The sequence below is a fragment of the Cryptomeria japonica genome, chromosome 1 (genome assembly GCF_030272615.1).
Source record: "Cryptomeria japonica chromosome 1, Sugi_1.0, whole genome shotgun sequence".
In the NCBI taxonomy this organism is placed as follows: Eukaryota; Viridiplantae; Streptophyta; class Pinopsida; order Cupressales; family Cupressaceae; genus Cryptomeria; species Cryptomeria japonica.
In genome coordinates this window covers 659,875,667-659,947,755 of record NC_081405.1, presented here as the reverse complement: position 1 = coordinate 659,947,755, position 72,089 = coordinate 659,875,667, and the positions used below count along the sequence as shown (strand labels likewise).

General features: G+C 36.0%; 2 protein-coding genes across 3 annotated transcripts in view; one reads left to right on the top strand and one right to left on the bottom strand.

The window, feature by feature from the left end:
• Nucleotides 1-7,661, top strand: part of LOC131050420 (probable WRKY transcription factor 4) — a 14,197-nt gene extending 6,536 nt beyond the window's left edge. Inside the window, exons 2-5 of the mRNA XM_057984592.2 lie at nucleotides 1-114; nucleotides 928-2,069; nucleotides 2,153-2,311; nucleotides 6,706-7,661. The exon at nucleotides 1-114 is cut by the window's left edge and continues 78 nt beyond it. Of these exons, the coding sequence (XP_057840575.2) occupies nucleotides 1-114; nucleotides 928-2,069; nucleotides 2,153-2,311; nucleotides 6,706-7,405 (2,115 nt within the window). The 3' untranslated portion in view covers nucleotides 7,406-7,661. The remainder of the gene's footprint in view (nucleotides 115-927; nucleotides 2,070-2,152; nucleotides 2,312-6,705) is intronic.
• Nucleotides 7,662-31,520: 23,859 nt separating this feature from the next.
• On the bottom strand, nucleotides 31,521-62,277 carry LOC131050419 (uncharacterized). Of its 2 annotated transcripts, none has more exons than XM_057984590.2 (5): nucleotides 60,586-62,277; nucleotides 33,916-34,066; nucleotides 33,589-33,754; nucleotides 33,187-33,432; nucleotides 31,521-32,959 (listed from the first exon to the last, which is right to left on the bottom strand). In XM_057984590.2, the coding sequence occupies exons 1-5, from the start codon at nucleotides 62,255-62,257 to the stop codon at nucleotides 32,633-32,635; spliced, it is 2,562 nt and encodes an 853-aa protein (XP_057840573.2). In that variant the 5' UTR covers nucleotides 62,258-62,277; the 3' UTR covers nucleotides 31,521-32,632. The 2 variants fall into 2 exon arrangements, with proteins under 2 accessions (XP_057840573.2, XP_057840574.2); XM_057984591.2 differs by having other exon boundaries at nucleotides 60,895-62,277.
• Between the last annotated feature and the right edge of the window lie 9,812 nt (nucleotides 62,278-72,089).

Below are 72,089 nucleotides of genomic sequence, written 5' to 3'. Positions count from 1 at the left end.
GGTTTGGATGGTTTAAAGGACAAGGGTAATGAGAATGGTGATTCAGGCTCGTTTGCTTTCAAACCCTATGTGAAATCTGGTTCTTCTCCGTGCCTCTCCCCTTTAGGAGGCTTGGTAATTATCTTCTTCCCGCTCCATCTCAGTTTTATCTTCTTAATTAACTCATGTAAAAGAAGGATTGCATTTCTTTCCATTCTCTGGTCTAGTTGGAAATCATCAGATGGATTTCCAAATTTGTTTTCATTTTGACATAGAAGTTATTTATCCTATGCAGTTTGTAATGTCCCAGGAAAGAAATTGAATACTTACCTTATTTGTATGTAACTCGGCTGGGTAGATGTATTGGATGCATGGCACTTTTCTACAGGAATAATATAGGCAGTTGTCATGATAATGTTTAGTGGGCGATAGATGAACATATTTTCATTTTCATGGCACTTTTCTACAGGAATAATATAGGCAGTTGTCATGATAATGTTTAGTGGGCGATAGATGAACATATTTTCATTTTCATTTTGGTAATGAAGCATTTGCATGCTCCTCTTTATTTGTACATGTCTTTAGTAAGTATTAGGCGCCAGCCAAATATAATACAAGCCAAAAGAGCACATGAAAAACCTGGCACTTTTGGGCTTATCTAAGATAATGAGATAGTGGTGTGATTGTAAGCTAGAATAAGCAGGAAAGGAGCGGATTAGATTACTAACATTGTCAATATCTCTCTGTGTGACAGTGCAAATGACACATGGGAGTAGAATTTAAGTATTTTAATTGTGTGACTATAATTTTATTCCTTTAATTTTTATCCCAATTGCCCAAGAGTTGGCATCAGTTTGAAGCATTACAATTTAATTATTGATCTGGCTTTTAAGATGAAGCATTTTTTAATAGTATTACAATGTTAACTATGTTTTTTATTCTGTAAAGGCTGCTTTTTGCCCTGGTCAACAACAAGCTTTAGCTGGATTTCAAGTTCAGGCAGAGTCCCAATCCCGTTTTGATAACTCTCAGTGTCAGGCTCAGTGTCTGGCTCAGTCGCAGTCTCTCTCCCATGCTCAGGGTCAGGTTCAACCTTATGCAAAAGCTCAAAATGAGACTTACATTCATGCTGGTGCTCCAACTCAAACCCAGGTTCAAGCTCAAAGTGATGTTTCTGCTGAAAACAAGGCCCATGCTCAAGCTTATGGTCAACCTGAAAATCAACAGCAGGTGCAGGCTCAAGGTCATTTTCAAGCTCAGGCCCTGGCCCAGCTTTGGGCACAGGCTGTACCAATGTCTACTAGGACAAGAGAGCTTGTGCAACTTTCTCTACCCGAGTCAGCAGCATCTAATAATGTTCTAGATGATGTAAAATATGTTGAGCCCTTACGAGTTGTTCAAAATGGTTTTACATCTGAAGGGATTATATCTGCAGATGATGCAGAGCAGAAGCAAGATGCTGATACTGAGATGCAGCTCGAGGAAAGGGAACAAAAAGGCCCAGTTCCCCAGACCATAATTGGTAGACCTTCGGAAGATGGTTACAATTGGCGGAAGTATGGGCAAAAGCTTGTGAAAGGTAGTGAGTATCCCCGGAGTTACTATAAGTGCACACACCCAAGTTGTCAAATGAAGAAGAAGGTGGAACGCTCTCATGATGGACAAATTGCAGAGATTATCTACAAGGGTACACATAATCACTCTAAACCTCTGCCTAGCCGTCGATCAGCGGTTGGTGCTGCTCATATGATTCATGAAGGTGTAGAAAGTACAGATGGATTGAATTCTACTGTCAAATTTGAAGGTGGAAGCATGTGGAGAAACACAGAATTGGGACCCAAAGATGGTACAGATTGCTCCAAGCCATGGAAAAATGAGCATCTGGAGAGGTCCTCATCGACTTCTGTTGTAACCGACCTCTCAGATCCATCCTCAGCTCAAGTACAAAGTTCCAGTCAGCTAGAGTCACTAGGTACTCCAGAGCCTTCCTCAACTCTAGCAAGTGATGATGAAGGAGAAGATGAAGGTACAAATGGTAGTAAATCACTTGGAGACAATGCCGATGAAGATGAATCTGATTCAAAGCGCAGGTAATTTCCTTATTGGTTAAACCTTTATGAATATTTTAGGATATTATCATTTCAGTCAGTGATGAGATTGTTTAAGATGGCAGGAAGAAAGAGAACAATGCAGCGGACATCATTGCAGCATCAAGAGCTATTCGTGAACCACGTGTAGTGGTACAAACAACCAGTGAGATTGATATCCTTGATGATGGATATCGATGGCGCAAGTATGGCCAAAAAGTGGTTAAAGGAAATCCAAACCCAAGGTATGATTTTGTTTAATTTTGGTGACACACCTAATTCTTTTCCTTCCAAGAAGCATTTCTGTATGTTGTGCCTCAACTTTTGGATTCCATATCATTTTTTGAGGAGCACAGTTTGCAGGAAACTGTCTTTGCAGATGAGAAACTTGTAGCCAAGCATACTTACTCTATTATTTAGGTAAAATGTTGTCTGAACATTTATTTAGTTAGCAGTCTCTAACATTACACTATTTAAGTTGGTAAAGGTCTGTATTATTGTTACTTAATCATTAAACAATTTGTCCTTTCTCTAAATGTGCATATTTGTTTTCCCTTTGTGAAATTTCACTTTGAAAATATTTCTTTAATAATATTGAAGGGAAATTTGCTGGATCAAAATATAGTGGAACTAAAATTAGCAGCTTTTAAATTTTTAATTAAGGAGAATAATTTAAAAGAAAGCTGTAAATCACATAAACATATAATTTATTTATCATGTGCATGGATACCATTACCAACAACCTATTAATTAATAGAGTTTCTTTAGATTCTTTGTGCTTTTGTGTGATGATTTTCATGTATAGATTTAATCTAAAAGGATTAATATTTATGAGATGATCAAAACAAATCTACTTCAACCTATTTCAGCATTGAGAGAGAACATGCATGCAAACACCATGACCTATCTCTTTCTGTGTATAGAATGAATGCATGAATGATGCCTCTAAAATTCTTTGCTGTTGAAATCATTGTCGTCAGGTTGACTTATTTTCACTGCTATGTGAAATAGTTAATAATGCTAGATTGAGGTGCTTGTTATTTACTTATGATATACATTTTAAATATCGCTTAGGGCTGAAGAATATTTTTCTTAGTCTTGCTTTGTTTTACTTTAGTTTAGCACTTTGTTAACATTATTCCTTCAAGGTTCTGGTTGGTCTTGTATATTCCTTGACAAAGCTGACTGTTTTCATCATCTCTTTTTTGTTTCTGTATTTTAAGAAATGCATCTTATTTTAATTACATGAAAAGGACAAGAAGGTTACATCATCTTAGCACTCAGCTTACAAGGAATATCTCTTCTTAGGCAAGGAAGGAGATTAATTATCTGAACCTGAGCACCAGTTAACAATCAATCAATATCCAGTGTTACCCGGGGACGCGTTTCCGGCATAATTTGACCTGTCCTGGAAAGGGGGACATCCCGGAAACTCGGAAACTTTCGGAAACCTGTACTCCGGCTGTCCCATAAAATTAATTATTGAATTTTGATTATTTGTTTGACTTTCACTCTCATGCAAACTCTCAATTTAAATTATTTAACACAAACATCATATGTTTTTGGTTTTATAGTGTCTATAAGCATGCTTTATCCATTTTTTGGTTTTATAGTGTCTATAAGCATGCTTTATCCATGTTTTTATACGAATATTTCAAATTTCCCTATATATTTTTTAAATTTTCCCTATTTTTTATATAGCTGTCCTCACTGCCGTCCCCTGCCATCCCCTACTCTAGGAAAAAAAAATCCGTCCCAGAAACCCGTTTCTGCGTTCCCTGTCCCGGAAACTCGGGGTAACATAGTCAATATCGCATCTGTCCTGTACTTGATCTTTTTCTTTAGTTGCTTAACAACAGAACCATAGATCCTTTTCAGATTGCTTTTGTTCTGAGATGTTTCGATATTTTAAAAAAGAAGGTTTTTGATTTTTGAGATGAACTTTGCAGTCTTTTATTATATTTATAGTTACACGGAGACTCATAGTTTGACTATGGTACTCGTTTCACTGAATTGGAACCATGTCTGTCTTGTAGAACTATTTGGGGACATCTCCAGACATTGTGTGTCTTCAGATGAAAAATGGGAAACTTCCTAGAGGTTTCTTGGATATATCCAATTTTCCATGGGGAATAGTGTAGTCTTTCTTAAGGTCTGCGCACTGATCCTATTTTTCACTTGGTTTATCAATGTCATGAATTGGCCCTGCCCATGGGCATATCACTGTTTGCAGACATCTTTTTGTTGAATGAATGCAAAGGAAGAGGATCCTTATCTCTCACCCGATTGATCAAACATATGTTAAAATGGTTATTTAGGTGTCAGGAATAGTTTAGTCTTTCTTAAGGATGCCAATCTTATTTTTCACTTGCTGTATCAAGGTCATGAATTGGTCCAGCCTATGGGCATATCACTGTATGCAAACATCTTTTTATTGAATGAATACAAGGGGACAGGGCCCTTATCTCTCACTTTTGAGAGAGAGAGAGAGAGAGAGAGAGAGAGGTTTCCAGGGATGGCAATTTTTTTAACTAAGTTTCTTTTGTTTAAAAAGGGCTAGGAGGTAATGTATTCCTGTTTGAAATGATCAGTATTGTAAAATTATCATTTTGAAAAGGAGTAGGTGGTAAATTAGTTACTGAACAAGCTTTGACTTCCCAGTTTTCTGGCAGTTAAAGTAAGCACTTTCTACCAAATTTCAATCTTGATCTCAACTCAGAGGAAATTAAAAAGAACAGTGTGACAGCTTAAAATAAAGATCCAACTGTACCCCAATGTAGCTGTTGTTACTATTTCATTCTCTTGCAGTGGTCCTTTTTTTGGTTGATTCTCTTCATTGTCCATACCTGGGGATATCAGAGGTGATCACAGAGGAATGGAACTGCTCCTACTAAACAAATCTGCAGTTGGAGATTGCACTTTGTTGTAACCAATTTCTTTGGTGCATAGATTCCATGATGCAAAATGAACTGGATTCTATCCAAAGTCGCTCCCTCTGATTAGTGTCTAAGGTGGTAATAAAACAATGGCAAAGGTACACAGAGGATGTCACAGGAATGTCGGGAATGCCCTGATGTACATCTGGGGTCCCCTTTGTGGAGATTGTCCCAGCGAGCATCCTCCATGTTCAAGGGGTGTTCCCAATTTCTGACAGAAAAGGGGAATTGAGTGGGGAAGTTTTGTCCCATCCCCAAAACCCCATAAAAGATATATATCATATTTGCACTGCCAGCCACCATCCTCCTGTCATCCCCAAATTCTGGCCCAGTCACCCCAAACTCTGCAACCCATCCCTGCATTCCTCCATTCTAAAGCTCCGTGGAACATGGGATATATTGCATAAAATACACTACATGGGATATATCACATAAAATACACTAAGTTTTCTTGAAGTGCTGATATATGGTTGGGAAAAGCCAAAAGAACTAAAGAAGTGCGCACTATTAGACTTGTAATTTTGTACTTTTTGCATAAAAAATTACATCTTTTTTTGTCACATGAAAAATTCATAGTAAATCTCAAGGAGGTAATAGCATGTCTAGAGAGAAAAAATATTAAGGCTAAAAATGTGTACATACATTGAAGTTTCATCAAATGATTGAAAATAAAGTTGCACATCTATCGTATATTTTAAAATTTAAACTATATGTAAATCTGTTTTTTCGTGTCTAAGTACCCATCTATCTTTTTTTTTTGAAAATGGTGTACTGGTGTCAGTCCGTCTCCTGTACCAGTAATTGTCTCCTGGTAACTACGGTTATTTTTCATACGAATTTCAGTCTTCTGTATAAAAGTTCTGTGAGATGCTCATTTCTTTTCAATATACAGAACTAGATACCTAAAATCTTTAAAATAGAATATTAATATACAGATAAACACCAACGCACAGAAATGGCCAAATCCTGAGTTTTAACATACAGATAAACTTCAAGAATAGGTCCTAGACGTGTACTGTATTCAATGAACTTGCTTTTTCATAACCATAGTGCTTCCACTCAGATTTTATGTAGTTTCTATAAATTGTTTATATATGATTAAGCCTAGCCTTATGAAAGATTTCTTTACCACTTCGAGCATTTTTGCTACACTAACGCACAATTGATATTGACCGTAAATCTCAAAAATTCTTGCCAGTTTGAGTAGCTTGTGGGTAAGAAAGTCAACTTGCTATAAATTTGGATTTTTTCAAGCAGTTGAGCTATTGCATATTATATTTGCTGATTTACTATCTGCATATTCTTGGGCACTGGTTCTGGCTGGTTAGTGCAATAACTGCATCTGAGGCTGTAGTGAGGGAATATTGCCCTCATGTTTCTGTGTGGCAGGGTGGTTTCATTCTCAAAGTGCCAAGTGTCTGGTAGTCTTACCATGTCTTGTATCTGCCTATACATTCTGCCATAGTAGATATCAATAACTGTATTTATCTTTAATTTTGTCCGGTAAGATTTTATTAAGAGGATTTTGTCATTATCATAGATTTTTTGCTCTAAACTAGTTCTTTCTAACTTTTCTGTGTAATCAGGGATCATAGATTTCTATTGTACGCATACTACTAGTTTTTGGAACATCCAAAATATTTTTGTTTTTGGTGAGAGTGCCAATAAATGATTTGTGCTGTGGAAACTGTCTTGGTCTACAGGAGTTACTATAAATGTACCAATGCAGGATGTCCAGTGAGAAAGCACGTGGAAAGAGCTTCACATGATTTGAAGGCAGTAATCACAACATATGAAGGAAAGCATAATCATGATGTACCTGCTGCCCGAAACAGCAATCATGACAATGTTACAAAAGGCAATTCAAATGGTGCGTCTGCTTCTGCCATGCAGGCTAATGTCCCATCATCTATGGCTACTATGCAGCGGTCTATTCCTCAAGTACAAAATATTGTTGCCCAGTTTGATGGGAATTTGGATTCAAGGAGTGAATTTGGTAAACACACATTTTATGGGAAAGTCACAGATGAGAGTCTGCGTCTGCAAGAAAAGAATGCAGCAACTCTTGACTTGAGAATGGGAGCAGGGATGAATTTTCGGATGTTTGGCCTAGACAGTAATCTTTGTGATAAACAACAAATAGCTGGTGGGCGACACACACTACCAATGCAGATGCATGTTCCTTCGAACCATGGATTACCTGGCTTTGAACGACATACTGGAAAACAAATGATGCCCATTCAATCATATTTTGGGCAAGCTACAGAGAGTGATATGAGACTTCTAAGGCCAAAAGAAGAAGCAATAGATGATTCTAGCTTCAGAAATCCATTATCCATTCATCATACACCGAACTCATCCCTGTACCAGCAAATTATGGGGAGGTTACAAATGGGACCTTGATTGCTAATTCTTCTTTTGTGAGGTAAAATTGATATAGGCTATGTTAAATTTTTTGAAAACACAAAGATGCGTTTTGTGCAGAGTACCACAAAGTTGCAAACTATTTGTGGTCACTCTACATATTTGAAAATAAAGCAGTATATATCTTTGCAGGCCTGTAAACATATTGTGGCCCTGAACCGATCTTAATTCTTGTCCATGTATAACTTTCTTAATTTCAACATTCAGAAGCAAGTGCTGCTTTTGTTGTAGCTTGTCATGCTGTGCAATGTTTTGTTGGTACTTTATTCAGAGTCCATTTATATTTAAATTATACTTAAAAGTGGTGGCATGTTGTGTTTTAAGTTCAATGTGTTTGAGTTTACAGTCGTTGGTTTATGTTTCCTTCTGTGTATTAATGTCGTTTCACGTTAAAAGCCTTTGTTCCTTTACCTTATGCTTAGCTGACTCCATGCTATACTTCTAAAGCTATGACGTTTGCAAGAACTGTGTATTTTTTTTTCTCTGGGTCTAATCAAGTACTGATCTATAGATGGCATTGCAGATGTCATTTGTCCTCAATTGGTTCATGCTCCAATTTCATTCTCAATTGGTTCATGCTCCAATTTCATGCTCAATTGGTTCATGCTCCAATTTCATGCATTTGGCATGTATTTGAGGATGATAAATATCTTAGCGGATAAAACTGAGAATATGATAAGCAGAATTGGTGCAAACTAAGATAAAATATAATTTTTAACGTAATTTTATAAATTTATACTGAATAAACTATAAACTGCATTGGAATTTTTCAGTGTTCTTCGAAGTTGATTTCTTCATCCTTGCACATCATTCTTCGTTCTGCAATTCATCTTATAACTACAATGCTAAACACACCTGCAAAGCTCTCATTTTCTTTGAGATTTTATGGCACTTCCTGAGCATGTAGTTCTAAAAAGATCATCTGGTTTTTCAAATATTATGTTCTAATAATATGATGGATAGTTCTATGGGAGCAAAGAAATGAATTGGTTTTACTTTGAATCATTTTTTAATAAATAAAAAAGATTTGCTAGTTTTCAATTTTCCCGAGTTAAAAAAATGATTTTGCTGAACAATGTGAACATTGGATACGATTACGCTCCTGGGGAGAACTTTTACAACTCACTTATCATTGGATTCCTAACCTAGCAATTACAAGTCATTCCAGGCAGTAATTATAAATCGTTCTGCATATCAATTGCAATCATGAGCATTTTGCATTATAATTCTTGTAAGGGTTTGCTGGGGGTTTTTAAAGTGGATAACCATGATTTATAAGATCACTCATTTATAAGATCATTCATTTTTTCATTGGAAAAAGTACTTGCCAAGTACCGGTTTGATTGATCTAGGATGCAAACCATTTAGTGCCTAGGATCATTAGCATTGGCAACTACATTCAAGGCTCTGAAACATCTGTAACTTGTACGATACTCAGATACTGGATGATCAATTACAAGTTAAAGTAGAATTGCATCCTTAGTATTATAATCCAGAAGTGGCAATGTCTTGAAAGTGAAGATACTCGCACAAAGCTTTCCATTCATCATGTATTAAGAAAAAAGACATTGTCTTCTGATTTTGGGTGATCCAACTTTGAATTCATTGTTTATCGAATCGTAAAAATACTGTATGTCGAATCACTTTTGCTCGAGCCATTATAATGTGCGGTGCAAAAGATTTAATTGTGCAAATTGGTCAGATAATTATTATTTTTTTCTTTTCTTTTATGAAAAAATTGAATATACGGTCAAATCCAGAAGCCATTATGTTAATTTATCATGGACTGTAAAAAAAATTTGTATTTAAAAATCTACTTTTCAAATCTAATTATATAATCAAATTAAGAACTCGAGGTTTCTAGCAACTATTTGATCACGTGGCAATGATACCTCTGCTTGTGTGGCAGTGTGCCTTAATGATCAGCCTTTGTTCTTCAGCTTGGGTTTTCCCAGAGTTTACGAGCTACAACTAAGTTCTTTTTAGTGTCAAAAATCTGTACACAGTTAACATCAGAGAGGGAGAGCGCTAACTAATATCTAAGGAGAGTGCAATGTAAGAGCAATACACTCGAATGCACAAAATAGAACGTTCTCCATGCCACATGGTCTATCAGAATTTTTTCGAAAACCTCTATTGTTAGAGACAATTAATCTGAGAACTCTAGCATAAAGTCTAAAAAATCTGGGTCACAAATAGGGGTTATTTCTGATTCACTTGAAACAACATTTATTACATTTGAAAACGCCTAAGAAGATTTAAGCACGCACAAGTTATCTTTGATTTATAGTAGGGCTGCAGATTCTCAAATAAATCCCAACAGCAGCAAGAAAGAGATTTTCGAAATATAAGCAATCAACAGGCAAACAGTAATTTATACAATATTCTCTTCAATATTGATATCATCCAGAAGTTGTAAAACCCTTTGACAGGAAGGTGCTGCAGGTGGTGTTTCACAGTTACATCCAGAAGCAATTTCACACTATTATGTCAATTAGTATTTTTATTTTTTCATGGAAATCATAATACGTAAACATATTCTTAACCAGTCAGAGGGAGACCGAGACCATTGTTGAGGGTACATCTCATGTTCCTTTGCCAAAATTAATGGGGCTTAAAAGTAATCATTTTTTGTGTAATTAAAAGAAAAATAATTATAGGCACATGTGAGGTAAATGTCACTTTCAAAATAGACCAAAATAGACTACGGAGTGACATTCTGATGATGGATTACATAGTATTCGAAATGTTGATATTAAAAATAAACATACAATCAAATCTAAATGATTCGAAATATTGATGCTAAAAATAAACATACAATCAAATCTAGAAAATTATTATGAGAACTTTAAAATAGTTAATTGAGATGTAACACTTAATCGAAAGTATATAAGGGTACATATTCATGAAAGGCATATGAGATTTTGGACCCTTCAAAAAACACTAAAACTTAGGAACATGTGCTGGAATAGATGTCAGACGTAAAAATAAAATACAAGGGTCTCAAAACTTTATTGGAATGTGTAACTTTTTTAAGGAGATGGGAAGAAAATCCACTGATGAGGGCTTGAAGTATTACATGTTTAGGGAAAGGTCCAAGGACAATGTTGAGTTTAAAAGAGAAAAAAACATTGAAAGATAGGTCCAAATTTGAAGGAAATATTGGGAACATGAAGAAAGAATGCAAAAATAGGAAGCAAACTTAATGATGATTTCTTCACTTTCAATAATAATGATAATGAAGATTTATTCATTTTCACTAGCATTGTCAGTGATGAGTGTTGGCTCATTCATTCAAGTTGCTTTTAGCATGACTCCCCGCAAGTAGTGGTTCTCACCTTACCATGCTTATGATGGAAGGGATTTTCTTCTCAGTGACAATAATCACATAAAATTGTTGGTAAGGAAAAGGTAAAATAATGTTTTAATGAGAGGAGAGTGAGAAATCTCAATGTTGTTTTGAATATTCACTTGTGATAAATCTTTGTTTTGTATTCGAGTTGAATGATTTTAGAGTGCATGTGAGATTCAACAAGATTGCTTGGTGGTTGGTAAGAGAAAATTTGGTAATAGTGAGAGAATCCTAGTGGTGGGACTCTGTTTAGGATTGATGCCTTCACATTTTGTAATTCTTTCGATATAATTGACACTTCTAAAAATGCATGTTGCCATACCAACTTTTGGGTCATATTGGTGAAAAGATTCTTAGACATTATTATCTAATAATATTTGATGACTTTTTTGTAATTCTAATAAATCTGATAACTATGAGCATATTATATTTGAAAAAAATAGAGTAAAATTTATTTTTTTGTTAAAAATACTAAAGAGAAATACGTTTTAGAAGTCATTCATTCAAATATGTTTGGTCTAGCAATTGTGGTTCTATCGGTAAATCACATTATTAAATTTCATTTATTGAGGATTACTAAAGATAAAATACACCTAAGTTTATATTTTTAGATCTAAATTTAAAATTTTCTCCAAGATGAAGGACTTTAAGGCTTTAATTGAGAATAATTGGATAGAAAGATAAAGGTGTTGAGATTTGTTGATGGAGGTGAATATTTCTATAAGGAATTTGATGATTTATATAGACATGCATGTGTTGTGATGCATACTCTACAATAGAATGTAACTATAGAAATGATGAATTGAACCTTGATAAAAGGAGACAAAAATATTATGAGTGATGCACAATTGGATACCACATACAAATCTCTTTGTTTGAACCCCTTATGAGATGTGGATGGGTAAGAAACTCTCTATTTCACATTAATACATCTTCGTTGGATAATGTTATGGGTTATATGCTTTGGAATCCTCTAGCCTTGAAAATAATATATTTTGAGGACACAATTTTCAATTATTTTTGAGCATATTCTAATCCAACACAACCAAAGGAAAAAGAAGGAAAATAATACATTTTGAGACTAAGATCGACAAATAGTTAATATGTACATGTTGAAGAATAAAATAGTCGATGTTAGGAAGGAAAGGAAGAGGATTTAGGTGGGAGTTCTAAGTAGGTTGAGCAAGTAGTATAATAGGTAGTGTTATTTATTCTACCATTGAGATGATAATGAGGCGATAAAACCTAGTTGATACATATAACATACTATATTTCTATTGTATATTGACTTTGTCATTATTGATGATAAACCTAGATTTTTTATAAAATCTTTCTCTTCAAATGAGTGTCATTCTTAGATGGAGTTCATGTAGGGGGAGATGATGAATTTGAAAAAATGTCACAGTTATGATATTTTGAGTTTGCCTAAGGGAAATAAGCTTTATTAGTTACAAGTAGGTATTCAAGAAGCTTAGAGAAAATGGTAAGTTGGAAAAGTACAAAACCAAACTAGTGGCCAAGTGATATTCCTATTCCTAAAGAGAGGGAGTTGATTTTGGTAAAATAATTCTTCCATTGCTAAATTGTCTTCCATTATATTCCTACTTTCTTTTGCAATTTCTTGTGATTTTAAAGTAGATCAAATCAATGTTAAAACTAATTTATTGCATGAGGATATTGAAGAGGAAATTTTATTGCTACAAATAAATGGGTTTGAGGTAAAAGAGAAAGAAAACTTGGGTTGCAAGTTAAAAAAAATCATTGTCTAGTTTGAAACAATTGTCTGAGATGTGCTATTAGAAGTTCGATGCTTTTGCATTAAAGTTGGTTTATTTAGAAGTGAGGAGGAATACTATGTTTATATTAAAGTTACCAATGATTAGATTCTAATTATTATCTTGTATGTTGATATATTATTTACTAGTAATAATAGGATGATGATTAGAGAGGCTAAAACTTAGTTTCTTAGAGCATTTGAATACTAGCAACAAATTAAAGAAAATTATTTTTTAGATGCAATGATAAAGAAAAACAAAATAAATATGCTTGGAGGATAATATGCGACACTGTAGTAAAAAAATTTGATCCAAAGATAACATCCAAAACCAATGATTCCTCTTTCTTTGTCATCCTTTCTTAATAAAAAATACTAACTAAAGAATTAATGTGGGCGTGCTAATCTATTTCCACATGTCAAGCAAAAATAAAAGAGTGCTCAAACAAGTGTCAAGGTAAATCCAATTTCTCATGAGAACAAAAATATAGCACAGTCCCTAATTTCATTGATCCAAGATCCTTCTCCATCCTATGCAACATGTGTGCGCAATGCACCATATAACTTTTATTATTTTCTTTATGATGCCAATTCATAGTAATGAATTTATGACCATAAAAAACATGGACAACAAGGTGAATGATGCTTGTGAATGCCACGGTGATTGAAAGTGGATTGGGGTCATTTGAAGCATATGTTGCAAGGTTATTTATATATGCAACATGGTTAAAATAATCATATAAAAATATAGTTTCACATTGTTATCAATATGAGTGCTTTCCCAAATGCAATGTGGTTTTAAAGTCCAATTTAGATATTCACATGTTTGACATGAAGGAGCTTGGTAGAAAATATTCAATATTTTAATGAAGTTTTAAAAGAGGGCTAATAGAACTGATATATAAGGTTTTTGTGAGTCCATAAGTAGTAACAATGATTTTAGCTAGTTTGCATTTTCCTTTTATCCTACTCAACAATAGGAGCTAGGAATTATGAAAGTTTTATCCATTAATTTCCCGCACAATCAATTTTTACGGGCTTGTGTAATTTGCAAGCTTTTCCTCAAATCACACTTAGGAGGAAACTAACAGGAATTAAACATTATTCGAATTATTTTTTTCAAATGCAACAAGAAAATATTACTATATATATGATTATTTCAAATAAGTAAAACTTATAAATCCCAATCTTATTCACACACATATGTAACCTAAAGTAGATGACTCTAAATGAGTGTGTGTTGATTCCATTATGATAGGTTTCTTTCAATAACTAAAACCTTCTTCTCAACAATACTGTATCTCCAACCAAAGAAAGTGTTAATAGTTCCTTCACACTTATAGAAAAATTACATGATTAGTCATCATCATAATTATTCTTTGATTTATCAAAACTTGATATTTAAATATTATTAAATATCCAATCGAAGTTTGATATTTTTGTTAGATTTAAAAGCATTCCTATTTACATTTCAAAAGATATTTAATTTAATCTAAATATCTTTGAAAATTGTTTGCTATTAAATAATTAATAGAATAATTAAATATTTGAACTAAGCAAATTAAATAGAATCTAACTTTTCTCACCTGACTATCTATGCTTCTAACTTTGTTGATTCCTCTTAGGAGGATGTGTCCTTCCCTAGGGATGAAATACCTCTTGCTGCCGATGATGCTAATGTCGATCCTGCCACTGCTATCCCTAAGGATTCAACTCCTATTACTCTTGATTTACAACTCTGCTCCACTCTTACTGAATCTGCTCCTAATGTTGTTCCTTTGCAACAACCTGTTGTGGTTTTGCAGCACCACTCTGCTAGCGCCTCTGATTATGTTTTGATAGGGTCCTCCCCGCTAGATCTCTCATTTGATGGTCCTAATGACAGTATAGCCTGTATTGTGGTTTTTCGCAGGCGGAAGGGGAAATCTTCTCCCCTTCCCAGAACCCCTCCTTGTAAGGGCTCAAGTGTCTATCCCCTTCCTTGATTGAGGTTTTGGGTATTTATTGGTTTGAAAGGGTTTTCTGGTGGCCTGTCTGATTGTGTTTTTTCAGGGTTTGCATCCCTGTTTTGTAGTCTCTTTTACTGCCTTTGGGCTATTGTAATAAGGGTCAACACCCTATTTCTTGTTGCTTTCTTAATTAAAAAACATATTCTTTAGTATTGAGCTCTACGCTTGTGCTAAAGGTTTTTTTTATTGCTTCTTTTGCTTCTTCTTAAGATCATGATTCAGTGCTGGGTAAGTTGTGGGATTGGGAAGTTAACTCTCTCTCTCTCTCTCTCTCTCTCTCTCTCTCTCTCTCTCTCTCTCAGTCAAACCATGGACAACCTCTTTTAACCCTCTTACCGAACCACTCAATGTGTGTTTGATATGGGTTCGCCTTCCCAATCCCCCCCTTCATTTTTGGGAGCACTCTTTTTACAAGGTCATCTCTCTCTCTCTCTCTCTCTCTCTCTCTCTCTCTCTCTCTCTCTCTCTCTCTCTCTCTCTCTCTCTCTCTCTCTCAGTCAAATTGTGGACAACCTCTTTTAACCCTCTTACCGAACCACTCAATGTGTGTTTGGTATGGATTCACCTTCCCAATCCCCCCTTTCATTTTTGGGAGCACTCTTTTTACAAGGTCATTGGTAACTCTATTGGCCGATTCTTGAAGGTTGACGATGTCATGTCCTCCATGGGTCATTCCATCTTTGCTCGCATTTTAGTCAAAATTGACATCTCTATGCCTCTTCCTGGAGATGTGGTGCTTATGGTTGAGGATAGGCCAGGGACTCAAATCGTTGGATTATGAGGGCATCCCCTTTCGTTGTTAGAGATGCTTCTCAATGGGACATTTAGCTTCAAATGTTCTCTGTCTTGCCATAAAGGTTTAGCTACTTGGTGGAAAGATGCTATTGCTGATCATTTGACGGTCAACGCTTCTAATTCGGTTTGTGCCTCTTACTGCTAAGGCCCATGTTGACCCTCTGGCTATTACTAGAGTGGTCGCTTCTGGCCTTGTGGATTCTACCCCTGTTGCTCCTATTCTGCAACAACGTTATGCTCCTGGTGAGTCTGCTCTTGATGCTATTTTGCAACAACAATTTGCTCCAGTTGTGGATAGAAACCCTATGGGAAACTCCTCGCTTGATCCCTCCTATGATGTTCCTAATAATAGTATTGTCTTGATTGTTGTTTGTTGCAGGCGGAAAGGTAGGTCTTCCCCCTGAAACTCCTCTATGTAAAGTTTTGGGTGTTTCTCCCCACTCTTGAGTTGGGTTGTTGTTGGTTTGGTGGGCCTTTAGCAGTGGTTTTTTTACTCATGTTGTTAAAAGCATGTCCGACCTGGGCTTATTTTGGGTCACCACCCTTGTTTCACTATCTTTCTTTTTGCCTCCTACGGGCTATTGTATAAAGAACAACACCCTTGTTTTTCTGCTTATTATAATAAAAAAATATTCTTTACTAGGCCTTGTTCAAACCTAATAATGGTGTTATTGAAACCCAAAATCCTTTGTATAATCTAATATGTTTTTGTTGCTTTTATAATCATAGACATATTAGAATATAGAAAGGTTTTTGGGTGTCAATAACACCATTAGTAGTTTGGAACAGGCCTAGTCAAAAGATACCTAATGAGGTCACTCTCAATAAGCGTAATAGGGATAGACATTTATCATGAAAGAGGACTTTGTCTTACCAAGAAACTTCGACATGGACTTCAAGGAGGCATAATTGCTATCTAATATCCATACTAAGGGTGAAAATGTTATGGAAAGTATACTAAGTGCATGAGTTGAGTCTAGCTTTCTTCAATATTGTCTACACACTTTCCATGGTTGGGAGAGGCATTGATGGTTTTGCTCCTACAATCAAGTCTTAAGTGATCATTGTGGTAGTATAGTATTGCAATTAATTGTTGATCATCAATGTAGGTTTTGTGCTCTAGTACTAAAGATAAAATACACCTATTTATATTTTTAGATCTAAATTTAAAGTCTTTTCCAAGATGAAGGACTTTAAAGCTTTAATTGAGAATAATTGGATAGAAAGATAAAGGTCTTGAGATTTGTTGATGGAGGTGAATATTTCTATAAGGAATTTGATGATTTATATAGACATGCATGTGTTGTGATGCATACTCTACAATAGAATGTAACTATAGAAATGATGAACTGAACCTTGATAAAAGGAGCCAAAAATATTATGAGTGATGCACAATTGGATACCACATACAAATCTCTTTGTTTGTACCCCTTATGAGATGTGGATGGATAAGAAACTCTCTATTTCACATTAATATATCTTCATTGGATAATGTTATAGGTTATATGCCTCCCTGTTTTGTGGTCTCTTTTACTGCCTTTGGGCTATTGTAATAAGGGTCAACACCCCATTTCTTGTTGCTTTCTTAATTAAAAAATATATTCTTTAGTATTAAGCTCTACCTTTGTGCTAAAGGTTTTTTCATTGCTTCTTTTGCTTCTTCTGAAGATCATGATTCAGTGATGGGTAAGTTGTGGGAGTGGGGAGTTAACTAACTCTCTCTCTCTCTCAATCAAACCGTGGACAACCTCTTTTAACCCTCTTACGGAACCACTCAATGTGTGTTTGGTATGGGTTCGCCTTCCCAATCCCCCCCTTCATTTTTGGGAGCACTCTTTTTACAAGGTCATTGGTAACTCTATTGGCCGATTCTTGAAGGTTGATGATGCCATGTCCTCCATGGGTCATTCCATCTTTGCTCACATTTTAGTCAAAATTGACATCTCTATGCCTCTTCCTGGAGATGTGGTGCTTATGGTTGGGGATAGGCCATGGACTCAAATCGTTGGATTATGAGGGCCTCCCCTTTCGTTGTTAGAGATGCATCTCAATGGGACTTAGCTTCAAATGTTCTCTATCTTGCCATAAAGGTTTAGCTACTTGGTGGAAAGACGCTGCTGCTGATCATTTGACGGTCAAGGCTTCTAATTCTACTGATCCTAATGACTCTTCTCTAGTGGATGATGACTCCTCCAAGGATTAGTTTGTGCCTCTTACTGCTAAGGCCCATGTTGACCTTCTGGTCATTACTAGAGTGGCCGCTTTTGGCCTTGTGGATTCTACCCCTGTTGCTCCTGTTTTGCAACAACGTTATGTTCCTGGTGAGTCTGCTCCTGATGCTATTTTGCAACAACAATCTGCTCCAATTGTGGATAAAAACCCTATGGGAAACTCCTCGCTTGATCCCTCCTATGATGTTCCTAATAATAGTATTGTCTGGACTGTTGTTTGTTGCAGGCGGAAAGGTAGGTCTCGCCCCCCTGACACTCCTCTATGTAAAGTTTTGGGTGTTTCTCCCCACTCTTGAGTTGGGTTGTTGTTGGTTTGGTGGGCCTTTAACAATGGTTTTTTTACTCATGTTGTTAAAAGCATGTCCGACCTGGGCTTATTTTGGGTCACCACCCTTGTTTCACTATCTTTCTTTTTGCGTCCTACGGTCTATTGTATAAAGAACAACACCCTTGTTTTTCTGCTTATTATAATAAAAAAAATATTCTTTACTAGGCCTTGTTTAAACCTAATAATGGTGTTATTAAAACCCAAAAGCCTTTGTATAATCTAATATGTTTTTGTTGCTTTTATAATCATAGACATATTAGAGTATAGAAAGGTTTTTGGGTGTCAATAACACCATCAGTAGGTTGGAACAAGGCCTAGTCAAAAGATACCTAATGAGGTCACTCTCAATAGGCGTAATAGGGATAGAAATTAATCATGAAAGAGGACTTTGTCTTACCAAGAAACTTTGACTTGGACTTCAAGGAGGCATAATTGCTATCTAATATCCATACGTAGGGTGAAAATGTTATGGAAAGTATACTAATTAGTGCATGAGTTGAGTCTAGCTTTCTTCAATATTGTCTACACACTTTCCATGGTTGGGAGAGGCATTGATGGTTTTGCTTCTACAATCAATTAAGTGATCATTGTGGTAGTATAGTATTGCAATTCATTGTTGGTAATTAATGTAGGTGTTGTGTTCTAGTACTATGAATAACCCAACAAATTTAAATTGGGTTACCAATAATTAGCTCAATGTTAGTGTTGGCAAATGCCTCAAGGACTTGCACATATGAAAAGAAAGATTCTTAACACCACCTTTCCAATAAACAATGTATTGATCTACATTAAACTAATACAACAAGTTCTTAGTATGTTTCAAGCAATAACCTACACGTTGGAGTTAATTCCTTATCTTCTTGATAGAACCTGACTTCACTGGCTAGGCTACTTTGTTAGGGATTGGAAGGTCATGCCTTTCTCAAGCATAGGAAAGTCCCTTGAAACTTACAAAAGAAGAAATAATCCCCTTGATAATGTCAAAAGTCCAAACCCCAATTGAGTTCCCTAGCAAATATCCAATTGTAAGTCCCAATTCTAATTGTATTGATATAAATATTAGTATCAGTTGGTGCCCAATAACACCAAATGGGAGAAAATAGTCCAAAAAAATATGTTATACTGGGAGATTGCCATCTCTAATGCACTAAAACAAAATAAAAGAAAAGAGCAATAATTTTTTATAGAAAAATATATATAGTTCACAAGGAAAAACAAAGATTACAAATAGTATATATACCATATTTAGACACCTAGATAATTATATCTCATATTTGAAGAATATTTTTAAATTTTATAACAAAGTCGAGCTTTAAAAAATATTAAAGAATGCTAACAAAATATTTTCACTATGTTCCAAAGTGTCTAAGGGACAAGGATAGGGGGATGATAGGGGATGCATTTCATGCTGAAATAATTAAGATATCACATTAGTAATTAATTAATCAATCATTAATTACTTGGGTCCCTTATTATTTTATTACACTTGAGCTTATGAGTTATTTTCTATTATTAGATTGAGCTAATTATAAGTATTGTTATCTCATTAGATAAGATGAGGATATGTGTCATGGTCTAATTTAATCCCCATCTAAGTTTAGATCTAGGATTTTATCTTTATGGTTTTATAAGAATTCATTGTAAGCAATCCAATTCGTTTACAAGTTAATCTCAATATCAAACTCCACTTTAGATCAATCTCTCTCAAGTTTGCATAGCATCAATCATGACTTCTTCTCTTTAGATTTGGTAGGTATTTTGGTTGCAACTGATTTCTAGGAGTTTTGGGGTTAGCTATCAACTTCAATATGGTATCAGAGCACCAATTTGTGACTTCATGTCCAATTTCTAAGAGATTTGGTCTTGAGAGAAAAATCTACTCGTCCTAGAGCAAAATGGGCATCATTGTTGGAATTAGAGTGGCCAAAAACCTAAGGATCGACCATTGTTTCGTCAAACTTTAAGCAATTTGTTTTTTGGGGTTATTTTTCAAAGATCACAATATTTGAGGTGACATCTAGCAATCAACAAAAAAGTAGTGCACATTTAATAAAAATTGACCTCGACATTAGATTTGGGAGGCCCAAAAATCCTAGAATTGGCTATCCAAATATAAAAATAGATCAAAAAATCATGATGAATTTGTGAGGGTTTGATGTTTTGTGCAATAAATTTTGTACTATCATATAGACCCGTACAACAATACTCACTATATCACGTCGTACCAAGTTTGTCACTGTTGTACAAGCTACAAATTGTTTTTGCAAAAAAAAGGGTCAAAAGAAAAAAAAAAATTGCAAAATGAGTTCGAAAATTTCAATGGAGGTGACTATTTTTCTTGGAGGTCCATACATGTACACATACAAGTCGTATGCTTCCACAAGCTCCAAAGTGGTGGCATTTTTACCACATCCACAAAATATTCCTTGAGAGCATAAGAATATTCTAGCTAGTCAACCGAGAATTCCGATGATTTGAATCTTGCAAAATATTCTAAAGAATTCTCTCTTTTAAAGAAGCCAATATTTTTTAACAACCCATGCAATATTCTTTGACATATTCATTGACATTAGTATGATGTCAACACTTCTTTGTCCCCTCCCAGACTTAACTTGGCATAAGAGAGTTTTTTTTTTTTTCTTCTTTTGGCCATAACTTAGGCATACAAAGTCAAAATTGGGCAAATGAGATATCATTGGAAATCTAGTTCTAAGCACCTTCCAAATGTGTAGGTCTCATTGTCAAATGTTGTTGGTTCTTGTTATTCTAAATCAAAGTGAGATCTTCATTTTCTATTTTCAAGCTCACAACTTTTTGTCCGTATCTCTAATTTTCACAATTATTGCATCGTTCAAAAGGTGATTCAAAGCTCTTTAAATCGATTCATGCACATTTTCCAAAATTTGCACCAGGTACATTTTATTCAAATTTTTATATTTTCATATTCTGGTCAATTACTTGGATATTTTGGCACCTAGAAAGGATTTGTTTGCATGAGATGATTTCATTCAATCTTCTTTACATGCATTGAGGTTATTGATGATTGTTTATTTTTATGTATCATGGGGTTTTCTATTCATCCTAATATTGTCATCCTTGATGAGGATAGTTATGAATCTTGGCAAAGTGGCATCTTTTACACATCTCAAATGGCTGGATCTTTTACTATATTTGAATGAACTCATACTTGATCTAGCCACACTAGGGGGTACATAATCTTGGGGTATTATTATTGACCATGATGTAGTATTGATTTCTTCCATTTTCGATCGTGACACTATATGTGTTATATTAGACATTAATTATCCCCACACTCTTTAGACTAGACTTTGGAAGATGCATGAAAACCCTCATATCTCTCCATTCGTAGAGGATCTTGTACAATATTGTCTCATTCCCCTTGCACATGCATATTGCATACTCTATGATGATGATGATACTTTAGAGGAGCTTGAGTATACCAGAAATCTTGCATATTTTAATGGATTAGAGGTTTGTTTCCTAACTTCTAATCACATTAAGACCCAATATTTATTAGTTTCTATTCATGATTAGCTTGGTCATAATAGCCATGACCCATATTGATTCAGTCTAGTAGTACATCCATCATCTTCGAGACATAGCTACTTGAGATTTATATCTTCGAAACACATCATCCTTGTCTATGGAGTCTTAGATTGAAGGATTATCTTGAGCCCATTCATCTCCTCTTTGTTGACAACCACATCATCACTATTAGCCCACCATCTTCATCACTTCTAGACATAGCTACTTGGGACGTATCTTGCAAACATATTATCTTTGTTTGTAGAGTCTTAGATTAGAGATTTGAAGGATTATCTTGAGACATTCATCTCCTCTTTCATGATAGCCACTCAGTGTTGTCAATCCATCTTCATCACCCATGAAACTAATTCTACATCAATCTTCATAAGTTTCTGGATTGGCATTTATCGCTTTTTGACATGAATACATTTGATTAGTTTCTAGGGGAACATATCAATTGGATTTGGATTTTTTATTCTTCCATTTTATAAGAATGGCTTCTCATATCACCAGTGAATCTATTTCTTCCTAAGGAGAGAAATGTTGTTTGCAGGTAGTGGATCGTGTTCTATCTTCAAATTTTCATCATTGACACGAGCTACTTCTTTATGGGGATTCACACTCTCATTTTTTCTCTCCTGTGAGGGGGACATCTATTGTACCTGTGTGATAGAAGCGGTCCTTGGGGGGTCACATTGAGTCCTCTTATCCTCCTCCCTAGAAAAATTGTTTCATTTTCTCTCTTTTGGAGAGGAGTTTTTTTTTTCATGTGGTTTTTTCCCTTTTTCTGGTCACGAGAGATTGCTTTTGTTTGTATATAGGTACCTCATTAAGACTTTTAGCCGAAACTCATCCATGCATCCATTCATGTATGGATCCATTCATCATTACGGTTTTTGCTTCTCTCTAGGTCAATCTTAAGAGGGGATGTTGGAGTAATTAGAATATCACCTTAGTAATTAACTAAGCAATGATTAATTACTTGTCCCTTATTATTTAATTACACTTAAGCTAAACTTAGGAGTGTTTTTCTATTATTAGATTGGGATAATTATAGGTCATGTTGTCTCATTACATAGGAGAGTACACTTGTCATGCCCTAATTTAATTCTTGCCTAGGTTTAGATCTAGGGTTTATCTTTATGCTTTTACAAGTATTCATTATAATCAATCCAATTCATTAACAGGTCAATTTTAGATTCCTATTTGGATCAATCTCTCTCAAGGTTGCATAACATCAATCATGACTTCTTTTCTTCAGTTGTGATAGGCATTTTAGTTGTGAGCAATTTTTGGGAGTTGTAAGTTAGCCATCAACTCCAACATTTTTTCAAGATGACAGTTTGAATGTGATTTTTGGGATGACAAAGAGAATGATATATGAAAATTTCAAAATATTTAATATATATAGAAAGAAAGATGTCAATAAAACAACAACAGTACCAACAATAGTTCTTCCAAGCAGGGACCTTACCGCTTGATCACTCTCTTGATGGTCCCAATGATAGTATTGCCTGGACTGTTGTTTGTCGCATGCGAAGGGGGAAATTTTCCCTGCTCCCCCAAACCCCTCCTGGCTTGGGTGTCCCTACCCCTCCTTGAGTTGGGTCTAGGTTGTTGTTGAATTGTAAGGTATTTGTTGTTGTAAAAATGTTATTGATAGTCTCTAACTATGTAAAGGGTCGGCACCCTAGTTATCACCGCTTTATTAATCAAAAACAATATAAACTTAAAAGAGAGTCATCAAATCACTCAAAATCAACAAGAAAATTGTAGCCTTTCCTTAACATGCAATTTTAAAGTATTATATAAAAAATGTTTGAAATGAGTTTCCTGCTCACTATGCTTGTGATTGCGTGTCCTTTTCCTTTTTTTGCGTCATCTACTATCGTTTCTTCTGCTAGTGCGAGGGGACTGGGGGTATCCGTCATGCCCTTGGGTTTTGCTTGTGTCGGTCCACTTGTTGGGATCTCGTTGGTTTTTGATGATGGGGTTGCACTTAGGTTTGGTCCTCTCCCTTCTATTGCTATTGGTTTTGTTCCAGTTGTCCTTCCTCTAGTTGCGGTCTCTGGTGGTGCTCCTCGTGTTGGGGTTGGAGGAGATGTTCCTTTGACTCCTATCCCTATCCATTGAAGTTTTGCCTAGTTTGTTGGGTCCGTTGCTCGTCCTCCTCCCCAAAGGCATTCTTGTCCTCTGTCTTGTGCCCAATCCCCCTCTAGTGGTTTGTGGTCAAGAGGTGGTGGAGAATGAGGTGGTGGAGAATTAAATAATGTAATATAATAATATTATAACTATATAAATGAATAAAATTAATCATGAGATTCATGGTAACAATATTAAAGTATTTTGTTTTTTATTAAAATAAGTAGCAAAACAAGGGCATTGGTCCTGTATACAACAACCCATAGGCGGTATAAAAGAAAGGTAGCAAAACAAGGGTGTTGGTCCTATAAAAGGTCAGGTCGAACAAGCCATTAACAACAAGTTAGAAGACCACTGTTAAAAGGCCTGCCAAACCAACAACACAATAGTAAAAAACTATAAACCTAACTTAGGAGTTGGGAGAATCACTCAAAACTCGACACAAAAGAGTTTGGGAGCAGACTGTTGCTGTTGAACAACACCGAGAGCAAACTCAGATTGTTGTTGCAAAACAACAGAAGGAGCAGACTGTTGCTGCAAAACAAGAGCAATAGAAGTAAAAGCCTCAAGGCCGAAAGAGGCCACACCAGTAGTATCTAGGGGGCCAGCAGAAGCCTTAAAGCATTTTGTTGTCCAAATTTTAGTATTAAGGTTAAAGTAACTCTAAGTCTCAAACTTCAAATTACAACAAACTATGAAACTATGCCTCATTTGAGCTATCAATATCAAAAGAACTATTTGTGCCATTGTCACTCTCTACCTGAAGTGGATCATCCAATGGAATTTTGTTGCACCTCCTAGTCAATCTACCTAACATCTTTTGCATCAACATCCCAACATGTTACTAGAGTTTACCACCACTTAGTAGTCTATCAATCTTGAAGTCTCAAGGCACTATGAACTATAATTAGTTTTTCTATTCGTTTGGAGGTAAGTATTTCCTCTTAATTGAGTGGATGAAGCCATAGATGGGCCAATTGATCTTTGTAGCAGAGGAACTAACAATCTATGCAAGTAAACAATTATTAAGTTTTTTCATCTTTTGTGTGTCCTTCCCATGAAATTTCCAACATCCAATGGGGTTTGTTTGTCAAAAAGTGTCCCTATCCATCCAAGCATATGACTTATGGAATGTAGGACTTTGAAGATAAAAAATTAAAGCCATTGCTTTCAAAGTATAGTTGCCTCCTCAGCGTTATACATTTTTGGAAGGGCTACCATAAGCCCCTTTGTTACTTTGTCATCCTCAAAAGGAAGGACTCAGCCAAGTCTAGGTGCATACCACTTCAAATTAAACACATAAGCAACCATATGAAGAGGGATGTTCATTGTGTTCCACCTCTTTGTAATAATAGGCCTAATATGCTCCTCATAGAATTGCAATTCAAGATCCTTGTCATGATTTGTTTATTTCATTAGATAAAGCATGTTATCAAAAGTCTCATAAATCTCTCCAAGGCTAGGAGACTTTGTATCCACATCCTTGTTTACCCCCACAACAAATGAAATGATAGAGAAAACATATCTACAACCAACATTTAAACTTTAAAAAATAAAATATTATAACATTTAACACAATTATTAATGAAAACAAAAATTTTAAAATAAAAAGTAAAACAAAATACAAACTCAAACTATTTTTTCTTACCTGATATTAGACCACCAAGTGTTATTAAGTACCCTTTCTCTCACCAACTTCCCTTCTATCTTTTATTGAAACCACCTTTTCCACTCTCCACAAACTAGCATGGATTATAGAGCATTCTACACCTCAAAATCCTCTCCAAAAAATAAAATAACTAACATACCTAATCTCAATTGGTTTGAGGAATTCTTTCTTTGAATAAGACTGCAATATTGACTGGTTATAATCTATTTTGCTAGTGTCTTTCAAAGCATTATTCAAAACATGTACACAAAATGGAATCCAAAAATATGTGAGTCTCTCAACTATCAAACTAGCTAACTTTAAAACACGAGTTGAATTTATTTCAAATTGCACAACATTAGAAGAGCCAACCTCCTCTACGACCTCCTTTAAAATGGCAAACTCGTAATTAGTATCCTCACATTTCTCAAAATAATCGATAGCTCTAAGAAAGTATGAACCAATAATGCATGTCACAATAGTATTAATAAGGGGCCAATACCAAATATCAGTTCACCTTTCCATAACAATGGAATAGCGAGTTCTAATCCATATTTGTCTTATCTCCTTCATTAGCATGTTCACCTTTGAATATCGTTTGTCAAGGTGGAGATACACAACCTATCTTCTCCATGGGAAGCATAAGAGGGTCCAACTACCAATCAATCTCTCAAAATAGCTTTGAAATAAGACCTTGCCAAATGAAATAGAATAGCATTGGCATAAAAAAATTAACCACCGAATCAGTAACTTGTGCATGATTTTTGTATATTCATGAATCTAAATCATTAACTTGCACATGATTTTTGTATATTCACAAATCCTACCACAATATCATTTTCACCTGCAATAAAAGTGTTCCTCTTCCCTCTATCACAACTCTCTCCAACTAATATATTGGAATAATCATGTTGATCAGTACATGACTATTTCTTAGTGTGAGTGGTACTATGCCATTTCAAATTCGTATTCCAATGTTATATTTACTCTTACCCAATAGATGATTTCCAACCCTAATATAGCTCCCATGGTAATCAATATTGTAAATATGACATAGCCAATGTCTGTTGCCCCCTATATTTTTACCCTTAATTGACAGTCAAATTGATGACAAATTGAAACGGTGGTCTTTTAAGGTTAAAAGGCCCTTTTGCAATTTTTTGAAGAGAGGGTGAAAGGCATGCAAAATGGTCTTGTGGAGTTTAAGAGAACCTATATTTGGATTTTCAGAATGAGAAGGGTCTATTGATATTTAGTTTTCTTCATTTGCTTCATTGCCCTCATTCATATTGTCATCACTAGCACTATTGTTGGTGCTCAATTTTTAGTGTTTCTTTGTGATAACAAGTTGAAACGAAGACATTTTTTAAAAGTTTGAAATAAAAACTAGTTACAACTTACAAACCCTTTCCAACAAGCTAAAAAAGCTATAAAAAAATGGAATACATTGACACTAATGTATATTCACATTATCAATCTTGAACTCAAACTTCAAACTTGCAATTGTTATTCAAGCTTAATGCTTTGCAAAATGTAATGGAGATGCATCCTAAGTCTCATCCCTCAAGCCCCCTTTTGTAGACCTTGCAACATCGAGTTTGAACCAACAAAACAATGGCACTAAAGACCAATCATAGCAAACATAACAATAAAATGCAAATGAAATATGTTATTTTTGCAAGTTTATGGTGTATAAGGGGTGTGGAAGGCTTTGTTTGACCCCCACGCCCCTTTACAACCCAATAAAATGTTCAAAAGCTCAATGATTTTTTTATTAAAATGAGTCAATTTTCTTTGGATGTTGTGAGGGACACCTGGTTGTCCCCAAACCAATTAGGGAATGTTTAAGATGTCCCCAACCATCTCAAGGATGGCCAAGCATCCTCTTCCCTTTTTTTGTCATATACAAAAACCAAGACACATTTTTGGCCATTTCAAAAAAATTCCAAATAGGGTAGACGACAAGTGGATGTCCCCTAAAATCTTGCCATCATTGAAACACCTTGAGGTACATGGACGAGGGTTCAAGGGTGGGGACATGTCTCTATGTACAGCCTGAGTTGCCTGGTGGTGGAGAGAACTTGTGCTCTTTAAGGCGAGGTCACAAGTTCAAATCTCACAAGGGGGCAAGGTATGTATGCCTCGTTTGTAGTGCAGTTAGGTACCTCCCGCAAGGAGTATGAGGTATGCTCGTAATGCTCTAGCCCATTTGTAGACCCATATACAAATTGCTGGCATCGTGGACTATAAAAGATCCTTTCCTTTCCTTCCCTTTAGTCACTCCATGACATGACAAGATGGCTATTGCATAAGAATTGTTTTTCACCATAAAACAAAAAAATTAATGCTACACATTAGATCTGAACAAGCTGTGTGGTCTAGGTTAAGGATTTCATATTTGTTTTCTCTTTCCATGTTTAGATATGAGTTTAATTGCAAAACAAAATAGATTAAGTGGTTATCTGGGAATTGGACCTTTACCTGGAATCAACTCAACAATAAGGCCCCTTGACCATTCATGACTCTTGAGAATTCCATTTCAAATTCCATCCAACCAAGGCATGGAGACAAGTATGACATAAAAAAAATGGAATTGGCAATATGCTCAAGACAATCATACCGATAAGCATTAAGAAACAAACATAACCAGATATTGAGAAATGAATGAACCAAAAGAAATATATACAATAAATGAGGTGCATTACTTCTATAGTTGTCTTTTCTAATTTCCAAACAGATTGCAGCGACAAACAATTAGTCTGAATGAATATATTACATAGTCAATTTCCAGAAAATGGCAACATGAAGGAACCGTTAATCAGCTTTCAAGACTAAGTAAATGTCTAAACAATTGATTCCATCTCTAATACAAAAACAACGAGTTATGCGACTTCAGAAGTAGCCAACCAATACCAGCAAAACTAAACACCAAAGTCTTCAACAAGCATATCAATCTATAATAGTGCATTTGCGTTGAAACCCAGTTCAAAAACAACTAGAACCTAACAGTCCAAACCTGTAGAATTCAGAATTGTTACTATACTGGTGAAATATATGGAATTGGATACAACAAACAGATATAAGGTATTTATTAATTAGTTGCATGGTTCTCTGCCTTATGTGTCAAAGATATAAATAACTGCTAGCAAATTTTTCCATGCAACAAATCAAAACCCTAACTACCTCATTTGCAAGATCAACTACAGTCAACATTTAACAGAAAAAACTGACAGACATAAGTAGCACCTCCAAAATTTTAACCTATTGATTCCTCTTCTCATAGTACACCCACAAAAATTGGTCTTGGTGCCCTTGGCCTCACACGTCATGCTTCCATGCAAGATCTTTCCCACCATTGCCTTCCAATGCCATTGCCAATGAATAAAAAAGTAGGGTTTGAGTCTTGACAATAATTTTTTTTTTAAATAAAAGAAAAATTCTGTACTAGCTTGAACGGTTGGGAAATTGGGGGGAGGGGAAATGGGCAACACAACATGAACGTTTTCTGCATTTACTTTTAAAATTTCAAAACAAAACTATGTTACCCCGAGTTTCCAGGACAGGGACAGAAAGGGATGGGGGTATGCGTTTCCGGGACGGTGATTTTTTTGTCAATTTTGGGGACGGCTAGGGGACGGCAAAGGGGACGCCTATATAAAAATAGGGAAAATTAAAATATATAGGGAAACTTAAAATATTCATACTAAAACATGGATAAAATATACATGTATACATTATAGACCCTTAACATATAAGAACCAGCAGAGTTCTTATGGCAAATTTGTGTTAAATTGAGAGTCAAAGTCAAATTGCTTATAGAATTCATTGTCAAAATTCACTGTCTATATGCAGAATTTATGGGGACGTCACCTAGGAGTCCCATGTCCCCGGGACGTTCCCGGGGCAGGGATGCCTGAAAAAAATACTGGGGATGCATCCCCGGGTAACATAGAAAATAAATGAAGAGGAAAAAATAGAGTAGAACAAAAGACACGTAGTTTTGTCAAATGCACTCCAATTTGACCTTCAAACCCAACCTTCAAACACTTTCCAATCCATCTACTCAATTTGCACCTGTTGCAGACAAAATGAGCAAAAAACTGAAACAAAATATTTTTTTGAAACCCAGAATTTTTGTTTTTTTGTGCAGGCAAGTCATGGCACAGAACTTGCAACCCCAATTGGAAAACTCATTAGATTTGAACCGTGAAACTAATGCATAGCTTGCAAGTTCTTGGCCTTGACTCAGTGCACAAGTTGTGCAGTTCAGTCTGACTTATGAGCCCACATTCAGCTTCTGTTTCAGACTCATGAGTCTGTGCGAGTTTTCCATCACTGCCAAGAACCTTCAAACACTCTCCGTTCATACCTGTCTACTCTCCGTTCATCTCTGTCTACTCGATTTGCACTTGTTGACCAAATGAACATAAGTATGAAATGAATTTTTTTTTAAAACCCAGTTTTATCATTTTTTGGCACCAGCAAGTCATGGCACAGGACTCATAAGCCCAATCAGAAAACTTGCTAGTTTTGAGCAGTGAAACTCATGGAGAACTCACAAGTACTTGGACTTGAGTTCAGCTTCCGACTCATGAGCCCACATTCAGCTTCCAACTCATGAGCCTGCACAAATTTTCCATATCTTTCAAGAACAACATATATTTTTGGCTGATAATGGGAATAGGGGGCACAAAATTGTGTTCATTATACGCCGTCAAGTTTACACAAACTTTTCAAGCTTTGCTTAACAATTGCCATAATTTGGAATTTTCTTTTACTCTGTAGCAGTTTCCAGTTGTTCTATCATGTTCGCCTAGCACATGAATTAATAGAGCCAAAATCTGTACCTGTATTTATGTCCATCACCAAACAGTATTCAATTACCACTGCTAGTTTGAATACACAAGAAGATGCAGTTGGATAAAAACATCATTTCCATTAGCGTTTATTCACTGGAGACAAATGTAAATTTCTATATTAAGAATTCCCTCATCTCATTTGTGAACAGAGATGACTTTTTCTCTTTTGCTTTCCTTTCCTTGCCTACCTTTCTCCATTTATTAGCAGAAAAGCTGGAATAAGAATGTTATTATTTATGATATTGCTATCAGGATTCAACTGTGTGGTTTTCGAGTCAAACTCATTGACTCATGTTTCACGAGTAGTGGTTCACAAGAACCCATCTCTCATGAGAATGAATGGTCCACTTAGCACTCATTGCATCTAGGTGATTATTTTACGTGCATTTAGCTAGCATCGTCTGTCCATTTAAATATGATCCCTTGCTTGAGTCAACGATGAATCAACCACTTTTCATCATCTGCTAGTTGTTTTTCTGAGGCAAATTACTCCCAAGAAGTAGCCACAACTCAACATCATTTTGGTGATGATTCTCTGTTTAAAGGAATAAAAAGTGCTTGACAAAGATTGGATAGGAAAAACATTTCACCGCATGATACACTCATGATGAATAAACAAATTATCCTGCTTAGAGGATCCTCAACTAAGCATCTTTAGTTGTAGATCAAATCTAACAAGCTCTCCACATATTTCTCTGTTACATACAAGTAGAATGCGTAAGGTAAGATGCCAACAACGTTTTCTCATGAACCAACGAAAATATTGAATATTGGATCTTTTCTCAAAATAAAAAATAGCCTTACATCAGGAACTTCCCAAATAACAGATGAAACACAAAACATGATAAAAAGGGAAGATGCATTAATTTTTTTTATTATTAATTGTTATTACGTATAATTAAATCAAGTCTCCGAGGATCTAGATATTCAACAAGTAGTTCTCGATCCTTGTCCTATCAAAATTGTTTAGAGAAACTGCTCTGTGATGTATCTGAATTCTTGATTAAGTTATCTGTTTAAAGATGTACAAAAATGTGATCGTACACAAAGACCTGGCATGTCATTTTTCCATGCAAGTTGCTCTATAAATGCAGAAGGTGAAAAAACGAAGATCTTATAGTGTACTAATATAAACTGAAAATCAGTTTCATCTAAAATGCTCCACAGCCCTGGAACAAATCAACATGGTCTTTATCAGACATGTCATATTAATTCTAAAACGTTAGACTCTGAAATTTGTATCTAGTATAGGACAAGACTTTATGTTTTCAATTTTATCTACAAAATATGTCCCCCAAAAAAAAAGACATCTTCCTTCAGAAGTCTCTGCTAATACATGCATACAAGGATTGTTAGTATATTGAATGTTAGATAGGTGTTAGAAGATACAAGGACAATACATTTTTCAAATTAAAAAACAAAGAAAATGCTATATCATGATGATATTCACATTTGAAATTTCCAAAATTGCACAGTTTCTTTACTCACCATCAGCCACTGTCAAATTTGGGCATCCAGTAACTCCCCGAAAAAATAGTAACAGCCCTCTCATTCAAGATCTGCAAGGCTTTGCCAATTTCTCCATAAAAGAACAGTTAAATTATTTCTGTTCAAACTCAAGTTACAAGCATTAGTCTTCCACCATGAACCTTCAACCATTTAAACTAATTAAGTTAATAGGTACATTTCAACAGCAAGGTGACTATTTCATTCCAATAAGCTTCACTCCACTTTTCAATAAATCCCAGGAAAAGCATTTAATGGCTCATTCCAATAGCACACTCTTGGCAAAAAGTATTTTGCATATTACCATAAATCAAGTCCATGGATTTGGATTTTACAACCATTCATATTGAAGAAGTATAAAGTCATCAAGCCATTAATGGGCCCTTGGTCTACTGGTGAAGCTGAATGATTCGGAATGAGACCACCAAGGATCAAAGTCTCGGTGAGTGCAAGGCCCTAACATCATAAGGAATGAGGCTGGAATTGTGTCCCGGGCAACTTTGGCAAAACGGATACCCTTCAGTCCTTGTCTCTCAGCCAAAGAGATTTCAGCCTATTTGGGTTGATATAAAAAACCTCCAACAACAACAACCAAAAAATTGTATGCATTTGGAGTCAAACTAAGGACCTGTCAATTTAATCTGATCTCAAAGCAGCCTAAAACAAAGTTAGTGTTTTGATCTCTAGACATTACCTTCAGGAATCCTAACGAAATTGGCTTATGCACATTTGAATTGAGTATTGCCCACCCTTAAACAATTACTAGAAGGAAATTACAAATTTTATTGCCAGCACTCTGGCATTAAAACAAGAACAGGTTTTTACAAATCAATGAGGTAGGTTGCAAGTTGCAACGAAAGAATGGATACATGTCACTATTGACCTTGACTTCAAGATTAAATTCCTCAGAAATGAATGACACATAAATATCACATCCAAGTTGGAAAATCACAGGCAAGGGGGCATAGATGACTCGTTCTTAGATGACAAACCTTGCACACGTCAAGGTTTGAATACTATAGTCTTGAAAGATGCTCTAAATGATTCTGACATGTCGGGTTGAAACTCAAACTACCAGATTTATCAGTATCAGGTTTTAACTGCAGATTGTTCCCATCAATATAACTTGATTCATCTGACATCTTTTTAGTCTTGCCACCCACAAAATTGAGTCCAGAACATATAAAAGCTAGAGACTGCAACCATGGAACCAGAATTGGCTTCCTTGTAACATCATCAGAACATGCAACAAGATCATGGGCATCCCCAAGTGCTACGTTTTGAGCATTTTTTGGCAACCCACCAATCAGCTGGGCCAGAAGTTTCAATAAATCAGGAAGCACCTGTCATAACATATTCAGTCAGCAAGTACATAAGTAGTATAATGCACACATTAAGTATACAAGAAAAAGCCTATAACAAACTATACTGCCATACATTTATTATGACACAGAATAAAAGTTACATCTCAAAGGACAATCATTTCTCCATTAAATAAACATATCACAGGGCTAGGTACAGCAAACATGGTCAGGGTATCAAATTCACAAGTTAAGGTAATTCCATGTACCTGTATATCAACCAAAAGGATGAGATTCAGCAGAAGTGCTTGCAAATTTTTGAGAGCCTCTGTCTCTCCCTCAACTTCAGCTCCTTGGTTCATGCTAGACACAAAATGGGAATTATATAGACTGTTCAACTTCTCCACTAGGCCATTTATACAATATAATACTGCTGGACTTCCAGCAGGGAGATGTCGCACCAAAGCTCCCACTGCTGAACTTAAAGCTTTAAATGGAGTCAGACATGGGTATGCCTGCACAATAGTAATGGACCTCTTACAAACCGAGATTTGAAAGAACAAACATATGTCGCACTATTTATTAAACAATATCCCCCAATAATTATTCTGCCCTTTCCACAAAAGATTCAATTGAGCTAAGAAATAAGTTGCACTTCTCAAGTGGAGTACCTCCAAAGCTGTTTGTACATAATACACTACAAGTTGCTCCTTTAATGATATTGCATCATCTTTGTCAACATTAGATGAATCCAATCCCAGATTGCTAGCTTGAATAAATGCAACAAAGACTGAATGGGATCCCTGTACGACATTTTTGTCTGGATGTTGCATGTATCTAAAATCTTGTAGCTAAGGAAAAATACAAATGTAAAATGACTCTCCTTTTAAAACTTAAAAAGTAAAATAATATTAAGAATGTCCACATCCCTAAAACAAAAGCCACACTACAATCCAACAAAGTTTAGAAAAGTAACTTATGGAATTATAAAAGGATACAAAAACATTAATGGAGCTACTTCCAATTGGAATAGCGCACCAGAAATCTTCTCCATACAAGCTGGTAAGATACGGAGGTAAAAGAATATACGTGCAGTCTGTAACTCATCCTTATACCAATGGAACTCAGAAGAGAGCAAGTTTGAGGCACCTTTAACAAAGAAAAATTAACAGCAGTGAGGCAGAAACATGGCAAAAATAATAACTTCTGACAATACTATTCCTGAACTGTCATTATTAAATAAGAACCAGAATAGTATGGATACACAGTACATGTACTTGGGTATCTGTGGATAGGAATATGCCTGTGTATTGGGTATATGAGTCTAAATATACCTTTTGTATATTGGCATACCTCTATATGTTTGAAGCACAACCCTTTAGTTGAGAAATGTCCCCATGCTGGAGGAGCAGCCATACAGCGGCCCCCAGCCTTCCAAGAATAGCACCAAGACTGAAGTACAGGAATACTTTGTTTCTATGATTATGAGTAGATTAGCTTGATGCCTTGATGATGATATGATGTGGAGTGTGTTGTGTTGTGTGGTGAACTTCAGTATGATTCTCAGAAACGCATGGAATGAGAAACTTAAGAAAACCCAAACTTCTGCCTAATGAAGTTTAATATGCAAAGTTAAGAAAAATATTACAGAAGTTGGAAGTACTCTAACAAAACTTTAACAATGCTAAGCCATGAAACTATGGAAATGGAGACGGTCTACACAAACAAAAAAACAGAGGCTCATAAACAAAAATATCTGAACTGATAAACCTATGAAACTATGCTAATGAGTTTAAGAAATGAAACTTTAAATGGTTTAAAAAGGAATAAAAGAAAAGACTGCAATCAAAAGCCCGACAAAAAGATTGCTGAACTTTAAATGTACGATACACCTTGATTTCTAGATTATTCTTGTTTGTTTGTGGAATTGCCATGTTTAACAAGAGCCTTTCAAAGTAAGCTTTTTGCAAACTTGTAACCTCCCAGTCTGACAGAGCAAGATCTGGTTACAGCCTCTAGTCCTATTAGGATTGGCCTTTGCTGTTTCCTTTTAATAAAGTACCGATTTTATTATATTATCACAGAAAAAAATCTGAACTAGCAAACCTATGCAGCAATACTAATAAGTTTGAGAAATTTAACATAGAATGATAAGAAAAGAAAGTAAAAAGAGAGACGGCAATCAAGCCCAACCAAACAATACACTAAACCTTCAATGTATGAGACCTCTAACCTTGATTCGTCGATTCCTCTTGCTTGTTTGTGGAAATACCATGTTGAACAAGAGCCTTTCAAAGTAAGCTTTTTGCAAACTTTCAGCTTCCCTCTGTATGTCTAACCAAGCAAGGTCTGATTGCTGCCTCTAGTCCTATTAGTTAGGATTGGCCTTTGCTATTTCCTTTCATAAACTGGTATAAAATATTAGTTTTAATACTTACTCACGGAAAACTATACAACTAGTTCATGACAACCTGAGATGCATCTCTAAATAAAAACCTATCAGTCTACCAGATTATAACAGAACTTTCAAGTTTCAAAAACTTAAAGATCTGAATAGATCAATACAAGAATTTACCTGGGTCTCAAAAACCACCGAGCATTAACCAACTAGCTTCTACTAATTTTAAATATTTCTATCAAATTACTTACCAGTTTCTAAGGAGCCAATCTACGGACATGCTAAAAATAAATTTTTTGACTTCAAAAGTTTATCATCAAAAGCATAAAACAGCGTCAGGGAACACACGACCATCAACTATATCTCCCCAAAACAAGACAGGAGATAGCTACATCTTGGGAAGCTGATGCATCATTAACTCGGGTCTGAACTTGTGATCCAGTTCCTGGAATTGTAAACCAGTGGCTGTCCACATCTCCCACATTTTTTATCCTCAGGTCACACCCTTAAATAAATCTCTGCATAATTATAATGTCCCCTTTGTGAAATAGAATTTAATAATAAATTATAATAAAAAATAAAAAATATTAAAAAATAAAAAATAAGTATTAATATAACTACTATTTAAATAAGTTTAATGAATGCTTAATTAATGTCTTTCCGATGTCATTTATGGTGAACACCAGGCTTATCGTATGTTATTCAATTTGTACCTTCATAGGGTTGTCATTGCATTTCGATACTATCCATGATTCCTTGCTATGTATGGGGTCTGTGAGGTGTATTCATATCTCATATTTTCATGGTTGTTCATAAGAGAACACATCTTATACTTCTCTGCATACCTGCTGCTACTGTCCTAACAGGCTTGTGAACAACATTTTATACTCTTCATTACTTCTTGGCCTTTTCCTAGCTTTCAGATTCTGGTGCACCAGGACTAGGAGCATTTGGAAATCAGGAGCCCTACTCATTCTTCTTGAAGGTTGACATGTTCTTATTAGTGATGGAGATTTTAATCCTAAAAAATTTTGATGAAAAATTTCTTACATCTAGGCAGCATTATAGTAAAGAATGGAACATATTCATCTTCAGATGTATTTCAGTTGCATCTCTACAATGAACAGAAGAGTTCAAAGATTCATAAACAGAGAAATGTATTTTAGAGATTGCCTTTATGATCTTTATCTACTATGGTGGGAATTTGCAAGTCCTTTTTTTAAACCTTTATGCTGACTACTGGCGTGTTCTAATAATTGTAATTGTTTTTAAAGGGTTTTGTCACATCAGAGAACTTGCCTAAAAACATACTGTTGAATGGGTACCGATATAGTATATGTTGAAGGCTTGTAGTTTCTCAAGTTGTAACAACTGTAAGTGTAACATATTGTCATATACAAGTCCTAGACTTTCAGTGATATTGTGTTTGGACAAAGTTACAAGGGTCACACATTAGATGTATCACTTGCCTTGGCTTGGAAATATCATCTCTTTTGTCAAAAGACTGGGCAGTGTGGCTGTTTAATCTGTGTGCAGTTTCAGATAAGCTACAGATGCAGATATATGTGTCTCAGTAAGAATTTTGCTATGAAAATGTGCAAGTTTGAGGGTTGATAAGACCAAGATGATGGAGGACTTCCTATGCTGAATATCCTTATAACTATAAAGGAAAATATTTTGGTTCTCTTGGTTTTCATTTTAACATAACACTACTATTTATGAACTGAGTTTATTTATTTATTTTCCCTGCAGGCTGGCAGGATCCTTGCTCTGATACCAATTGTAATGTTCCTTATTCGGATAGTAATTGAAGGGCTCTCACTATCCATCAATTACTTGCTTTTCTGAGCTATTCATGTGCTCCTTTTTGGGGTGCCATCTGTCAGTTTGGACAGTTGCTAATTTTGGTTTTCTTTCTCCTTTTTGAGGGTGGTTTTTGGTCTTTTTGGTTTAGCAGATACAGAGGGTGTGAGGACTACTTTTTTTTTCTGGGAATGTGTTTAAGCTGCAGACTTTGGAAGTTACAGAATTTTTGGATTTTAAATTATAAAAGATTTCTCAAGCTTTGTTATCTATGTGTTCTTCATGGTTTCTTCTTATGTGATTAGATAATAATGATTATGGAATCTATTTTATATTTAATTGTTTGATTAGGCGGTATAGTTATTTGTTCTCACTTTAGCACTAGGTGTGCGATGGGGATTTTATTCAGGAGCTAAACAGTGTTACTTTTGGAGAGTTGCATGCAAAGGACAGAGGTCTAATCTGCATCAGCTTTTTGTATCAAAGCAATCCATGATGGCCCAAAGGGGCATCCATGTCAATTGGGGGAGAAGGGGTAGGAGGAATGCAGGCCCTCAAAGGAATATTGGTGAATTGCTTCGAAGAGTAAAGAGACCCTTCAGGCAAGATTAAAATTGGATGAGTCTGTAATGTCCCCTTCCTAATTTGCCCTAAAATCACAATTGCAACAAATTAGGGTTAGGGTTACATCTTATCAAATAGTTATTTCTTTGATAATGCGATCCTGAATTTGAATCCAGCAATCACAACATGATATATATATATATATACTTAATCGTTAGGGTTGGGCAAGTCGATCATAATCATATATTACTAAGCACATTAGAGCTTGAGGAAGAGACATGATGGGTCCGCCCAAAGCCATTTCTACACCAAGCCCAAGGGGATGTCAGCCATAGCCCTCTTGCTTGCTAGGCGGATTGTACCTTCTTTCCCCATCAGGTTTCATCTCCCTACAAACAGTTGCCATCTTGTGGAGTCGGGGGGAGGTTGTGAGGGGGTCACTTGACACTGTAAATGCCCTCTTTGTCCTAGGCCGCAATGGTCCTTCTAGGATGGCCTACTTACAAGCCCACTCCACACACACACACACATTTAATGAAATAATTAATAAGAATAAAAATATAATATATTCACCGCAAAATGTTAGCCTTGGTAACAGTAAGCTGAGATACTTAGAAATCTACTACAGTTTGAGTGATTGACTGGTTTTGCCTCTTCCTTGATTGCTGAGCAATTCTGATAGAACTAATTCCTTTGATGTTCGATTTGATATTTTATCTGCTGGTGTCTTGTGTCTTCTGATTTACTGAAGAGGGTTCTATAATTGTGATAACTGTTGATGCTCCAGTCTGATTATCATTTGAAGATCCGATCTGTTTGATGATTCCCTAAGGATTCTATTATTGGAGATGATTGAATGATTTCTGATCCGTGATTTTCTGCCTTTGTTCCTTGGGGTCGTCTTCCCTAATACCTTTAGTAGTTTTCTAATCGCTTGGGCTTTTAAGACAATTTCCAGATAGGATCATGACATGTTGATTTTAATTAGGGAATGGCAGATTCCAATTGCCTTGGGCAACATTGGAATCTGCCCAAAGGGCTGGCCCCTTTCCTAAAACGTGTAGGGCAGGGCCCTATACCTCACGACAACTTAAACCTCACACCACACACTCAAGGTGTCGATAAATAGGGCCAACCCTATTCACAAGGCAATTTGCTAAAAGGGAAAATAATAATTAAAGATAATTATAAGGAAAAGCCGACCTATCTAAAGGCTTCGCTCCACATATAAATAAATGTCAAACCTCACATTGTTATTCACTCATCATCTCTCCATGCGAAATATACCTCTATTAACTGCGAAGGTTAAAGAAGCTAATACATCCATACTTCGGCACACTACAGCAGAGCATCTCTATGTTTGGCGAAGCATATTCAGAAATCAGTGAATCATCATTAGGAGTCAGCGAACTTTAGTGGATGCACAGCGAATTCCTTGAAAGCACAGCAAACCCTCTTAAAGGTCTGCGATTTAGGTTAAAGGGGCAGCAAACATCAACCAAGTGGCAGCAACCATCATCCACGTGACAACAAGCTAATCTTGAAGGCAACTACCTCAATTTGCCATCCTTCTTGTGACAGCAACATCTGCATCTTCAAGTACTTGAGATAAATGTTGTAATGATTAGATGACTATAATCCATAATCAGATCTGAGGATCTTTTCTGGCTAGGTTTTTCCTCCTAGGAGGTTTTCCCAGGGTAACCGTGTCTTGTTCTCATTTTGTTCATTTCTATGTTGTCACTAATCTCTAATTCTTTCAGCTAATCAAACTAATTAGAAACTAAATATAAATTTTGAGTTTATATCAATCTGAAAGTGTTAAAGTTAACACGGTATCAAAGCTATAGGCTGGATCAACTTTCAAATTTCAGAATTTAGTACTCCTTTATTTCCAGATTGTTGTATCATTCACAGGTTAGGTCAATGGGGCTAAAAGTTGAAGATAAGCTTGATGGGAATCTCAATTTTACTGCATGGAAGGTTCGAATCAAGTTGGCCCTAGAGGAAAAAGATCTTCTTCAATTCATAGAAGCGAAAGAGCTAACTGAACCTACGGATGCAGCTGAGCCAAAACAATTCAAAAGGGATGCTGTCAAGGCCAGAAAGATTCTCATTGATTCAGTTAAAGACCACCTAATCACCTCTATTGCCTCATTCACTACTGCAAGGGAAATGTTCAGCCATCTACAAGGTACATATGAAATTAACAATCTCAGTAGGGCAATTACTTTAAGACAGCAACTACTTAATATCAAAATGGCAAAAGAAGATTCTGTTATTTCCTACTTTATGAGAATTTCAGAACTAAAGAATCAGCTAGGTTTAATTGGACATAACATGGAAGACAAAGACCTTGTCATGATTGCTCTAAATGGTTTACCCCACTCATGGGAGTCCTTTATTCAAACCATAAGTGGTAGAACTGAGCTACCTACCCTTGATCGCCTTAAGAATGATTGCATTCAAGAAGAGTCTCACCTGATCACAAGAGGGCAAACCAAAAGTCCTCATGTAGATGACCAACACATGCTTGCTGCCCAATGCAAGAAAGGAGGAAATTGGAAGAAGCATTATCCAAAGAGAAATAGGGAATTCAGACCATCTAGCTCTCAGCACCCTTGGAAGAAACCAAGAGATATATCTCGTGTTCGATGTTTCAGATGTGACAAATTTGGTCACTATGCTAAAGAATGTCAGAATGATACTACTCAAAGAGAAGCCACCCTAAATGAAGTCTCAGAACAAAATGATAACTTCTTATTCATCTCTCCCCTGTCAAGCAGCATACCTACAGACTGTAATACGTGGCCGATTGGCAGTGGTGCTTCCAGACACATCACAGGCTACCGTGATTAGCTTTCAGACTTAGAAGAAAAGGATTTCAGCCTCCACGTGGTAATTGGTGATGATACTCAACATTCGGTAAGAGGTTCTGGCACAACTTTAAATTTAGACTCTGGTATTTCACTTCACCTTAGTGACATCTTGTCCTTGTCAAGCAGCATACCTACAGACTGTAATACGTGGCTGATTGGCAGTGGTGCTTCCAGACACATCACAGGCTACCGTGATCAGCTTTTAGACTTGGAAGAAAAGGATTTCAGCCTCCACGTGGTAATTGGTGATGATGCTCAATATTCGGTAAGAGGTTCTGGCACAACTTCTTTAAATTTAGACTCTGGTATTTCACTTCACCTTAGTGACATCTTGTTTGTTCCTGGAATTAAAAGAAACTTAATTTCCATTTCTGCTCTAGAAAATAAAGGTTATCAAATTGCATTTTCTGAGGGAAAAGTACTTGCTTGGCCTAAGAAATCTTGTTTTAAATCTCCTCGTGTAATCGGTAATAGATATGATAGTCTTTAGAAGCTCTCTACTAACCCTGTTCAAGCCCTCATTAATGAAGCCACTGAATCCTGTGAGCTATGGCATAGAAGACTTGGACACTTACACTATCAAGCTCTTCCCTCTCTTGAAAAGTTAGTCAAAGGTATGCCTAAACTCAGTCAAATTCATGATAATACTTGCAAAGGTTGTGCTATAGGTAAAAATGTTAAAAGTCATTTTCATAAAAGTGAAAATAGAGCTAAAGATAAACTAGAACTTGTTCACTCTGATTTATGTGGTCCTATGTCTATAGCATCTCCTAGTGGATTTCTTTATTACGTAATCTTCATAGATGATTTCTCTAGGAAAACTTGGATCTACTTCTTGAAATCTAAAGAATCTGATGAAGTATTAAGTAAATTTAAAGAGTTTAAGGCATTAACTGAAAACTCCTTTGGTAAAAGAATTAAATGTTTAAGATCTGACAATGGAGGCGAATACACCTCCGGTAGCCTTTATGATTTTTGTGTTGAGTCAGGAATTAAGAGGGAGTTTTGTGTTCCATACAATCCTCAGCAAAATGGAATTGCTAAAAGAAAGAATAGGACTATTGTTGAGGCTGCAAAGGCTATGATTCATGATCAAGATTTGCAAACCTTTCTATGGGCTGAGGCTTCTAGAACAGCCGTATATATCCAGAATAGATGTCCTCACCGTGTTCTAAAGAACATGACCCCTGAAGAAGCATTCACAAGATCCAAACCAGACAACAGTCACCTCAGAATTTTTGGAAGTCCTGTTTATGTTCATGTGCCCAAAGAAAAGCGAACCAAGTTGGAGCCCTCCGGGAAGAAAGGCATGCTAGTCGGATACAGTGAATCCTCCAAGGCCTTCAAGATCTATATCCCTGGTCAAAGGTATGTCGAGGTAAGTAGGGATGTTACGTTTGAAGAAGATATTGCTTTTAAGAAATCAAAAGGTTCTTCTGTTATTGATGAAGCTAATGACAATCAAGATATGAATGTTGATACTAATCCTGAGATTCAAAGCGAGCCTGTTGAACCTCCACCTCAAGCAGAACATAATGATCCACCAAAGCCCATGAATCCCATGGATATTCCTAGTGACATTGTTGTTACCAAAAAGAGGCCTTTTTGGGTAAGAAACACCATTCAAGAAGCCGAAAGATTTGCTGCTCCCAGTGGCACCTTCCGTGAAACCAAAAGACCTCAAGTATTCTCCAACTACATTGCATTGATGTGCAATCTCATTGAAACTAAACCTTGCAATGTTGAAGAAGCCTTGAACCATCATTCCTGGAAGCTTGCTATGGATGAAGAGTATCAGTCAATCATCAAGAATGATGTTTGGGATATTGTGCCCAAACCCAAAAGTAAATCTGTTGTTTCCTCTAAATGGTTATTTAAAATTAAACATAATGTTGATGGTAGTATTGAAAAATATAAAGCTAGATTTGTAGCTCCTGGTTTTTCTCAAAAGGAAGGCATAGACTATGAAGAAACATTTGCTCCTGTTGCTAGATATACTTCTATTAGAACTATAATAGCTATTGTTGCTGCTAGAGGTTGGAAGCTACATCAGATGGATGTTAAGACTGCCTTCCTTAATGGTGTCATTGAGGAAGAGGTCTATATTGAACAACCTGAGGGTTATGAGATTCAGGATAGAATAACTCATGTGTGCAGGTTGAAGAAAGCTTTGTATGGCCTTAAACAGGCACCTCATGCTTGGTATGAAATAATTGATAAATATTTGTTAAGTCTAGGTTTTTGTAAAAATGATGTTGACTCTAACATCTACTTTAAGTTATCCAATGATGAAATGCTAATTCTAGTTCTGTATGTGGATGATTTATTTCTTACTGGTAAAGATGAACTTATCATTAGATGCAAGAAAGAACTAGCTTTAGAATTTGAAATGAAAGACTTAGGTCTAATGCATTATTTTCTAGGTCTACAAGTATGGCAAAGATCTAACGAAATTTTTCGAAGTCAAGGAAAGTATACTATTGATATTTTGAAAAGATTTAGAATGATGGATTGTAAACCAATGTCTACTCCTATGGAATCTAACTTAAAGAAGTTAAGTGTTTCTGCAGCTAACTCTGATTTTGCAGATCCATCAGAGTACAGGCAGTTGATTGGATCACTGATGTATCTTGTTAACACTAGACCAGACAAATGCTTTGCAGTGAATGCTCTCAGCCAGTTCATGAGCATGCCCAAGCATGTTCATCTTGTTGCAGCCAAGCACATCCTAAGATACTTGCGAGGCACAGTTGCTTCTGGGCTGAAGTATCCACTTAACACCTCAATAACCTTGGAAGGTTATTCAGATGCAGATTGGGTTGGAAGCGTCAAAGACAAAAAAAACACTTATGGCATTTGTTTCAGCTTAGGATCCGCAATGATCTCTTGGGTTTGCTGAAAACAATCCTCAGTGGCACTAAGTACTGCTGAAGCTAAGTATATTGCAGCAAGCGTAGCTTCTAGAGAAGCAGTATGGCTTCGTAAGCTTCTTGCTGCGCTGTTTGGTCAGCCTTGGGATCCCACAGTTATTCATTGTGATAATCAGAGTTGTATCAAAATGTCTATCAATCCAGTGTTTCATGACAGGTCGAAACATGTGGAAACTCATTATCATTTCATTCGAGATATGGTGCAAAGAGGCGCCATTCAGCTGAAGTATGTCAGCACTGATGAGAAGGTTGCAGATATTCTTACCAAGCCTCTGTCCAAAGTGAAGTTTGTGTACTTCAGGGACAGACTCGGTGTCTTGGAAAATGAAACCCTGATTGAGAGGGAGTCTCAACCTTAGTAATACATTGTGTTGTATCAAACCACCCTCTGCGGGCAATGTAAGGTGGTATTGTAATCTTCTTAGGGAGAAGAGTAATTGTTAACCATCCTCTGCAGGCAATGCAAGATGGTAGAAAAGATCCTCTCCACCCTTTGCGGGCAATGTAAGGTGGATCCAGTCTATGCTTGTGTGCGAGCTGGAAGATTATATTATGTAGTTCCATTGTATGCATGTGTGCAAGATGGAAGACTACAATATTCTGATTATGTAATCCATTCTTTGCTTGTGTGCAAGATGGAAGATTATAGTTATGTTTCTCCTCCCTAATTAAGAGGGATTGTTGATTTTAATTAGGGAATGGCAAATTCTAATTGCCTTGGGCAACATTGGAATCTGCCCAAAGGGCTGGCCCCTTTCCTAAAAGGTGTAGGGCAGGGCCCTATACCTCACGGCAACTTAAACCTCATGCCACACACTCAACGTGTTGATAAATAGGGCCAACCCTATTCACAAGGCAATTTGCTAAAAGGGAAAATAATAATTAAAGATAATTATAAGGAAAAGCCGACCTATCTAAAGGCTTCACTCCGCATATAAATAAATGTCAAACCTCACATTGTTATTCACTCGGTCATCTCTCCATGTGAAATATACATCTATTAACTGCGAAGGTTAAAGAAGCTAATACATCCACACTTCGGCATACTACAGCAGAGCATCTCTATGTTTGGCGAAGCATATTCAAAAATCAGTGAATCATCATTAGGAGTCAGCGAACTTTAGTGGATGCACAGCGAATTCCTTGAAAGCACAGCAAACCCTCTTGAAGGTCTGTGATCTAGGTTAAAGGGGCAGCAAACATCAACCAAGTGGCAGCAACCATCATCCATGTGACAGCAAGCTAATCTTGAAGGCAGCTCCCTCAATCTGCCATCCTTCTTGTGACAGCAACATCTGCATCTTCAAGTACTTGAGATAAGTGTTGTAATGATTAGATGACTATAATCCATAATCAGATCTGAGGATCTTTTCTGGCTGGGTTTTTCCTCCTAGGAGGTTTTCCCAGGGTAACTGTGTCTTGTTCTCATTTTGTTCATTTCCATGTTGTCACTAATCTCTAATTCTTTCAGCTAATCAAACTAATTAGAAACTAAATATAAATTCTGAGTTTATATCAATCTGAAAGTGTTAAAATTAACAACAATTGGGCAGACGACTTCCTTGGACTTAACCGTTGCCTTTCCTCTTAACTAATCATTGTCTTAATGGACCTCTTTGTAAATATTATTCTCACTTGATCAATTACACATAATATTCTTGTATTCACGATTTGTGAGGTCTTACTTTGTAAGGTGATTTTGGATTGGAGATGTCAGATTGGGGGCATGACAGAGTCTGAAAAGGAACCAAGGAACTTGGTGAATGCTACTAGGATATCAGATCCTATGGAGAGGCTTATTGAGGCATTAACAAAACAGAGTTCTAAGATAAAGGTGAGCTCAACCCAGATGCGTTTCTGGATTGGGTCCAAGAATTGGAGGAGTACTTTGAGATAGAAGACAAGAACAAACGCGATCCAAAAAGAGTAAAAATTGCTGCTTCCAAGTTGAAATTGCATGCAGCCCTATGGTGGGAAAATGTGCATAGTTCAAGAAGAAGACAAGGAAAACATAAAATTCAGCTTTGGCCTAAAATGCAGAAACATCTAAAAGTCCTATTTTTGCCCTCAAATCACCAACAAAAAATGTTTAAAGAATTTAAGAATTTAATAAAAAAGCATCAGAAGTGTAGACTTATGCTAAAAAAATTTTGAGGCTTCAAATTCGAAAGGATATCCAAGAGAGTAAAGGGCAAGCAGTAGCCCGGTATGTGAATGGGGTCAAATTTTAACTTTGAGATGCAATTGCATTGGGAATGTTCCTACTGTAGATGAGGCATATGAATATGCCTTGAAGGCTAAGGAGAAACTAAATGGAAAAAACAAAATAATGAGTAAAAGAATTGAAAGCTATCAAAGGAAAGGGAAAGAGGTTTCCTTAGAAACCACCATGAGTGAAGAGCTAGAAGAAGGTAAGAATGTGAAGGTTGACTTTAGAGGAAGGGGAAACTTTAGAGGTTGAGGACGTGGGCAACCGCCGTCTGGAGAGAAAAAGCCCTTGAAGTGTTTTATTGGTGATGAAGCCAACAAGGCTATAGATTGCCCTCAAAACCCAGAAAGGGTGTTGGTAGCCCAAGAAGAAGAAAAACCTTGATTAGAAGAAGCTAAAGCTGAATTAGGAGAGACCCTAATGCTAAGAAGAACCTTAATATCTGGGGACAAGGAAACTCCTAAAATTGATTGGAAAAGGAAAAGTGTCTTCTGAATGAAATGCAAATATAAGAACAATGTAATGTCCTTTCTTGGGATCTTCCTGATTGTTGCCCTAGAATAACAATTTCCATTTAAGTCTAAAAAGACAATTCATTTATAAGCATAACTTTAATAAAATATTGTCAAATGTAATACATCATTTATGATAATCTTGGTTTAGGTCCTACAACAATATTAATAAGCATTAAGAAATAAGAACATATGATAACATCTAAAGCATTAACATAAATATCAAAATTTCATGATAACATGTGCATCCATATAAACTAGGATGTATGGTTCACCAGTCTGGCACCCTCGTTCTGGTTCGGTTCGACCTGGATCCTGGACTGGGGCTGGTCCGCCTGTGGGTACGGACAGGGTCTGTAATAACCCCAGTGGAGACTCCCTTTCTTGACTGATTAATGATAGATAAATAGAAGGAAAAGGTTCCACAAATGAGCTAGTTATGGATTCTGGTATAAATTATTTATGTAAAGTCTAAGAATGAATATATCTCTGATATACAAAATAAGTATACAAATGAATAAGATAATTCTCTGATATATTACTGTTCTGAAACTGATCTTTGATTAAGGGTAATTAGCCCAGATGGGACTGGCCTTTTTATGTGAGTGCTGGTCCTGAGTGTATCCTTATGTTTTGCCCCCTTGGATATGGACTGGACTTAAACTTCCTCCTTTGACAGCATATTTGATTCTCTCCAACCTTTCAGCCATTACGTAATCTTCTATCCCGCCCTCATGGATGATTGTTGGCTTTCTTATATCCTAGTTTTTGGACGGGTGGGGTGCTTGGATAAGTCACGCCTCTTCCTTTCTAGCAACCGCAACCTCTCTTAACTATTCTAATCGCTGTTTACAGTAATTAAACCTTTAAACATAATTGCACCCTTCCATAGTGGTGCTTATTTAATCGTATTTTCTTGGTATGCTTTACAGTTTATTAATTGGGGATTATTATTAACAATTTCTTTTGGTAAGTCTTATGTTTTCCATACAATTAACTAGGCTCCTCCTTACTCAGCAATGAGGGGACTGATTAAATCATGTTTGCTGTTGATCAATCATAGGGGTAACTACCCAAATGGAATGGTTAGTTTTCTTAATCGTATCTTGTATGTATAGATTTGATAAGCCATTAAATAAACAATTGATCATCCTTTTAGTGGTCACCCCAATCGATCATAATGATTTAATAAACAATTAATGATCTCTGTTCTCCATGGTTCTAGTTTGGTTGGGGACATCACAGGGTCCATGACCACGGCGGTTGGTTCAAATTGGTTGAACCAGGTTTGAACCTGAGCCGGACCCGGGCGAATTCTATCGAACCACAGGTGAACCCGATGGAAAAGTGATGCCAAACAGTGTTCTTTTTGCAAATTTAATAATATTTTGACATCCACAACCCTAAAAAGTGAATTTTAAATGACTTATGTTGGGTTTTATGTCTCATTTGGTGTGAAAATAGATTGTTTTTTCTTGAGCTGGAGCAAATAGGTGGTTGAGCAAGAGGAAGTTGGAAGATTGATTTGTGAAGCTTGATCAGATGTTTGTGCTTCATTCCTACTCCTTTGCAAGCTTCTATTGGGTGAATGAGGTAACTTTTTTTTCATTTTATTTTGTTTTTGTTTAATTTTTTGAAAAAACTTCATTTCTTTTTGATTCATTATTGTCCAAAAGATCTACCTATTTTTTTTTCCATTCTCTTGTTTTTATTTTGAATGTGTATAAATTTTTTTGTCAGAGGAACTACAATGGCATCTACCTCTTCCTCCATAGGCAATAATGAACAACCACCAAGATTTGATTCTCCTTTGTGGAAGTATGTTGATATTATAAAACCCCTTCCAAGAAGTGGGGGATTCCGTTGGAAATGTCGAGGTTGTGATAAAGAAAGGAATAGTTCATATTTTAGGGTGGTGGGCCATTTGTGTGGAATACTTGGAAGAGGAGTCAAAAAATGCCCTGGAAAAAAAATGCTCTAAAAACAAATTAGACAATATTAAAATATATCACGGAGCATAAAGAGGCAAAAGAGAGAGAAGCACGTAGACCAAATATGCCCATTAAAAAAAAATCAAAGGGAGTTCAAATATTGTGATAGAAGACCAACCCTTTTATACTACCACAGTTGAGCCTGACACTGAAACTCAAGCACCCATTTCCACGCAAAAGAAAGGGACCTTTGGAAACTTCATTTCAAAATGAGAGTGGGGACATTGCCGACCAAGATATAGCAAGATGTATATATGCAAACGGGTTGCCTTTCAGTGTTGTTTGCTCCCCATACTGGAAGAAGATGTTGAAAAGTGTCAATGAAGCTCCAAAAGGGTATAAGGGCGCCGATTATGAGAAGATACGCAAAACCTTGTTGGAAAGATAGGTCAAGGGGGTTGAGGATGCATTGAAGCCCTTAAGGGATTCATGGATTGAGACACGGGTATCCAATGTTTCAGATGGGTGAAAAGATTCAAGAAATCATTCCTTGATCAATGTCATAGCGGTGTCCCCTAAAGAGGGAATGTTTTTGAAATTCGTGGATATTCTCATCTCTATCATTGAGATAGTGGGACCTAGAAACGTTGTTCAAGTCATAATTGACAACACAAAGAATTGTAGAGCTGTTGGTTTGTTGGTTGAAGAGCGATATCAGCATATCTTTTGGACACCTTGTGCGGTGCACTCACTCAATCTTATTCTACAAAAGATTGGAAATAAAATTGGGTGGATCAAAGATGTGTATGCAGAGGCTGAGGACATCCAGATGTTCATCACAAACCACCACATGTCTCAAGGAATTTTCAGATTATTCTCAAATTTGGAGCTATTCAAGGTAAATGAACTTGAAGTAGTAATTTAATTAAAAAAATAGAATTCATATTTTACATTTTCTGATTTTCATAGTTTGGTTGTGTAATGTGTATTTTGTTTACATGTTTGTCTCTATTTAATTGTATTTTTTTGCCTTAATGTCTATTGCAGGTTGTTGAGACCTGTTTTGCATCTACCTTAATCGTCTTGAAACGACTTGTGAAAGTGAAAGCGACACTTTGCAATATGGTGATCAACACTAATTGGTCCATATGGAAGCAAGGTAGCACTGAGAGGGCAACAAAAATTAGGCTACGGATATTGGATGACTCATGTTACAGAAATGTGGAGTATCTCCTTCGCTTGACCGAGCCCATTATGGGCTTGCTTAACTACATTGACATGGATAGGCCTTGAATTGGAGGTGTATGATGGCATCGACTCAATGCTTTTCAAAGATGAAAAAAATCATAAATGACAAAGAACAAGACCCTGAGGAGACCTTCTTCAAACAACGATGGAACAAGATGACCACTCCTCTACATCTTCTTGCCTATGCATTGACACCAAAATATTATAGCTACCAATTTCTTGATATGTCGGGAAGGCTTCCACCATATAGAGATTTAGAAGTGTCTGATGGGTACAAAATAGCATTCCTTGGACTCTTTCCTGATGATAATATGCAAGATTTGATTTCAGATGAATTCATGGAGTTTGTGAATGCAAGAGGTATAAGTATTGACGCTCTTTGTCATCGATTTAAGAAGGATGCTCATAGTTGGTAGTACCTCCATGGCCAACAATTCCAATTGCCGCAGCCCTCACAATCAAAATTATATCACAAGTCATTTTAATTTTAATTTACTTTGTCTTCATAGGTTGCTAGTAATTTTATAACTTTAATAATTTAGTTTTAATTGTTTACTTTGTCTTTTCTTCATAGGTTGCTAGTTCATCTGCAACAGAAAGAAATTGGAGCACATATTCCACTTCTCAGCTTGCAGTTGCTGCATTGGAGGACTTGGACAGCCAGAATGTTATTGGTGCAGCTGATCCCATTGGCCTTGGCAGTATTTGTGAATCAACTAATGCCATTGAAGAAGAAGAAGAATCCATTAGATGATTTAAACTTAGTATAAAGTTCCAATTGTTGCAAGTTAAATTTTGAAACAATGATACTTGAACTTGATATTATCATTTTAATATTTTGATGTTGAACTTGAAGTATATGATGCTATGATGGTATGATCATGATGTTTTGTTGTTTATATGATATTATGTGACATTCTAATCTTAATTCATGCTTATATATACATATGTGTGTGTGTGTGTGTGTGTTTGTACTAACGAACCCAAACCCCATTTCAAACTTTTGCCGTACCAACGAACTGGTTCTTCAAACCCAAAATTGAACCCAAATCCGAACTGGCAACCTAGCAATAAATTAACATTTCAGACTTAAACTTAACTTCAATGTAAATGCCTTTTTTAGAAGAAATTGCAAGTTTATTTGAATACTGTAGATGAAGAACTTTCGTGAACCACTTCTGATTTTTCAACTGGTAAACTGCACTTGTCATCTTGTGGAGGACTTCATTCACCTTTGAATAATTTTTATCTTTTTGAATTAGATATTCTATTCGTATTCTTACACCTTTTATTTCATTTCTTCACTAACTTGCCAAGATCTAATCACTGGAGTTGACCCTTGGAGAATTATTATTATGATTTTCTATAGTAGGAGCAGAATTATTTATTGAGTGTCATTTATCCAGTAGGTGAGAGATTACTAATTAGTAAGGAAGAAATTTAGTAAAAGCCTCTTGGATCATTCTAATCTAGAACTACATATATGTAAACAGTGTTACAAATGGAGATTACCTGTTGTTTCATGTATTTTAGAATTTTAATTGAAGGGTTCGTTTTGTTATTTTTTGCAAATTATTAATAATCTCGAGTGCTTTTTTCTCCTCACTTCTATGGATTTTTTACTTGTCATGGAAAATGCAATTGCTTACATTTGGTAGTTAGATATAATTGATGGATATTTTACCGGAATATCTTTCTGGTCATGTCAATTGTTTGAAATATTTATTATGATAGCTATTTTTGGCAATGCATTTATCCCAGATATTGTTGATAATTGATAGTTTTTTATGCCAGATCTAATCATCATATAGTCCAAATGCCAATTATATTTGAGGATATAAAACTCAAAATGATTTTATTGCTAAATTTTGATGCTTTTAATAATGACAAAAGCAAAGAATGAATGAATAATTTTTTTAATAGTTATAATTATTTATGATTTAGTTGTTGCATTGAGTGCTGGTGCTGTGTATGTAACAATTTCTATACATTCTATTATCCACTTTATTTGATTGGTTTAAATTTTTAATATCATAAGTCATTTCTACAAGTATGTGAATGACCCTACAATTGTAGATTTGACCCCTTACATTTTAAAATTCAAATTCAAAAATTTGCATTGTTGTCTAGTGGTTTCCTACTTAAGCCAACTAACCACACATTTTGGTAATTTATTGCTATGTACTTGTATTTAATGACAATCATATGCACTTGCTTTCATCATTAGATACCACTGAATATCATCCATATGCACAGAAAAAGGGATGTAACTGTTGCAACACTTCATATCTATCAATAAATAAAATTGTAGAAATAATTTTTTTTTCTAGGATCCTCCCTCCTTCACTTCTATTTACTATCGGCATAACTCCTGCACCTCTTTTCAGTGCAAGTGCTAGTCACTAATGCTGGGAGGCAATTCCTTGGATAATAGAGGCAGCAACAGCATTAATAATCTTAACCAAGTTATGGGTGGTGACCCTTGGAATGACACAATTAGTAAGGGTAGCCATAACAACATAATTAATAAACATTACCTTTAGTAATAAACAGTATTAAGCAGCGCTTGAAGTTTGATAGAAAGCCATGTCTCTTAGACAAGAGATCTCCGTTCAAAGGGGTGCATCTCTTCACTTGGATATAGAGGTATAAAAGGAAAGACATTTTATGGGAAGGGGGCATGAAGGGAGAACTGGAAAAAAACAGAAAATAGAAAAGGAATTGAGGATTCAGAAACGAATTAAGAGCAGAAATAATTATTTATCACAGCAGCAACTAGATTAAAAGATAAATCTATGAATAAAGTGAATTTTAGGCATATATATAGGTGTTCATACCATAGTGATACTTGCAGAAATGATTGAACTTTGTGAGTAATCTAAATGCTTATGTTTGTTATAAAAATGTAATAGTAGCTTCAAAATAATCCATTTTGAATTTAGAGAAACGGATTGCAAATAGGAAAAACGGTCAGTCTTCCAAGTTCTCGAGAGGTGAAGGAAGACTGGCCTTCATCGTCTTATCAAGTACGCCACCAAGAGATGGAATGGATGACCAGCCTTCCATGCTCGTGGTCCAAGAGGTGGAACAGAAGACCGGCCTTCCATGCTCTTGGGCTTGATCAAGGAGGATGTCCAGCCTCCAAGGTGAACTGAGGGATGGAAAGGCAGCCCATCATCTATGCTCTTACAATACAAGGGCGATCAAGCTTGAGATTGTGGTTTGCAAACGTTTCAACGAATTCCTAATGAGATTATTATAGGAATCCACATTGGAATGGCTATTGCCTTAATTAGACTTTACTATGAATAATGATTATAATAATCATTATTCATAGTAATGCTTAGTCAAAATAGATGTTTTCTTGGCTTATGATTTATGTCAATTTCCAGTGACTAATATTGTGTGCCGGACCCAGACCAGGAATTCTCTTATGAAGGTCATTTCAATTGGTAAATTTATACTCTTAAATGTATTACATTTCTTATTTTAATTGGAATTGTGGTTTTAGGGCAAAATTTAGGAATATCTCAAAAAGGGGACATTAACATTACAATATACAAATTGTTGACAAATTACAACTTGTTTGTGTTCCAAAAGCTAACCCCTACAAGATTTCTTGGTTTAAAAAGAATTCTAATGTGCTTGTGGGTAAGTCTTGTCTTGTTGCTTTCAAAATTGGTCCATATGAGGATGAAGTACCCTGTGATGTAAGTTGGTTATTTGAAGAGTGAAGTTCAACCAAAATTTGAGGTAGAGCTGCAACAAAATTCAAGCACCACATTAATTGGCAAACCTCATAAGGTAGTGTTGTGACGTATTGACACATTGCCCCATTGCAAATGGTGACCCTTGCTTTTTTGCTTTCTGGGGTTTGCTTTCTAGGTGTTTAGGGTTTGTCTGTTAGCCTTTGCATTTTGAGTGTCACCAGGGGATCAATAGGATGGTAGGCTTTGCTTGAGCCAGGGGAGTCAGCAGGTGCTCCAGGTTAGGGTTTCTTTGAGAGTCTTCCTTAGGGCCTGGTTTTGCTCTTGTTGCTAATTGTGTCTTGCTTTGTCAGTGGGTATCATTCTTGAAGGTCCGAGCTAGGTCAAGTTGGTGAGTGATGAAGTCTAGAATGTCATCCTGATCTTCAAATGCCCTAAAATTTGGCTAAGTCTGGAATGTCCTGATCCTGAAATTTGACTAAGTCTGGAAAACTAAAGAATCCTCCAAAAACTAGATTTTGCAATATAACTCCTGGAGGTCCGAAACCACTCTCAAACATCCTGGAAGTATATATGGAATATATCACTTATACTTAAATGTTATATTCCATAAAATGATCCTGACGAAGAGTCCAAAATGTCAAATTTCGCTCCTGACCCTTCCAAAGGGTCCAGAGCGAAATTCTCCATAAGACATTCTACTTTGACCAAAACCTAGAACTAACGCATTCCCAAGCTTGAATGAAGGTAAAAACACTTGTTTGAATGAAGAAATGTGAAAATGAAGTCAGGATCTTGGCCAAGATTAGGAATTTCGCTCCTGACCCTTCCAAAGGGTCTAGAGCGAAAATCCTTGTACACCTCAATTCATCACTTGTCAAGACCAATTTCATAGTTCCTTAGGCATGTTTGGGGGTGTCTTGACATGTTCTAACCTTAGGAGGTGAGTAAAGGTGGATGAGGTGAAGATTTTAGCCAAGAACATGAATTTCGCTCCTGACCCTTCCAAAGGGTCCAAAGCGAAATCCTTGAAAGCACTCATTTCTCCCTTAGCCAAAGTCAGGATCTTGGTGGAGATGCATGAGGAAAGATCTATGTTTGCCTCCCAAGGAAGATTAGAGTTTGAAAAATCAAGAATCAAGGTCAAAACATGATTTTCGCTCTTGACCCTTCCAAAGGGTCCAGAGCGAAAATCCTTATAACTCTTGTTTTCTTCCTTATTTTGGCTAGGCGTTGGCTTGATGGAGGATGAATGGGTATGTTTTTGCCTTGAGAGGAAGTTAGAAGCTTTGAAGAATCAAGATTTTAGCTCAAAAGGAGAATCTCACTCCTGACCCTTCCAAAGGGTCCAGAGCGAAATTCCCTATAAACTTCATTTGCTCCCTTGTTTTAGCTTGAAACCTTGCTCCTTAGAAGGAAAATGATCTATATTTACCTCCAGGAGAAAATTGAAGTTTGAAAAATGAACAATCAAGCCCAAATGGTGATTTTCGCTCCTAACCCTTCCAAAGGGTCCAGAGTGAAAATCAACCTAAGACTCATTTCTTGCCTTATTTGACCAAACTTTGATTTGTAAGGCATCTTGAAGGGAAGAGTGGACATGTTTGGACGTTGGAAATGTTTGAAAGCTTTAAAAAAATGAAGGATTCTAGCCAAGAAGGTGAATTTCGCTCCTGACCCTTCCAAAGGGTCCAGAGCGAAATTCCTTGCAAGCCTATTTTTTGACCTTGCTTAGACCACAAACCTTGTTTCTTGGGTGAAGAATGATGTTTTGTTACCTTCCAAAGAAGATTGGAGAATGAGATTTTCGCTCCTGACCCTTCCAAAGGGTCCAGAGTGAAAATCCTCTTAAAGCTCATTTCCTCCCTAGTTTGACTAAGTTTTGATTTGCAGGGTATCTTGAAAGGAAGGATGGACATCTTGTAGCCTTTGGAAATGTTTGGAAGATTGAAATGTGAAGGATTTTGGACCAAAAGATGAATTTCACTCCTGACCCTACCAAAGGGTCCGGAGCGAAATTCCTAAAAACACTTATTTTTCATTGGAGGAGGTCAAATCCTTGGTTTCTTATGGTGTGGATGGAAGCGAGATAGCATGCCTTTGCCTCTTGAGGTTGTTTTGAATTGGAGAAATGAAGAATTTAGCCCAAATCTTGATTTTCGCTCCTGACCCTTCCAAAGGGTCCAGAGCGAAAATCTCCCTAGGATGCATTTCCTCCTTTATTTGGCGAAAATTTGATGTCCAAGGCATGATGAGAAGGAGAATGAACATGACCTTGCCTTTGAGAGTGTTTGGTAGCTATGAAAATGAAGGATTTTAGCCAAGAAAGGAAATTTCACTCCTGACCCTTCCAAAGGGTCTAGAGCGAAATTCCTTACAAGCCTACTTTTTGACCTTTCTTAGGCTTAAAACCTTGTTCCTAGTGCGAAGAAAGATGAGATTCTACCTTGCAATGAAGTTTCAAGTTGAGAGAATGATGATTTTTGGTCAAAGATGAGATTTTTGCTCCTGACCCTTCCAAAGGGTCCAGAGCGAATTTTCTCAAAACCTATCTTTTCCCTCAAATTTATGCCAAGTCTAGTGTGGGTCAAGATTATAGGTAACTTTAGGCATGTCCTTGAATGGTCAATAATCATCAAGTTTGAAGAAATTGAGCCAAATGATGAAAATCGCTCTCGACCCTTCCAAAGGGTCCAGGGCGAAAATTCTTCAAACACCTATTTTCCCTTGCAAAATCAAGTCAAACTTGAGTTGGACGTGAGAGAAGTGTTTTCTAGCCTTTTGAGGTGAATGCAACTTGAAATGATGGAGGAATAAGCCTAAATTAAGAAATTCGCTCCTGACCCTTCCAAAGGGTCCAGAGCGAATTTTCTCTAAATCACCTTTTTTCCCAATTTTGTGCCAAGCCAAGTGCTGACTAGGGCGAGTTTTGATGGGAGAGGTCCTCAGGAATGACTTTGACTTAGCAATGATTATCAAACTTGAAGGAATTGAGCCAAAAAGTGATTTTCGCTCCTGACCCTTCTAAAGGGTCCAAAGCAAAAAACCCTAAAACCACCTTTTTCCTCAAAGATTTGAGTGAAGTCAAGCCTAAACAAGGGTGAGAGATACCATTTGGATTGCCTTGGATAGACTCTTGACCATCAAAGATGCATATTTTGAGCTAAAATTGGAATTTCGCTCCTGACCCTTCCAAAGGGTCCAGAGCGAAATTCTGGATGGGTCCTGTCCCTGGCTAGGTTTTGAGCAAATTTGACCTTTTGGCCTTGTGAAGATCAAACCAATGTTGCCAAGTTGGGAAGTGGATTCAATGTGGGGGAGTCCAGATGAATTGAAGTGAAGGAAGTGTAAAATGAAGCCTAAAGAAGGAATTTTGCTCCTAACCCTTCCAGAGGGTCCAGAGCGAAATTCCCAAAATCACTTAGTTTGCCCATGAGGAAGGTCAAGTTGTAGATTCCTAGCCTTTGGTGAGGAGAAGGATAGCGTATGCTTGCCTTGGAAGGCATTTTGGAGTAGAGACATGGTGGAATTTGTCCAAAAATGCAAAATTCGCTCCTGACCCTGCCAGAGGGTCCAGGGCGAAATCCTTTGAAACTGCTATTTTTCACCTTGTTGGGGCCGGGAGAGGAGCTAATTGTGAGGTAATGTTGAAAGGTGGTCTAAATGAGCCAAGAATGCAAAATTCGCTCCTGACCCTTCCAGAGGATCCAAAGCGAAATTCTAGATAGGGCTTGTCCCTAGAAAGAGTCTTGAACTAACTTCATTTTAATATCTTTTGATGATGATTTAAGGTGTGAAATACTATGTTGAAATGAATTTATTATGTGTCCTTAATCATCTTTTGGTTTGTCTTGCAGTTAAAAGAAGACCAAGCCAAGAAAAGGACGACCTTCTCCAGTCCAGCATCAATAGGGACGACCTTCCCCAATCTAGCATCATCAAGGACAGCCTTCTCCGGTCCAGCATCATCAGGGACGACCTCTTCTAGTCCAGCATTTCAAGGAAAGGTACACCATCCATCCTGCACATCAAAGACAAAGGAGGTTAAAGCAAGGGTTCGTTGAAGAAGCAGACAGTTCCAGAAGAGTTAATTAAAGTTAGCTTCTCAACATCATCAAATTGAGCATCTACCAAGTTACAAGTGTCAGACAAGGTGGCATCCCAGTCATCACTCCTCCAGTCGGATTGGTCCACCTCAGCGTGTCCAGATTCAATGTACCTAACTCATGGGAGATGACACAAACTTCGATGTACCTACCCCGGTTATCCATTGGTCGAATATTCCAGAGAAGACATGTGTCCAAATAATGCAATTATTTCATTGGCCAGAATTGAGTTTGTTGTAACAAACCCTAATTAGGGTTTTCATTGTAAGATCTCGGCCATTGATTTCAAGTTGATTTGAGCCATCGATTTGTATTGAGGGCTATATAAGCCCTGGCTCCTCATTTGTAATAGCGAATAGTTAGTCAGGAGTTAGTTAGTCAGGAGTTAGAAGGTGAATAGTTAGAAATAGTGAATAAGTCAGTTAATAGTATAGCAATTAGAGTAGAATAGAAAGAGAAGGCAAAGATTGTTGCCAAGATGTTGTTGTAAAAGGCTTGTAAAACTTCATTGAAGAAATGGTGAAATCTATGGGTCGATTCAACAATTTGCATGGTCTCTATACTTCTCAAATTTAATTTCATGTTATTAGATGAGTGAAAAAAATGTGTTTGATTGATGGTGAAATTTGTATATCCATACTACTAGCAGTTTGTTGATTCCAGACTTGCCTTGTGTAGTCAACTGGAATCATTCAGCTTAAGCTTAACTTCAATTGTCGCTTCTTTACTGATATGCATCAGCCTGATGGTGTCCATGCCTGTAGCGATGATCTGAACATCATAAATCTTTCCTCCGAAGATCGCACTAATCTTGTGGAGATGGTCGTGGGATGTCAAAACAAGACTTAGTTAGAATTTCATCAAAGATCAATCATTGCTCCTACATTCTTAGTGTCAGAATTAGATCCTTCCCTCGCCCTCATCCTTTTTTCCTTTTTTTCAAAAAATCTAGGCTAGTGAAATCCTGTGTTCCAGCAATATTCAAAGCAAATCAAACGTTTAGTCATCAATTGTAAGTGCCCTTGTGATTCCAGCAAAATCACATCATACCACATAAAGCTTATCCACACGTAGAGATCCTACATAACAGAACCTTGGAGTTACTCTGACTAATCCTTCGGCGAGATCTTCAGCAGTTGGGAAACTTTGCTCAAGAGAGGATAAGGTACCTTTAGGTATTTTATTCTATGTTCGCATGTGCATAAAAAACACATCAACAGGTAGGTACTGAAATTTTAGTTGATTGTATTATGGTAGAAGGGAATAGTGAGTTGTGGGGATACGAGCATGATAATAAAAAATATTCCGTGAATGTGATCAGAAATTTGGAAAAAAGTGACTATTTAACTCAGTAGACAGCAGTGATGGGAAGTGTGATTGGAATGAAGGAAAAGATTTCAAGTCTATTAGTGATTCTTCTATGCATTCTACTTTAGGGACTTTGTATAGTTTTATTGGTCCGACTAGATGGTGGAATCAACATTGGATTCCTCTCCACAAGAAGACTAGATTGGAAATTTTGGTAATGATCCAAATTTGGATCAAAGAATCCCAAGAGAAACCCTTGATGACAGGCCTACTGAAAGGTTTGCACTCTCATATGGATGGCAACATAGTTCATTTCTTCTGAACCAGGAGGTTCAGAAATTTTCAAAAGATGGGGAAGAAAATGTAACTGCCAAATCTTTTCAAGGCAGAGAAGACATAACGGTTTAGTAATTGATGGGCTCCCACTATCCATCGGTCACTTGCTTTTTTGAGCTGTTCGTGTGCTCCTTTTTGGGATGGCAGCTGTCAGTTTGGACAGTTGCTAATTTTGGTTTTCTTTCTCCTTCTTGAGGTTAGTTTTTGGTCTTTTTGGTTTAACAGATACAGAGGGTGTCAGGACTAAAGTGTTTTTTTTTTTTTGGGGAATGTGTTTAAACTGCAGACTTTGGAAGTTACAGAATTTTTGGATTTTGAAACTTAAAAGATTTCTCAAGTTTTGTTATCTGTGTTCTTTCATGATTTTCTCTTATGTGTTTAGATGATAATGATTATGGGATCTATTTTATAATTTTTTGTTTGATCAGTCGGTTTGGCTGTTTGTTCTCTCACTTCAGCAGCAGGTGTGCTATGCGGATTTTATTCAAGAGCTGAGCAGTGTTACTTTTAGAGATTTGCGTGCAGAGAACAGAGGTCTAATCTGCATCAAATCCAAAGCCATTGAATTCATTCTTTAAGATTGAAATCATGTAGGAACCATGTCTAAAACTTTGTATATATAAAATCATTTCAATGTGTTGATACTTAATAGTTGATACAACCCTTTCCATTTGTGTGTCCAATGGTCACAGAATATTAATTGCAACTGAACTGTGTATGTTTGAGTTCCCAAAAGTTCAAAACTACATATATAGAAGCTCATGCTGTCACCTGTCAAGAGTCCCCAGATCTCTCCAGATCTCTCCAGAGTTTCCTGAAAAGAACTTAAAGCAAGCAAACATAAAAAATGGCCTTCTATTGTATTTGACACCTTATTAACCGTCATAGGGACCATGGACATTGAATTTGATTTACAAATTCAAATTTTAGAATATGTGTATTGCAGAAATTAATCACTAAATGTTTGGCATATAGCAGCTGATGACAACCACGTAGAGGTAAAAATGATAGATTTTATAGTCACATAAGTTTAATATGCATCCAAACAGATACCAGAATCATGTTTAGACTTGTTTGGGTAGATTTGTTGCTGGATTGATCCATTTGAAAAAGTTCCGAATAAGATCCTAGAGAGACTAACCCCATTAATTATAGAAGCTTTCTCAGCTTGTTTGGGTAGATTTGTTGGTGGATTGATCCAATTGAAAAAGTTCCGAATAAGATCCGGGAGAGGCTGACCCCATTAATTATAGAAGCTTTCTAAGCTTGTTTGGGTAGATTTGTTGGTGGATTGATCCAATTGAAAAAGTTCCGAATAAGATTCTAGAATTTGAATGATTTTCCTAGAGAATCTCAGCCATGGATAGCAACATTAAGTAGTAGCTAGTGCCCATCCTGCTATTTTTGTACCCTTGTGTAAGATACCCATGCTACAAAAGTAAGCTCTAACTCCTGAAAAAACATGTTTATTAACTGCAGGCTGCAGATATATGTATAAGCAGTGACAGCATACACAATAACCTTAGCATCTAACGGCATCTTTTACCAGCCGCAGCTGAGAGATGATGTCGAGGACCAGTTTCACATGATACTTCAAATTTTATTGTAAACATTTATTGGTTTACTTTTTACTTTTAGCTTTTCCCTAACAGTCAGTGATCAAAATCATACTGAATACCATACAAGCTAGGGTACGAAGTAAGCCATGAGAGTTGTCATAAAGCTTCGCCTTCGTACCTGGAAATTGTGTTAATTTGTCATAAGGTGGCAACCGATGAACGAGTGCAGCGGTGGCTGAAGCACTCTTGGACACAAACGAAACGGTGCATTTAATCATGTCACGATATTCTGGAAGCTGCATTTGCATGTGCTGCACACGAAAATATTCCACATATGAAAGGGCATCTAGTGCAGTGACAGAGAGCAGCTCCTCAAGTGTTTCCTCTTTTGTTGCAGTGGAGAAAAACAATACAATCATGAAAAAAGCAGCTTCTGTTATCTTCTCAAGAGCCTTCACCATATGTTTATGATTTAATTGATGCATACCTATGAAAAGCCGATGATTTTGATGTAGTGTGTAAGAGAATTCCCACATAAGATGTTCAACTACCTTCTTCAAATCCCTGGATGCCCAAAGGTATTGATCACACATCGCCCTAGTCATGGCTCCACCTTCCTTGAAAAAAACACTTCCAAGATGTTCATCTACATCCGTCATTTTGGGGGAATAAATAACACCCAAAGGAAAAGTCTCTGAAAGAAGAGTAGCTACTAAGCATTTCAGCACATTGGCATGGGAAGAAACTCCTCCACAATGAGATATTGCCACAGCTGTGCATTGCAGAACAAGTCTTCTTTTCAAAGCTTCTTTGTCTCTATGGATATGACCATCCACCCATTTAGGAAATTGTGCAGACAAAGGTTCGAATACTGCATCAAAATTAGAGGCAACAGTTCCTGCTACAGCAATAACAGTTTCCTCCAACTGGTGCACAACGACACTATCCTTGGTGAATTCACTATCCCTACTGGTCCGTAAAGCCCTAAGGAACCCTCCAGCTGCCATGACAGCCGCAAAATCCAAAGCCGGATGCCCTAACCCAGCAATCCTCCTAAATTCAACAGCGCCCGCATTTATACCACTCTTCTTGTCTTGTGCTCTGATGAGATTCAAACCCAACCATTCCATAAGATGCAACAGCATAAGGCCCTGCTGTATAGACGCATAAAATCCATGGTGGAGATTCCAGAGAGAGAGCAGAGAGTGTAAAATGGATGGGAAAAGACGAGAAGAATGAGCAGAGGAAAGCAAAGCATATCCAGCGCCTGAAAGCGCTTCAGCTGTCCTCTGTGAGTTTGACAACACAATACCCTCCTCCTGTTTGTGGCCAGAGAGTATCTCCGCCACCTCCTCCAAACAAATTTCTCTGCTCTGTAGGGACAAATTTACATTTTGAGCAGCAGAAAGACAACCCAGCAGCAACATTCGTTCACAGGGCAATAATTCGTCTTCTTTTGTTGATTTCTTACGCGCAGCTTCAATGGCCGCTTCAATGGATAGGGATTGCGGTTTGAGAGTGGCGGGGGATTTTCGAAGCCAGAGAGTGAATACGACCGCCGCCACAGAGCGAGCTTCCCTTGGAATAGAAGAGGAGGACAAAAGTGAAAGAAGTAGCTTGGCTTGCGGGAGGGCCACACGAAGGGTGCGTCTGCAGGCGCTCAGCTTGTTGAGAGCAATTAGCATTAAATTGCAATCGCCATCTTGTAAAACTCCACCTTTCTGTTTCTCTAGGCAGTTTCTGAGAATGCTCCATGACTCTGCAATCTCCCTTGCTGTTATTGCTTCCCCTGCCCCTGCCCGTGCCCCTGCCCGCTTCTCCAACCATTCCTCCAAAAGTGCATCTTCCATTGCTCCAGTCCAGGGAATCACAGTATACAAATTGAAACAACAATTTGTTTAGGGGTTTAATATACATTTCTGATAGTATATATTTAGTATTTTATTCATATTATTTTTAGAATTTTTATGGAATGTATTCAAATGTTTAAAATTTGTTTATTATTTAGTGTATTTTTAAATAATTCATGATGTATTTTCTATTTGTATTGCAAATATCAAGATATTCGAAATATATTATGATCATGTCTTATACTGATCATATTAGGATACAAAAAATCAATATTACATTTATGCATCAGTGCCATATTCAAGGTGGACAATTTGTTTATTTAAACAATAAATCATCAAATATTTAAATTATAATCTTCACAATTCGTAATATAAAAATCATATAATAATGAAATAATCACTTTGAACAATCAATTTCATAAACCACTAACAATCTTTTATAAAATAATGTGATCCATAACATTTAATAAATTTAAACTGGTACACATGTACATGTTTACTCATCAAATAGAATATGTAGCAACGAGGAATAAATATTGAACTATACCTACCTAATGTATTTGATTACATAATGTGATAGAGTATATCATATGCATGTGTATGTATACATATACATATGCACGTGTGTATGTGTATGTGTATGTCACAACATAAGTTAAATCTAATATTGTAGAAAAAATTTTTTTTATAAAGATACCCTAGCTTCTCAACTACCTTCATTATCATAACTTTTCATATATATAACTCTTCAATGCATGGTGGTCTTGATTTAGTTCTAAGAAGATCCTACTATTTTGCAAATTGAGTTCAATTGGGTTCAATTGGGCTTCAATTATATGTAAACATTATTGGTTTTGACTATTATTCACATTCAACACTAACATCAAGTAGCTTTCAAAATAATAATTTCAATTATAATAAGCCATATGACCCTTTAGAATTTAAAAAATCTCCCATTTAACCCTTTAGTTAATATCTCCATTTTTATATATAATCTACCAACACTTTTAAATAAGAAATAATCAAGCCCTAAAGTTTGCATGACATGCCAATGGTGGCTTTTCTATATGCACTATTTCGAATAAGTTGTTAAAAATATATAGCAATTAATGTGCACAACCTTTGTGTCCTACTAAGAATGCTACAAGTAACAACAAAATGACATGAAACCTATGTTTCATCAAATATGTAGAGCTTAAGCAAAGCAATGCCAAAATAAAATTATATTATTTAAACCATTGAAATGCACTATATAATGATTTTACATATTTCATTTTGATGATAACCAATAACAATTGCCATTCAACTCATTTGAACTTATACTTGAGAATGTTGACCTCTAATTACTATGCTTCCACTCACACTATTCACTCTTCATTTTCCTCCTCCTTCCACTTTGCCCAAAAATCCCTTAAAATATCTAAACATGTGCAAATAAAGGACTTGCATTGCAATAAGAATGTTACCAAATAAATACATGGTGCCATGAATGTCTCTAGACTATTTTCCATGTTTTGCTCAGTTTTGAGCTCTCAATTCATATCATAGGCAAGTTACAACTATGACATTGTCATATTAGGGAAGTGAGTGAGAAACTAAAGGTAAGTGAGCATTTCTTTTATAGTGTTTAAGATTTTGCTCTTTTTTCATTTTTAGTTCATTCTTATATATTATTTAGTAGGAGGACATCCAAAGCCCAAGGAATCAAGGATCTATATTCTATGATTCCTTCTTAAACAAAGTGATATTTTTATTGCTTTTTGTTTTGTGAGAGATGTGAAGCAGGAACAAGACTCCTTAAATTTGTGAGGTGGGCATCAAAATGTAGAATCATAATCTCATACTTTGGCAATGTTGATAGTTCATTAAGTAGAGCTACAATATCAACAATTGCACCAAATATCAATGAAGAAGGATATACCTCAAAGGAGGAGGGAAATGAGTTAATTGAATCAAATGCCAATCCCACAAATTATGTTCCAAGAGATACTCAAAGTAGCCAAAATGAGTTAATTGACTTGGAAAACAATGTTATAGATGGTGTTGTTACAAGTACACAAAAGGGGAAAATAAAAGCCAAATAAAAAATGAAGCACAAGTGGGATATGACAAGGAATTTTCATATTGATTGGGTGTTAAACTACCCATTCATTGAACTAGTAGATAATGCAAACAAAGATGAACCTCCAAGAGTGCAAGACTAATACTTGTAGTTAGAAATATAATAGAGACAAGAATTTGTAGCTAAAACTAGACACTATAAAAAAGAATATAGGTAAAGTTTATGGGAAAAAAACATAGATGGAAAGGAACAATTAGTGATAAGATGGAAAACAAAGGAAGAATGTACTCATGTCAAGTATATCATCAGACATGATGAGCATATGCAAAGAAAGGTGAAGCTTGGTAAATGTGGAGATTCAATTGAAGCTCAATTTGAAAATATCATGATAGAAACAAATAAGGTCAAAACAAATTAGTTGAACTATTATAAAAGAACTACTCATACTTCTACCAAAGTCCCAAATAGTTTGTGGAATTTCAACATTTTGGTGAGGGGATAAATGAAACAAGCTTCTTAAAGATGTTGATACTAAATGAATCTCCTTGCATGAACCGATGCAATGAGTTCTTTCAGAATATCAATCCTTGATTTGACTAATGAACATTGCAGCTCAGTAGAATTTTTTTTTGACTGTTTATATAGGTTAAGTGATGTATATACACTCCTAACTTTATTTCATATTATCCCCATGCCAAATAAAATAAACATGCCAGTGAAAAAATCCCAAGAAAGAACTATATGCATTTCAAAATATACTAGACTATAAAATGACATGCATAACCCTCAACAATCTATGTCTATTAGAGTGGGCATTTATAAGTCCAAAATTTAGTAGTTGGCTATTGATGTCATATGTAGACAATCTTCTTATTTATTAAAAAATTAATGTAAGTGAGGAGTTATGTGTCTTTGTATGTGAATTTGAGATATCATAGCCGCTATTAGGTGCTCTACCAGAGTGTGAAAAGAAAATAGAAGGAATGTTAAATAAAGTTAAGCTTACAAAGTAATCATCCCATTTTGCATTAATGATTAGGGAATAGTTTAATCTCTCAAAGAGACCCTTCAAACTGAGATTAATAACAAGGTTTTGGGCAGCCTTGAGTTAGAGTGAAATATTGCATGATTGAATATAAGAATACTTCAAACTTGTCAAGTTATGTCAAACCATGATATTATGATATGTGGAGGATGAGATAGTTTTCAATGCATTGGGGCTGTTGAAATCAAAGATAATAAATGAACTAGACAAGAATTTAGAAAATTGCTCGAGGATGTATACAAATAGTTATGATATTTGAAGTCTTCCTTATGAAAAGGCATTCACAGGCTGGAGGTCCATATGTGATAGTAGAGGTTTGTACAACACTTTGAAGTGTGGTTGTAGTGGAACAAATGATAGTGATACAATGAATGTCAAAACAACTTGTATAATGTTAAGATGTTGTTAAGTGGGCATATGTTGAGCAAGAAAAACAAAGAATGGAATGAACACTATTCTCAATCTCTTGGTTAGAGTCTAGAGATGCATTAGAAATTGGAATTGAAAGACATTTGGCATTTGGCATTTGCTAGGTATTTATACTTATTACTATATTTCATGAATCATATTCTAAAACTCAAATTGTCATTGATGATATTTTATATTTATAATATTGAATTGATACAATTGATTTTTTCAAAAAATTATTTATAAATTAATAAATTAACATAACACTATTTTCCACAATTCACTGTAGAATTTAAATTGTAAATATTATCTTCAAATTTGATTTCTCAAAAATATTTTTCAGTTACCATTTATGAATATTAATAAACATGTTAAATTAATAATTTTAGATTGTTACTATGTGATATTGATTTGTATACATTACCATATAATCACATGTACTCCCCATTTTCATTTTAGATTTTGGTATGAGATGATAATTAATCATGAATAAATTAAAATGTATATATTTATGGATAATTAATCTAGTATGTTTGAAAGAGTTTAATCACATGCCTAGCTTAAACTCTAAACCCTATTGGATTTGTCGCTTTTGTTTTATTTCATAGTTGACCTATTACTCCTAGTTAGTGGTAGCATTAGTTACAACTTATACCTCTTGATACCATTGGTTACCGACCCCTTTGTCCTAGGTACCCTTTTCACTTTTTATCCAAAGTGCTTTAATTTTTTCTCTTGGTAATGTGGAGCCTTATGTTGTGGTCCCCACATACTGTTTGCATTTTTTTCAATTGTCAATTTTTTGTTACATCATGCAAGGACTTCATATTGTAGCTTCATCCAAGCAGTCCTACCTCAAAGTCACGACATTGCAAAATTATGCCACATAGCAAACCATTTAGTGGGCCTTATAGTCATTAGGCCCTTTTCCCTTTTGCGTGCAATGATATATGCTTTTGTCATCATGTCCACATGTCAAAATGCAATTCTATATTTCATCCCTCTAGTCTATCACACTTGTCAAAATTTCTAAAGTTGTGAGCTCATGAAATAGTGACAAGTGTCACTCTTTCTAGGAGTGAGTTCAAGTATTTCTTTGCTCTTCAACCTAAAGGAGTGACCACACTCAACTTCCAACTAGACTCCATGTGGAGGATTCTTATTGTAATATTGAACATTCTTCTATCACATCTTTATATGGTGGGGCCTTGTTCCAAATGTGAGTGGGTGCGATGCTGACATGTGACAACCAATCTAATGATATGCCTCACTCTGATGCATTGCTTGTTTATACTATGGACATAGTTTCAAAACTACGATGATACAAAATAGTACTAGGTGTATCTATCGGGCATCCCTTAGTTGGCATATACATGACACATTTTCATTGGATTGCACTATTCAAAGCTATCACACATTCACCAAGAAGGTTTATTATCCTCAATTTGGAAAAATCAGGGTAATCCTACTATTTTTGTCCAATCTGTTGCTTATATGCTCTATGCATGCTTTTCGAGGTAATTTGTGTCACTTCCCATTTGTGATTTTCCATTTTAAAATCTTCATTTGAAATTTCTTGGTTTTTTGTGTGTTTTGTAAAATCTAAGTGTCCATGTGCAAATCGGGTTTACAAACCCAATTTACACCATTTTGGGCTCTAGGTGCAAATTGGGTTCATAAACCTGATTTACACTTCCATGTCTTTCCCCTACCACATAGGTGCAGTTCGAATCTATAGACCTGAACTACATTGTATTTTCCTTGTAAGTTAAACCATGGTGGAGTTCGGGTTTGTAAACCCAAACTACACCAAACCATGGTGGAGTTTGGGTCTACAAAACTGCACTCGGCCTCCCTTTACCTTGCCTTTCCTTGTGTGGGTAGTGAGTGGCGGGGCCCTAGGCCCGCCGTGCACTGAAAGCCATGGCTTGGTGCATGGCGGGTCTATGACTTCACCATGCACCTTGCAATCCTTTGTTGCCATAACCAAAGTGTATGGTAGATTTACAAGCCCACCTTACACCATCTATTGTTGCCATTGTGTATGGCGGGTTTGTAAACCCACCTTACACCAAGTTTGAGTTCTTCCCTTTTTAAGTGCATGGCGGGTTTATAAACCTTCCATACACTTTGATTCTTCCACTTAGGTGTAGATTGGACCTATAGGTCCGACTTACACCTGGTTTTGATAAGCACTCAATTAGGTGTAGTTCAAACCTATAGGTCCGATCTACACCAATCACTTGTTTTCCCCAAGGTGCAGTTTGGGTCTATAGGTTTGAACTACAACTAGCCTTCATTCCAAGTGTATTTTGGCCCTACGAACCCGAATTACACCTGAGAACCATACTTAGTCATAGGTGTAATTCGGACCTACAAACCCAAATTACACCAATTGCACACACGTAAATTGGGGTCGTAGACCCAATTTACACTTGTTCTACCATGATATAATGGGAGTTTTGGAAACCCTAATGGCACCAAATTCAACGCATACGTGATCCTACTCAATTCAAATGGTCAAGATGGTTGGTGATTTTTCTTCACAAATGTGGATGATTTCCCTATGCTACAGTGTCATCCTTGTACAAATGTTAGAATTGTCTCCAAGGAAAAGACAATGAAGTTCAAGAAGCAAGACTCCTATTCGCTCTTCCTCTAGTGGTGTCAAACATTACGAACACCAGATGAATCTGAAATATAGGATACCTGGCAACAATACAAAGATTTTATGAAAAAGGATGATCATAATAAAGATGTGTTTGTAGACTCTTAGTCATTTTTATGCATCTCTAATGCAATGGCATTTTGTAATTTCAATTGACACTTCGTGTCATTTTGTAATAAGGTTTCGACACCTCAAGTTTCATTTTATGTATTCACTAGTACACATGTAACATTGCACATGTCCTAATTCAAATAGGACTCTACCTTTGACTTAGTCACAAATTAGTTGTAACTTTCCTAGTTTCATGTTGCACCTCTCCTCTATATATAGGAGAGTTTTTATTGTAATAAGGGTCTTCTTTATATAGGGATTTTTTCCATCTTTTGGGCAATGCAACAAAACTTTGTCAGTTTGGGAAGCACTCTAAAACTTTGTTTTTAGATGTAAATCAAATTGCAATCAATAAAAGAGACAAGTTGCCTTCAATCTTTGTGTTGGAACAAGTTGTAATATGAGAACATTATTCGGAGTTGATTATGAGTATTGTGGTGCTATTTGAAAGAGATTTAAACCCAATTTTTTAGTCTTTGAGCTGCATATTGTGTTTATAATTAATGATATATTGTCAAACTTGATCTTGTAGTCTTTCAGCTACTTATCACATTTGAGGCTAATGTTTCATGCTCAAGCAAAGAGATAACTTGCAGTCTTTGTGTTATTTTTACCTTCTACATTTGTGCATTTAAGGTGAAGTGTATATTGAAGTATTTGAGCTACATGTATTTCATCTTTGTTCTTGAAGCTTTATAGGAAGTCATAGAAAGTCTTTGAGCTTTCATGAGCTTCTTGGTTGCATTTGAAATTTTATTGTAAGAAAGAGTCATCTATTTGTAAAGGTTGATAGGATAGTGATGAAAAGAAGACTTTGAGCTTTATTACTACTTTCCAGTGCCAAAGTTATTTTCAGAAAAAGGGAGCAACAAGAGGCTTTGTACTCTTATGGACACTTTGCTTCTAAAGTTAGTATAGATTTTATATCACTACAAATAAGAAGTGTTTTCAACTTTAGGAAAGAAAATCCATTATAAAAAGAGAATTGGGTTAATACTTACTCTGAAAAAAGAGAGTAAAGTAATTGTATCATCCTAGATTATTGTAAAGTTAGGATATAGTTTGCAGTGCAAAGGGGGAGCATTCCCTTATAAGTAGGAGGGACCATATCTTGCCTTTTGAGAGATATCGTCTCATGTGCTATAGTGAAACCCACATTTTGTAAACTCTCTCGAGTTGACAAAATTTTCCTCCAAAAGGTGATTAAATAAGAATTTTCTATGTGTCCTTATGGGACCATTAGGATATCTTGTGCACTATTTAATTAACACATTAATAACTTAATCTTTTTTTAAAAATGACAGGATGCAACAACCATTGATTTATCTAACCAACGAAGATCATGACAAGATTCAAAGCAACTAAAATTACTTGTGAATTGGTGGCTCACACATATGGGCCTTAATAGTATTTTCTATTGATATCTATCAATTGCCCATGAAATTCCATCATTTTTGCATCCAATTGAGCCTCCAAAGTGTCAAAGAGATTGGTGTGTGAATAATTTCTAGAATTCAAATAATGCAAGCATATATAGAGATAGGGTTTTCAAAAGACAAAAACAAGTTTAAATTCTTGGACTTTTATTGTTTGTTTGTTTCAATGAAATGGTTTTCTCTTGTATTCTATAACTTTTTGCTAAAGAAAAGAAATACTTTGAATTCCATATAATTATTGAGGTATATAAAAAAATAAAATTTTCAAATATTCTAGGAACCCTATTTTTGGTAATTTAAAAACCCTGAGTTTAATTACAATGGTCAAAACTTCAAGAGGTACTAAGAGGGATTTGGAAGAAGATTTCCTTGCCCAATTACCTAAATCTTCAAAGAGGGAAATGTATACCTAGGGAGCATGCATTCAATTTGATAGGCTACTGTCTAGGGAAAAGAGTTGCACGGATCTTGTTGTGCCAATAAATGGTTGGAATTTGTTTAAACATGCCTATAACAAAAGTAAAGGTCCCAAGCCAATGGATAATGGATAGAGATTGGATTTAAGAAGACTATTGATCCCCAATATCTTCATCAATGTGGACAAGATCAGTTCAAATGTAAAGAGCTATAACCCTAATATAAGAGAAATTTATAATAACAAGGGTACTTTTCTTGTTGGGTTTGATAGAAGTCCATATGTGAAACCTTTACGTTGAATCCAAATGCACATGTTTCTATTAACTATGGAACTCTAAGAAAAAAATATGAGAGGGAGCAAGGTAACTTCAAAGTCAAATGCCTTCCAAATCATAGAAGAAAAAATAGAGAATGGAGGCCTATCAATTTTGAAATGGAAGATAGTGAGCCCTTTAATTATGATTTTTTTTAAGACTATTTCCCAGAGACATAATTTGTTGTATGCCAAGTATTAAGAATTGATGTGAAGACTCGAATGCATGTGCATTTGATGATGTTAGCTATATACATCCAACATACATACACAAGCACTTTCTTTGATTTTGTATATTTCAAATGGGACCCACAAGGTCCTTGTAGATATTAAGCAAGACAACAAAATTGTTTACTTTAAGTGGTACTCCTTACTCTACCACATTATTTTATATTGTGGGAGAAAGGCTCGGGGTCCACAATTGTAATATCAAAAGGTAGATGAGTAGAATCAAAGGTTGTCAATTCAAGAGTTATAATACCTCTGGGATAGACATTGTGAAAAGTCTAGCTATGATATTTTTGAACAATTCTTTGTTGATGTGATAATGAAGAATTTGAGGTACCTAATTAATTGGAGATAGTCTGATAATGTGAGAAGATTCCTAAGGCCCCTTGAACAACAACTAGAGCTTAAAGTGAAGCACAACTGGGGAGATTAGTTCCTTTATTCCAAGTACATAACTATTAGGGTTTACGATACACCTGTTGCACCTTATATTGTATCCAAGAATGTGCTAGATAGAATAGCATTTTTGGAAATTATATTGAAGCTAAATGAATTCAAAAAAATCTATATGAGGAATACAGAGAAGGGTTCCTTCATTATTGTAAACTTTCTCTTCTTTGATTTTGAAATCATTACTAAAGAGGGATCGGAGTTAGTATACCCCAAATTTCAACTCTACAAAATGTGTAAAGAATCAAAATTTTATAATTAAATAAAATAAAAAAATCACCTTTGATTTCTAAATAAATAATCAAATTCATATTACATCAAGGTCAATGATACAAAATTCTCTCTATTTGAGATACAATATAAATGTAAGACTAGTTTGGTCATATACATAATAAAGAGACTACAAGTCAATATTACAAATTATACAATGTTGACCATAAGGTCAAAATACATGAAATGATGAAAATAATGATACCATAAAGTTTGTCTTAAGTCACTGAAGACTCCTCTCCATCTACTCTTGTGAGATGAACATGTGGCCTAGGTGCTTTTTCCACCCAACCATGAAGCATATGCTTCCTTGGTGCTCTTAGTTACAAGAGCTCCTGACCCTTACACAAGGCTCCTAACAGTCTAGAACCAACAAGTGGGATGAGATCCTAGTGCAACATGAATATATCTAACATAAACATCA

What these genes read in the sequence shown, in the direction of transcription:
- LOC131050419 (XM_057984590.2), bottom strand. Translation starts at nt 62,257, where the DNA reads ATGGAAGATGCACTTTTGGAGGAATGGTTGGAGAAGCGGGCAGGGGCA. An exon ending in CAAATTAACACAATTTCCAG is followed by an intron (nt 34,067 to 60,585) that starts GTACGAAGGCGA and finishes TCTTTGTTAAAG; the next exon opens with GTGCCTCAAACTTGCTCTCT. An exon ending in TCCTTTTGGTTGATATACAG is followed by an intron (nt 32,960 to 33,186) that starts GTACATGGAATT and finishes ATGTTATGACAG; the next exon opens with GTGCTTCCTGATTTATTGAA.